Genomic DNA, 63,727 nt, shown 5'->3' with positions numbered 1-63,727 from the left:
AGGCTAGTCAGTCAGTGTGGTCCTGTCTTTACCTCCTTGAGCACTGGGAATGCATATGAGCTGCCACTCCAACCTTCACACTTGTGCAACAAGGGCTTGATCCACTGTCATGCCAGCTTAGAGCTAGTGTTCTCTTCTCTCACTACTCTGTACTCTGGAGCTGAGAGAGGGATTAATTCGCCATTGGAGCACAGTGCCAAAATAAGCATACAGTAAATATTTTTGGGTGGGTGGATGATCATGTTAGATATGTCACTAGTTTCTGGGACATGTTTAGTTGGAGAAACCAAACAAATTATTATATGATTACTATATTAGTATGTGAAGAGAAATACAGCAGGGGTGGAACATAAACAGAATTCTATATCCTTGTGGAGTCCCACACTGACAGGATGGATTCACTTCCTTAGTTTGATTCAAATATCAAGACTAATGAAATCACACACCTACAAGGTACTAATCATGATGTAAGGAAGGTTTCTAGAGAGATCAGGAGAGCGACCTGTCTGAAAAAAATGGGAAAAATAAGGAAAGACTGGCTTTAATAGTTCCTGTGTGAGCTTTGAATTTCCCACAGACATCAATGGAGCATTCGAGTGCTCTTGATTTATCAAATGTAGGATTAAAGGCCGCCTGCAGTCAAGCATCAGAAGTAGACTCAGGAGCTGGAAAGATGGCTCTGCAGTGCTTGCTGCTCTTCCAGAGGACCCGAGTCTATTCCCTACCTCCCACATCAGGCAGCTCCCAACTAACTCTAACTATAGCTCCAGGAATTCCATGGCACCTACACGTGCATGGGAAGAACAGACACACGGAGACACACATTTACCTGCAGACATTGGACTGCCAAGTGAAAGAATTGGTACTCTTCAGTATTCAACTGGCTAAGTGCTCTCTGCTCTGCCCTGATGGAAACCCTGGGTAGGCAAGCTTGTTAAATGCTGCTCTTCAGAAGCTTGTTCTCCTCCGTGTCAGACAGCAGTGAGTGGTGACAGTGTTGGGAGGGCAGGGTGAGAGGTGCACTGTCATTGGAACTATCTCATGTTGCCACTTTCCTTGTTAAAAGTTGGTCTCCAGAAGCTTTGGTTTCCCTCAGTCTCTGACAGCAGTGAGTGGTGACCGTGTGTGGGTAGTGACGGAAATGAAACTCTTAATGCCTCCACCTTTTCTTTGCGCCCTGACCATTCTAGGAACTTTTCAGTATCCGCCTCAGCTGTCAGGGCCATGGTCACAACTACTTGGGGTACTGTCTCTGCAAGGAGTGTTTGAGAGCCAGGGCACCTGGTGGGCTGTTCAGACTCTAAACACTGGGCCCAGGTAGGGTCACCCAGGAAGCATCTCCTCCAGCAGATGGAATCTCCAAAGCTTTAGTGGCTGCACCAGCACTACCAGAGGGATACAGGCCGGTGGACATTGTCAATAGTAAGTCAGAGGCTTCTGCAGGCTGTAGCTTCTTCAGCTGTCAGACAGCTATGCTAACACCTCCATCTACACTTCGTCGTGGGAAGCCAGGGCCCAAGGACTTGACAAGTGATTTCTAGACAAGGCAAGGTTGTTCAGGAGCCCAAGATTAGACTCAAAGTGGTATCAAAGGCCAGCCTAGTCTACAGAGTGAGTTCCAAGACAGCCAGGGCTACACAGAGAAACTCTTTTTTATTTATTTATTTATTTATTAGAGAAACTCTTATTTATTTATTTATTAATTATATGTAAGTACACTGTAGCTGTCTTCAGACACTCCAGAAGAGAGAGTCAGATTTCGTTATGGATGGTTGTGAGCCACCATGTGGTTGCTGGGATTTGAACTCCGGACCTTCGGAAGAGCAGTCGGGTGCTCTTACCCACTGAGCCATCTCACCAGCCCAGAGAAACTCTTAAAAAAAAAAAAAAACCAAACAAACAGAAAATTAAATGACTGGATAGAAGTAAGGGGGTTAGTACCTATCAAGCTGTGGAGCACTGTTGCCAACCAGCTAATGTTCCTTGCTTTTTCTGTTGCAGCCTGTAAGCTGAAAGTGAGAAAGGAAAGGCCACTCAGTGAAAGACATTGCTGGACATGACATACTAACACCATGAGGGAAGGAGAGTGCCTCTTGGTGGACCACTTGAGGAGTAGCCTGCTCATACAACCCAAGACGGGGTATTTGGGCCAATCACAGCCATTTGTTTGGCTAAACACAGGTGTCTTTTGTTTGTATGTGTACATGACTGTGACCGTGTAAGGGTGGCTGCACGTCTGGAGAGACAGCATAGTCCTCCATTTTATCATTAAGCCACCAGTCACAGGTCTGCACAAAGCCCTGGCCCAAGCTGTGCCTACTGGGCCAGGATAATCAGTTGCAATCTTTCATGTAGGCATGTCTGAGTGTTCTTGGAGTGTTTAAGACAGCTGGTGCAGCCTGAATGGTAGTCCTGCTAGCTGTTTGACTCGGTCTTCTTTGCTGGAGGCAGCTCCATCAACAGAGAGACTCAAACAGCTGTGAATTATAGTTAAACTACCGTCGACAGTGTCTTTGTGAGTGCTTACATAAATGTAAAGCCCTTACTTGTAACAGTACATACGTCTTCATCGTTAACTTCACGAATGTAAAGTCACCTAGGGGAAACACCTCTGGGAGTATGTTCCCAGAGAGGTTTAACTAGGAAGTGAAAACCTACCCGGAAAGTGAGTGGACGCATCCCACGGACGGGCTCCCAGACCGAATCAGCGGGAGTGCTGGTGTGTGCGCTGCGTGTCTCAAAAATCAAATAACTAACCAACTAACAAAGAAGATGCGGGGCTGGTGAGATGGCTCAGTGGGTTAGAGCACCCGACTGCTCTTCCGAAGGTCCAGAGTTCAAATCCCAGCAACCACATGGTGGCTCACAACCACCACATGGTGGCTCACAACCATCCGTAATGAGATCTGGCGCCCTCTTCTGGAGTGTCTGAAGACAGCTACAGTATACAGTATATAAATCTAAAAAAAAAACAAAGAAGATGCGTGTCTCAATAATTAATCAACAAATTAATCAGGCCAGCAACAAAGCTATTTCAAAAACCAAGTAACCAATTAAACAAACAAACAAATTACAACGCCCAGCGTATCTACATAAACCCAGCCCACTCCACTTGCACTGCAGTGGCTGAGCCCGGTCAGCCGGAAGTTCCTGGCTCTCACGTGCAACCTACAGGAAGTGTCCGGGCAGCTGGCCCTTCGCGCCTGCTCATAGTGTTCCGCGAGACGCTGCGCGGAGGATTGTGGGGCAGCAGTGGGTGGTTTGCTTCCTCCCGGCCGCCGCGTCGGGCTTGCGGGAAGCTTGGTCCAGCCTTCCGTGTCGGTGCTGGACTCTGAGTCTCCGGCGAGTCGCCCACAGGCCGCCGCCAGCATGTCGGGCGTGCGAGCCGTGCGCATCAGCATCGAGTCGGCCTGCGAGAAGCAGGTGCAGGAGGTGGGCCTTGATGGCACCGAGACGTACCTGCAGCCGCTGTCTATGTCCCAGAACCTGGCGCGCCTGGCGCAGCGCATCGACTTCAGCCAGGGCTCCGGCTCGGAGGAGGAGGAGGCGGCGGGGCCTGACGGCGATGCGCCGGACTGGGGGGGCGCGGGAGCGGACCAGGACGACGAGGAGGGTGAGGCTTCGCTCTCGTTGCTGGTTCTATCCCAGGGTCTCTCCTAGGGTGAAGTGTGTTTTGTGGTGGGTGGCCTTGAGAAGTATTGACAACAGTGGGAAGGCCGACCTGGTCGGGACTCGGGGTCCTGTTCAGGCCAGGAGAAGAGGCATTCGCCTTTTTTTTTTTTTTTAAATAAAGAACAGCTGAAAGCTTTTGGGGGTGATTTTAGGTTAAAACAGGTGATACTTAAAATGACCACTAAAACTTTGAGGTGAATGAATTACAAGAAAACAAAACTGAAGAGGGGGAATTTGGAGAAGCAACCAGACTAGACTTTGGATTCTCCTTATTATCAAAGAAACAAAATTTAAAACCACGGTTCTTGATTTAGTGATGTGACAGAATCGGTTTAATTGGGGGTGTTCATGTCTAGTGTGGTAATTCGCCAGGCAGAGGTAGTCAGATTTATGAAAAACATGAGCAAATAGACACCATCTCAATAAATAAAGAAAAATTTAAATGTAGGTTTCATAAATTTGACAGAAAGTTAAAACATCTGGGACTGAAGAGATGGCCCAGCAGTTAAGAATACTGATTGCTCTTCCAGAGGTCCTGAGTTCAATTTCCAGCAACCACATGGTGGTTCACAACCATCTGTAATGGAATCCGATGCCCTCTTCTTTCTGGTGTGTCTGAAGACAGCGACCGTGTACTTACATCCATTAAATAAATAAATAATTTTTTTTTAATCTTAAACAGACAAACCCAACATTGTTATTATCCAGTGTTGGAAAGGCAGGTCAGCTCAGTAGTTTTAAATGCAAAATTGTAAATGTGTATCACATTTGATCCATGAAATCCCCCATGAAAGAACTATAGAGCACAAGTGTGTATTAAGATCCAGCACTGATGTCATTAGGAACATTTGACCTAGTAAGGGACAGGCTTAAATGGCATGCCTCCTGGCTTCCAAATATCTTGTGCTGTGTGAAAGAGTGAATAGTTCCTGTATGCTGGGTTGAGATATCTCTAGGACATAGCAACTGAAGTAACAGGCAAGTAACAGCATGTGTTAAATTATTGGGAAAAGCTTTGAAAGGGTTCACCCCAACTGTTTATAATGGTTATGTCTCAGGAGGAAGGAGAGTCAGGCCTAAGATTAAAAGAAAACTTTTGACTTTCACTCCCTCATCCTTTATCATGAACTCCGTAGAGTGAGCATGTATTAAAAATTGATTAAAAGAAGCCGGGCTGTGGTGGCGCAAGCCTTTAATCCCAGCACTTGGGAGGCAGAGGCAGGCGGATTTCTGAGTTCGAGGCCAGCCTGGTCTACAAAGTGAGTTCCAGGACAGTCAGGGCTATACAGAGAAACCCTGTCTCGAAAAAACAAAAACAAAACAAACAAAAAAAATTGATTAGGTATAGCCAAGCAGTGGTGGCTCATGCCTTTAATCCAGAAACCCTGTCTCGGGGGGGTGGGTGGGGGGGGGACGACGACGACTATTCGTGCAGCCAGTAGTAATGCTGGTGTTGTAGGCCATTTGGGGCTTTGCCTGTTGTTTTACAGTTCAGGAATGTTGGAAGTTCAAGTTCTAAATGTTGGAAGGAAACAGGTTATTTTAAAGGCTTTTGTGGGGATGGGGATATAGTTTAGTGCTTATCTGGGATGAATGAAGCCCTAGGTTTAGAAAGATTCGAGTACCTACTTGAGATATAATGACAGCTTTGGCCTGTGGAAATTAGACTGGCATTTGTTTTGCCATAAAAGGAGTATTAAGTGTTAACAGTTGAAGACAGGGTATGAGATTTGGAAGAGAACCCATTTCTCCTTTTCATGCTTTTAAACCTCTAAACGAGCCTTCTTCTGTCTTGTATTCAATGTAACCAGTACACATGTGTTTCTGTTTTTCTTTTCTGTTTTTCAGGGTTGGTAAAATTCCAACCTTCTTTGTGGCCTTGGGACTCTGTGAGGAACAATTTGCGAAGTGCCCTTACAGAGATGTGTGTTCTCTATGATGTCCTCAGTATTGTCAGGGACAAAAAGTTCATGACTCTGGACCCTGTCTCTCAGGATGCGCTTCCTCCCAAACAGGTACATGTGCCCTTTAACTGAACATCTTTTCTTTAAGTCCCAGGACCAGTATTTGGTTCTCTGCATCTTGCTCCCTTTTACTTTGTTGAAAAATTAAATCCACGAGCTAGAGCAATGGCCCAGTGATTAAGAACACATTGTTGTTGCAGATGCTGATTCATAGTACCCACATCAGGCAGCTTAAACCTGCCTGTAACTCCAGCTCTAGGAGATCTGATACTCCTCTGACCCCTTCATATGCTCAGACACACATGTACATGTAATAAAGTATCATTAGTGTTAGGAAAGAGCACTTCACAGATGAGGATTATCTTTGAATCAGGCTCCTTATGTAGATACAGAATGAGTGTGGCTTCTCTGCATCCAGGTACTACCCAGGCCTGACCAGTTCGTACCTCAGCTAGTCGGTGAGGTCAAGCGAGGTGGGGGCAATTCAGAGTAATATGGTTGGGGCCTTTTTGTGAGACTTAACTCCTGCAAAAACGTTTGCTTTGTTTTTGGACACACTCTACTGTCAGAAATTTTGCACTTGTCATTTGGGAGTATAGCTACTCAATAAAACACAAAACTGGTGGCTGTACACACAGTCTGCATCACTTCTCAACAGTTTCCCTCGGTGAGTGTAGTTAGTGCAGCGCTGTGGACTGACACCAGTCACAGTGTGGTACCTACTTGGTCTTAGGTCAGTGCTAAGCTTAGTGTGGAGTGGTGCCCTGTAGATGCTAGTTTCTATGCATAGGCTGTATCTAAGCAGGGGTTTGGAATTTAACGTGAAGTATGGGTGTCACAGGAAGGCATGCACAGGGTAGGAGCTGGGATGGTAAGGACAGGGCCCCGGCCTAGTTTGCCCCAGGTGGTAGATTGCTGAGTTCTAGTTTCTGGGGCACTATGGTGATTTGGCTTAAGGTGATTTTGTAAGCTCGCCAAGAAACAGGTTGCTTTGGGGCTGGTGAGATGGCTCAGTGGGTAAGAGCACCCGACTGCTCTTCCAAAGGTCCAGAGTTCAAATCCCAGCAACCACATGGTGTCTCACAACCATCCGTAACGAGATCTGGCGCCCTCTTCTGGAGTGTCTGAAGACAGCTACAGTGTACTTACATATAATAAATAAATAAATCAATCAAAAAAAAAAAGGAAACAGGTTACTTTGTTGTTTAAAAAAAGTTTTGCAAGGGAAATTTTTTTCAAAGTCTGGTATTTTCCTTCACCACCTGCTCATTTTTCTTCTACATTCATTCACCATGTTTTTGTGTATGTATTTGTGTGTGTTTGCGTGCGCGCATGGAAGGATGTAGAGGTCAGAGGTTACCTTAGATAGCTTTCTTAGTTCTCTCTGAATGTTTATAGTTTTGAGTCAGTTTCTCTTTCTGAAGGTAAAGTTGACTAGTTGACCAGATTGACTGGCAAGCAAGCCTCCTGAGCTGTCCTTCCCTGGGGCTGGGACGCCAGGCAACAGGATTCTGTACTGCGTTTTGCATGTGGGTGCTGGGGATGGAACTCAGCAGGCCTCATGCTTGCATGGTACACCCCTTGCCAGCTGTCATCCCTCTTCCTTCGTGTGTGTGTGTGTGTGTGTGTGTTCAATCACAACTTTTCTTCCAAATAAAACATTACTTGCTTGAAAAAAATATGTAGTTTTAAATGTATCTAAAATACTTTGGAACTCATTTTTATGGAAAACATTGCTACCTTACTTTTGGTAGAGTCCACAAACGCTGCAGCTGATCTCCAAGAAGAAGTCCCTCGCTGGAGCAGCTCAAATCCTACTGAAGGGGGCAGAAAGACTGACCAAGTCAGTGGCTGAGAACCAGGAAAACAAGCTCCAGCGGGACTTCAATTCTGAGCTCCTGAGACTCCGGCAGCACTGGAAGCTGAGGAAGGTGGGCGACAAGATCCTGGGCGACCTGAGCTACAGAAGTGCAGGTACAGATGGATGCTGTCTCCTAGCCTCCGCCAGGATCATTTCTCAGCTCCCTGTTGGACAGTGATATTTAATGTCTTTATCTGTAAGCCAAAACCATTCTTGGCAGAACTTGGCATCACATGCCTGGAGTCCTAACACTTGGAGACTGAGGTGGGAGGGTCAAGAGTTCAAGGCCAACTTTGCCTACATGAGACCCTATCTTGAAAATCCCATGACAGACCAGTCTTACTGTAGTAGCTACATTTAAGAGAAAGTTCAAAGGCAGCGTATTTAAGGTTTAGAACCCAGTGAGAGATGGCCAAACCAGAAAAGGAAGTAGAAGAGAGGTAGAAGACAGGTGAATCTACAGTTTGAGACCAACCTGGATTGGTCATAGGGTCATTGGTCCCTATGGTCAATATGGAAATTTGAACTTTCTCTTAAATGTAGCTACTACAGTAAGACTGGTCTGTCATGGGATTTTCAAGATAGGGTCTCATGTAGGCAAAGTTGGCTTGAACTCTTGACCCTCCCTCCTTGGCCTCCAGGTGTCTTTCTCTTAGCATGCACATTTCTAGTGGGAAGAATTCATGTTTTGGTGGTGTGGAGATAAAGTGTTATATTTGATAATTTGTGTTAAATTAATTTGTCATGTTAATTATTTTAATCTTTAATACCCAATTAGGTTCTCTCTTTCCTCATCATGGTACCTTTGAAGTGATAAAGAATACAGACATTGACTTGGATAAGAAGATACCAGAAGATTACTGTCCTCTAGATGTCCAAATTCCTAGTGATTTAGAGGGGTCTGCATATATCAAGGTACTGATTAGAGTTTTTTAAGTTATTTCTTGGCAATTACCCTGAAGCTACTTTGCTAATGTTTTTCATGTTGTCTAGGTTTCTATTCAGAAACAGGCTCCAGACATTGGTGATCTTGGCACAGTTAACCTTTTTAAGAGACCTTTGCCCAAATCCAAGCCAGGTATGTCATGGTGTCTACACTCCATTCTACACTCACATACACAGTAAGCCAAACATAAAGAGTGAGGAATCACTCTTTCACATCACACCTTTGATGTGAAAACAATAGGAAGTTGGTGGTTATTGAAGATGTCTTAGCGGTGAGGGCTAAGAGAAGGAGGATACTCAGAAAGAATATACCCCAGAGCGTGGATGTGGATTTCTCAAAGAGCTGCCATCACTGTTTGGTTTTTTTGAGACAATCTTTGACTTTAAACTCATAAGCCTTCTGCCTCCTCACGCTGGAATTATAGGCATGAAATGCCATTCTTGCTTCTGGAAACATCTTATTAAAAATAAGGCACTAGTGAATAGCTATACATTTTTGTAGGTTGAAGTATACTAGGTGTCTCTGTGTAGAAGATGTTCAAATCCTCTAAGGCTCGGAATATCACAGGATAGAAGACAGCAAGAGTATAGCGGTTGGGGAGGTGTGCTGAAGCACTGTCCTCTGGGCATGGCACACCGTGCCCTCATGCACTCTGGCTGTGGTTACCTGCTGCAGACTTGTACTAGACTGGGCCCCATCATTCCATTAGGGGTGGTTGAGGGGCTCATGAGGCCTCACCCTTACTGAGGGATTGCAGGCTGTTAATGGTTTCTAGGCAAGGTGATGGCAGACAGGAGTCCCTGCAGGCATTACAGCCAGCATTGAAATTATACAAATGAGGTAAAACTGAAACTCAAATGTTCAGCTTGACATTACTGGTTCAGACTTCTAGAGTCTGACACCAGGCAACTTATTTTAACCATATTTAAGTACAGCACACTTTTGGAAAAAAAGTTTTTGATGATAATTAACGCAGTGTCATGTGTACAACAAAACTTAAGCCATGTTTACATTAAAATTCTTTACAAAGTACATATGGCTTCTTCTATTCAGATGGGTACAATTGATTCAGAAACAGTGCCCAAGATTTAGGGTCTAGGGAGCTTGACTTGGGTGAACATAATGCCTATCTATAGGTGTCAGGATTGGCCTGGGCCTGAGGTAACACAGAAGTCACTTTTAGGCTGTTGTAAAGCACAGGTGACAGCTCCTAAGGATATGTTTAATGTTTAATGGACTTAAAAGCAGCGTTCCAGGTTTAGGGGGAAAGGGCCTGGGATAAACAAACAGGTTCTAGAGTACGTGGGTGGAGCCTGCGTCTGTAGGGAGCACAGGACCGCCAGCTTGTAAACCGTATCGTTTCCTAGCAGTCCAGGAGGAGGACGGGTAAGCTGCTTCCTCGGAAGACAAAGCCACATGTTTACCTTTGCCTGGACTTCCCAGTGCTCAGCATGTTCAGTGCAGCCACTGCTTAGCTGCCTATCTTCCTATAAATAACCTCATGCTCAAGGGAGCAGCCACAAACTCTGACATAGCCACGCATGCACACACACACGCACACTCACACGCACGAAGGAGGGTTTGGAAGAAGACTTTGAGTAGGAAAGGGGAAGGGTAAGAGAGAGACTGCGGAAAATGACCAAAGAGACTTTGTGTTTGAACAGAGGTTGTAGCAGTACTCTCTGAAGCTGTGATGATGACGTGAGGTCATGGTTCGTGCAGCTGTACACATGGTCTGGCTGGACATAGCTTTATACACATGCCTTCTGTCTTTCAGGTTCCCCACACTGGCAGACAAAATTAGAAGCAGCACAAAATGTTCTTCTTTGTAAGGAAATTTTTGCACAGCTCTCCCGGGAAGCCGTTCAAATTAAGTCTCAGATCCCTCACATTGTGGTGAAAAACCAGATCATCTCTCAGCCCTTTCCAAGTAAGAGCCTGCTGCAACCTGCAAGTGGGACTTTATGGTGTGGATGTGCTGTAGGAGGTCCTCAGGGACTCAGGCTGTGCTGGGCATCTGGGCAGCCAGTGAAGCTAAAGCCGGCATTGCTGCCCACTCCTCTGTGAACTGAGGGTGGCACCTTGGGCTTTCATGGCGCATGTTAAAAAGTGTGCTGCAGCAGTGCTTTGGCAGTGGCCTTTCTTTCAAGGATACTTGCCTTTTCTAAATGAGGTACCAATTTAAAAAAGAAAAATAGATGTTCCTAATTTGTAGAAATGAACTTTTTGTTCAGAAGCCATCAAGCTTAACATAGAAATGAGTTGTCAGTGGCTGTACACTTGCTGTTTAGGGTTAGGCCTGAACAGCTCTGCCTATGTTTTAGAAGCAGGGAAGAGAGCCCGGCAAAACTAGGTCCTAACTTTTTTTTTTTTTTTTTTTTGGTTTTTTTGGTTTTTCGAGACAGGGTTTCTCTGTATAGCCCTGGCTGTCCTGGAACTCACTTTGTAGACCAGGCTGGCCTCAAACTCAGAAATCCGCCTGCCTCTGCCTTCCGAGTGCTGGGATTAAAGGCGTGCGCCACCACGCCCGGCGGTCCTAACTTCTTGTTCATATATAACTAGAAAAGCTTGTTTTTAAGATTCTGTGTTTGTAAAACCAAGCATTGAGTGTTGTCCCCAGTCTTCTTCAGTTACAGCTCAGGATCAGAGCCACAGTGTAGTCTGTGGAATATTGCCATTGTTCAAGCCTGTGAGAATTGATTATGTTAAGGAAAGGAGGTCATTGGAGTAGAGGTGTTCACATGAGGCCTGATGGTCTACTTCAGATTCGTGAGAATGCACTGTGGTTGTCCCTTGTGAGCATGCTCTTAGTGCCCAGTTCTTGAGTTACCTGCGTCTGTCCTGCCTCTCTACACAGGCTTGCAGTTGTCCATTTCTCTGTGCCACTCCTCAGATGATAAGAAGTCGCAGAAGTGTGCCACAGAGAAGCCTGGGCAGGAGGATCACCTCTACGTCCTGGAGCACAACTTGCACCTGCTGATCAGAGAGGTACCAACCCCAGTGAGGCTCTGCAGTGTGCGCACAGCCGAGCAGTGAGCAGACCTTCCACTGAGGCTGAGGAATGTACAGCAGTGGTGACCCCCGCCTGGTTTGAAAGAGCCTGCTGTGTGCCAGACCTAATCAGTGCATGGTCTTTGCTCCCAGAATATCCTGTAGCACTAGGGATACACAGCAAGTTCTGCAGTTACCATGGAAGCACATGCCACTGTTGAGAGAGCGGCAGCTCTGGTGGAGAGGCCTGAGCTGTCCAGCATCGTGTTTTGAGACTCCATAGAAGTATTTGTTCCAGCCTCCCATCACCCCTCTCCTAGCCCCCAATTCCCAAGATGGAGTCAGTTGATCGTAATGGTATAAAAGTCAGTGTTTTAGGTTTTTTAGACGGAGGATTTCCCTCAGGGTTGAACACTTGCTTGGCCTGGGTGAGGCTCTCAGTTCAGTGCCACTATTACATGTTCCTTGGGGTTCTGCCAGGCAGTCTAGGACAGTTGATTAACTCTGACGGTGAGATGAGGTGAGACGTAATGAAGAAGGCTTGGTAATTTAAACTTTCAAAATAAAAATTGTAGTTGAAAGGAGCCAACCTCCTTATAGACTTGAATCAGGCACATGGTCACTCAGTGCGTTTATCTCTGCATCAAGGAGGTTGTGGTGATGATCTGGGGACAGGATCTCACTAGCCCTGGCCGACGTGCAACACCTATGTACACCAGGCTGGTGTTTGCCCCCTGAGTACTAAAACTAACGGCATTGCTATTGCATCTGACAAGATTACTTTGTACTAATTACTTTAGTTATTTCCAGAAGTAATTGGAACCAAGCTTTGATTAAACATTTTTGTCATGTTTATTTCATGGATGTTGGTTATTAAAAGTGGCTTCTTTGGTTTTCTTTCTTGTTTTTTTTTTTCTTCTTTGTCAGTTTCATAAACAGACCTTGAGTTCCATTGTGATGCCACACCCAGCAAGTGCTCCCTTTGGCCATAAGAGGATGAGACTCTCAGGTCCTCAAGCTTTTGATAAAAATGAAATTAATTCAATACAGTCCACAGAAGGACTCCTAGAAAAAATAATTAAACAGGCAAAGCATATTTTTCTAAGGAGCAGGTAAGGATGACGAAAGTTACTGTGTTTCTGTAAAACTGAATCCCTTTTCTGTCCTCTTTATGTTAATTTTGGGTACATGTTAGCAGAAAGTGGTTAAGAGAAAAATTTTGGTGACAGACTGGGTCTTGTCCAGTTGAGGACTGGGGGGGGGGGGGGTCGGGGGAGGGGTGTTGGCGGGTGCAGATCCTGCTGTCTAGCTGAATTGCTCTGCTTTTAACATTACCAAGGACCAATATAGCCAGGAAAATGACTTTTCTCCTCTGTGCTTTGTGTTTTGTTTGGCAGCCCATCCCTCCACCCCTCAACTGGACATTAATGTAATGTTTAATAACATTAAAGCCTTTATTTTCTTTCTTACTGGTGATCTGGTTGAGGCTTAGATAATTTAATTAGTTTGCTCAGCTAAAGCTAACAGCCCAAGGCTGTGTTAGCCCAAAAGTGTGAGTCTTTTGAGTACACCTGGCCTTGAACTGGGGGATACCTTGTTTCTACCTGCCTTTGCTAATAAAGGTGTGTGCTGCTGCCCCACCCTTGCTGCCTCTTTCTCATGCAGACTGAAGAGTGGCTGGCATGATAAGGGCAGTGTATCTTGCTGTGCTAGCATCTGTCCTCAGTACTGACACTGGTGAGGAGGAGTGTTTCTGCTTGGTAATCTGGCCATGAAAGTTCTGTAGTCATTTAGCAGGTAGATACTGCTCGTGGAAATCTTGTTTTCAGTGACTTCTTACCACTTGCCATGCTGATGCTATCTAGAGGTGCCAGAATAGGTTTATTTTCTCTGCTGATTAAAATATTAAATAACAGGAGGACTGGAGAGATGGCTCAGTGATTAAGAACACCTGGGTTCAATTCCCAGTACCAACACGACAGTCCACAACTATCTTGTAATTCCAGTTCCAGAGAATCAGACATACATGCAGACAAAACACCAGTACACATAGAATAAGTAAGTAAATAAATAATTAAAAAATATTAAACAGCATGAAAGTATTACCAGAAATCTTGAGGGGGTCCCAGCAGAGCCATCTAGTGTGGTACATAGAAATCGGGTCCCCTCTTAAGATTTAAACAGTTTAGTAGAGTTTAAAAGGGAAAACTCAGGGCAGGCAAGCCATGAGTCTCCCACTTCCTGGAAGGAAGAAGGAAAGAGAGAAAATGGAGGGAACACAGTTGTTTAGCTTGAGTTTAGGCAGTGAGATTTCAGGGCTTTAGCAATGGAGCAAAGAAGCCCAGAATACTTGTTAGGAAGCTAAAAGTACACCAAGGCTCGTGCCAGCACCCTGGAGGGGGAGGGGAGGCGGAAGAAAAAGAAATGGTTACATCTCCTGGGTCGGGCCTGAAAAAGACAGGTAGACCTAGCTGAACCTCAGATTTTGTAGCAGCTCCTGGGGACTACACCAGGGCGAAGAAATTCTGGGATCGCACACTATATTTTAAGGTAAACCTGCCTTCCCAGGAGTAATCTGCCAGCTAGGTTCCTGATCTGCCCTATTTGACCTTTCAGGAAAGAGACAAGGGCCTGTCTTATAGAGGTAGCTTTACAATGGTTTATGGCTTACTGTCCCCACAGGAATAGAAACTTGGCTCCTTCAGCTTTTAGGAAAGTAAATTAGGGAGGTGTTTTAGAGCACTGGGATGCAGTGGAAGAAAGGGAGAGCTAGTGTGGGAGATGGGTTTGAGTTTAATGTCGGCAGCCCTCCAGTTCTTCCTGCCCCACTGTGGGTGTATGGGATACAGTAAGTCACTTGTGCAGATGTATCTTAGAAATACTGCAGTATTGTATTGGTGAGGTTCTGCTTTCCTTATGGGCGTCAGTGATAAACCCTGTTAATGGGAATCTATTGTTACCTTCAAAGTTCTCATTGACTGTCAAGTCAAATTCTTGGAGATATGTGAGAAGTATAGGACATAGAAGTGTCTTTACCATTACTGATCTTAAAAGTAAATCTCAAAAATAGAAAAGCTTTAAAATGTAGTAACACCCCCCCCCCCGCACCCATTTATAGAAATAATGGACTTGTGTGTGAAATGTATAGTGAGGAGACACTTTGTGTGTGTGCTGCCACACCTGAGGATCGTGAAGTTTTGTTTTTTGGGTTTTTTTGTTGTTGTTATTGTTTTGTTTTTTAAGTCCGGGTCTTTCTAGTAGTCCTGGCTCTCCTGGAACTTGCTATGTAGACCGTTAGTTCCAGGCCAAGCTGGGAATAGATTGCTTCAAAGCAAAATAAATAAACCCAACCAAAATATAAAAGCCATTGCCTGCCAAACACACAGAGCCCTTAGGGAGAATAGATAATAATGTTCATGACTACATGCACGGTTTTAGACGCTTATGTGTATATCGAGCATTGCGGACTTTCTTGATGGGTGATGTTTGGTGGATTGTACCCAAGTCTCTAGTTTGCCTTAATTATGATTTATTCCAGTATATGTTCCCAGTCCTTTGTTACTGAGGATCACTAATATCTGGGTGCATATCAGATTAGTCCCTGGGAAGTACCTTACCTGTGTGCAATAAGCTTTCATGAGCAGGACAAGATAAATGAGGTGGTTTGAGTGTGTGTTGTGATGTAAAGCTATGACCGGCACAGCAGTGGGTGTGCAAGGGCTCCCAGAACCAACTCACCTCTAGAACCTTCGCCTTTCAAATGGTGATATGGTTGGAAAGTAGGCAAAATTAGAAAATTTTCAAATTTTTGTAAAATTGATACATAATTTAAATCCTTTCATCTTATATGATGATTTTAAAATTTTCTTTTAAAGGACTGCTGCAACCATTGACAGCTTGGCAAGTCGCATTGAGGACCCCCAGATCCAGGCCCACTGGTCAAACATCAATGATGTGTATGAGTCTAGTGTAAAAGTTTTGATCACATCTCAGGGTTATGAACAGATCTGCAAGTAAGTGTCCCCAGTAAGTCCGCAGACAGCTTGCTAAGGAGCTGTGTGTATCCTTCAAGGGATTCTCTAAGCCTCTGGGTTTGATTTTATTGTTGTGGGCCACGGGTTTCTATAAATTATATCACCTATAACGTGTTTGCAAACACAAGTGGTAAGGGGCTGAGGGATGGCTAAGTGGTTTGAAGTTTTCTTCCAGCGGACCGTTTCCTAGCAACCAAATCAGGTGGCTCACAGCTGCCTGTAACTCCAGCTCCAGGGAATCTTAGATTCTCTTCTGACCTCCAAAAGCACCTGCACATACGTGGCATACATGCACAAATCTTCTAAAAGCCACATAAAATCTCGTGTTTACAGTTTTGTTTTAGGCTATATTCACAGCTATCCTTGGCCACATGGCAGCCTGTGTTGAGTCGAGCATGCCTAGGATCCCCACATTGAGCAGAAAGCTACCTCACTTGCTAAGATACTCTCCAGGCTTGAGTCAGTTCCTGCCTAGAGGCTGTGCAAGTCTGTTGTGTCAGGAGTGAGGACCATCCACGCCTGTACCCAGCCTAGTGTGCTGAGCATAGTCTGAGTTCATAGTTCTCTCCTGACCTGGTGTTGTCCTTGGTTCTGATCCATTAGTTGATGATTGTGCCTCGAAACCAGGTTGACTATTGTGTGTCTGTGGAAAGCAGCATCGCTCTTGTCCCAGCATTCTTTTTGTTTGTTTGTTTTTTTTCAGTCAGGGTTTCTCTGTATAGCCCTGGCTGTCCTGGAACTCACTCTGTAGACCAGGCTGGCCTTGAACTCAGAAATCCGCCTGCCTCTGCCTCCCAAGTGCTGGGATTACAGGCGTGCGCCACCACTTTCCGGTTTTTTGTCCCAGCATTCTTAGTCAGATGCTTGGGCAAGGTATATGGCTCAGAATGCTTGCTTGGCATTTTATAATACAGCTCGGTGTGCTAGGACACACCACTAATCTCAGAGTTTAGGAGGTGGAGGCAGGAAGAGCACACTGAGGTCAAGGCCAGACTGGGCTTTACAAAACAAGATCCGTCTTTTAAAACTGCAGTAAAAGTCAGGCGTGGTGGCATATGCCTGTAATCCCAGCATCTGGGAGGCAGAGGCAGGCGGATTTGTGAGTTCCAGGACAGCCAGGGCTATCCTGGCTGAGACCCTGGCTGAGAGGAACCCTGTCTTGAAAAACAAAAGGCAAAAAGCAAAACAGACAGACAAATACTGCAGTAAAAAGGCACAGCTGCCCCTGTTGGTCTGAGAGTCCTAGCCCTGCCTCTCCAGGCTCTGCGAGTGCTTAGATGCTTTATTTAAGTCAGAGCAAATGGCCACCGTGAACAAAGCACTGTGACATAAAGTCACTCCCTTATGAAGGAGGAGGAGAAGAGGCTGTGTGCAGTACTGATTTTCAGTGTGCAGTTTTAGTGAGGAAATGAACATAAGATCAGATGCGGGAAGTAAAAGTATGTGATGGACAGGAACTGAGCGTGTGTGTTTTGCATGTATTTCCTTATCTGGAGGTTGGTGTGCATGCATACCATGGAGGACAGTGTGGAAGCTGGCTCTCTCCTTCCACAGTGCAGGTCCCTGGGATTGAACTCAGGTTCTCAGGGTTATTGGATGTAAGAGGCCTTACCTACGTTTTCAATCAGGGCCAGGCCCACATATCTTGCCACTTGGGACTTGGGGGATGCTGCTGTGTGCATGTCCTGCTATGACAACTCCAAGGGAGGACAGTCACCTGACTGGCCTGCTGTGGAACACATGCTTGGTGTAATCTAAGGAAGTCTGCCTTAGATTTCATTTGGTGGACGCTAAGAGTCCACCCTCACCTGTAACATAAAAAAGTTGGTTTAGGTTGTCACAGCTGTTGCATCTTTGTGCATGCTGTTAACATGATGTAAAGTTCCTTGAGATTGTACCAAGTAGAGTGTGTGTCTGCAGGTCCATCCAGCTGCAGTTAAACATTGGTGTTGAGCAGGTCCGTGTTGTGCACAGAGATGGACGGGTAATCATGTTGTCTCATCAGGAGCAGGAGCTACAGGACTTCCTTCTGTCTCAGGTAAGTTGAACACTGTGCTTTGGTTGGAGTTTTGTTTATGTCTTTGAGATAAGTCTCAGTGTAGCTCAGCCTGTCCTGGAATGAATTGTGTAGCCTAGTAGTCCTCCTGCTTCTGCATCCTGGTTACTGGGATTTCAGGTGTGCACCTCAGGCCTGAAGTTCCTAATTTCATTAATTGCTTAAGGAACAGTCTGAGCAAGCAGGAGCTGTAATAGTTACAGAAGGAGAGACCATGTTTTTCCTGCCCTGTCACTTACTTCCAGTACACACTGGAAGTGACATTGGTTCATAATCTGTCCTGGTTTTACTTGCACAATTGTTGGGGTATAGACCCTCTCCAGGAAGGGGGAGGTATTAGCCCAAGGACAGCAGGGAGAAGACAAACTAGAGCAGCCATAATCCTATATACACCCACAGCCATTATACATAGCAAGTGGTTTTTAGTCTTTGGCTTTAAAAAGGCTTGCTCCTGTGAAAGGACACTGGAAAATGCTGGCTTCTAATCCCTGTTCCACAGACTTGTTTGGTGACACTGGAGTACAAGAAGAGCAGTAGTTTGCCACCTTAGAATTGTGATTAGCTAGTAAAGTGATGAACTATGGCAGAAAAGGGAGGGGTTTTCTGCTAATGTACATTTTATTCACAGAAATTAAGAAAGAGTATGCTAATACTTTCCTCCAGGTACAGTTCTCTCAGAGGATCTGCCTCTTTGATGCCAGGTAATCAGGTGCATCTATGAGGGACGCAGCTGACTCAGCCCCCATCAGTCTCATACTAAGTGGGTTTGGTTAGCTGAAGTGTACACACAGATGTGTTGGAGTGTCCCCGAGAGAATGGCATGACTAGAGACCAAGGTCTGCAAGTGGAGAGGGACCAGAGAAGCAGGTAGTGGTGATATTGCTGCCCTGGCGATGCTGCCTTTACTGCTGGTGGCAAAGTTGATTCCACCAGGGTGAAAATGAAGACCAAGCAGGATGCTGTTTACTAAGTAAGGATCAGCTGACCATGTGGGTGTGGGAGACCCAGCAGTCATTTAGTGATAGCCTGAGGTCCTCTGGCCTTGAGGGTTGTAGTATAGAACAAGCCTCACACTACAGGTTTTTGTCATAAGCTCCAGCTAACCTAGCCAGCCTATAGGAACAAGGACCAGGAGGATAAGACCTGACCCGCTGTGTTCCTTACTACTATGCTGGCTGCACTGGGTAGCCCCAAGCTTTGATAGCTCCATTACCCGCAGCCAGTGACCATAGTAAGCTGATGTGAAGTCTCCCCAGCAGAGAATAGGGTAAGACTGTGTTTGAAGGGCAAATGGAGGATGCTTGGAGCACTGCAGCTTCTGGTGTTACTTCTCATCCATTGATCCAGACAGGAAACTGCAGCAGGCAGGCTTAGAGCCTGAGTGTGCACTCAAGCTGTGGGTAGACACAGACAGCACCAGGCAGCCACAGCTTCTGCAGTGGAAGGTGGGGTCTACCCTCCTCTCCAGTAGTCACGTCACACAGAATTTCTCAGACCTGGGCCAGAGGTTGAGAACCCCAGCAAACTACAGTTACATCAGCTCACTAGAGTGTGCCCACGATTCAGTCCCATCTTCTCATTCACAGATGTCACAGCACCAGGTGCATGCGGTTCAGCAGCTTGCCAAGGTTATGGGCTGGCAGGTCCTCAGCTTCAGTAATCATGTGGGACTTGGGCCCATAGAGAGCATTGGCAATGCTTCCGCCATCACAGTGGCCTCGCCAAGTGGAGACTATGCTATTTCAGGTACTTTGCACTGCTTCGATAGGAGGCAACACTTAGCATTCTCCTTTAATATAACTAAATGTGTGTAGGAGGCATTTATCTCTATAATGAGTTAACATGCTTACACTGCTGTTGTATGTATTTGTATATTTGTGTGTATAAGTGGGGAGGGGCAGGGAGAGAGGGAAGAGCGTGTGAGAACTTAGTAAGCAAACATTCTGTTCCTATAACTAAGAATATTGCAAAGTTAAAAAAGCCATCTTTTAGCTGGGCGTGGTGGCGCACGCCTTTAATTCCAGCATTTTGGAGGCAGAGGCGGGTGGATTTCTGAGTTCGAGGCCAGCCTGGTCTACAGAGTGAGTTTCAGGACAGCCAGGGCTACACACAGAAACCCTGTCTCGAAAGAAAAAAAAAAAAAAGAAGAAGAAAAAAAAGCCATACTTTTAAATTTTACCTGCATCAGTTAAAACTTCATCAAAACCAAGGCTTCTTTCTTTTGCTTATTATTTTCTTTCTGGGTGAGACCAGGTCATGTTTGCAGTTTAGCTGCCTTCAACCTATGTAGCACAGGCTATGTTCAGCAAGCAGCTCAGAGTGTTGAACTCGCTTTGTGTTCGCCGCTTCAGGCCTGTCTCGGCTTCTTAGGATCTGTCTTGCAGGCATAGCTTACCACATTTGGCACGTGTGGCCTAATTTTTATAGGGCAAATCATAGTTTAAAGATACTTAGATCGTCTTAAAGTGTGGGTATGTGCAAAACTTTAGCATTTGGAGGTCTGACAAGATGTTTTAGCATGAAAAAGCCCCTGCCACCAAGCCTAATGACCTGAGTTTGATCCCAAGCCCCACATGGTTGTCAGACAGAACTTCTGTCAGTTGTCTTCTGACTTTCACGCGTGCATACATACGCACACATAGACACATATATCTGCATAAAGTAATAAATAAATTTAGTATTTTGGAACTAAAACACTGCCGTTGATGTTACTATGTAGTCAGAAGCAGCCTTGAACTCCCAGGTGCGGGGTTAGGGTGTGGACCTCATGGCCTGCTCTTGAAATGCTTGTTATGAGGTCATCTCAGCTCTTGGGCAGATGTCCCGTAACTTTCTAAACTGCAAAGTGAACGCACTGATGTTGGTTTCCTCCATAGTTCGTAACGGACCTGAGAGTGGCAGCAAGATTATGGTTCAGTTTCCCCGTAACCAGTGCAAAGACCTTCCCAAGAGTGATGTTTTACAAGACAGCAAGTGGAGTCATCTCCGAGGACCATTCAAGGAGGTCCAATGGAACAAGATGGAAGGCCGAAACTTCGTTTATAAAATGGAGCTGCTTATGTCTGCCCTGAGCCCCTGTCTGCTGTGATTTTCTCCAGAACAAGTTCCAGAAATCCTGACTTGGGTGTTTGCAGATCAGTTATAAGCACAAGGGAGAGATGTCTTCCATATAAGTACCGAGCGCAGACTCGTGTGCACTGGTGCTCCAGTCTTTCACGGGAGCCCTGTTTAAAAGTTATGTTTACTTTGCAGCTTGAATTCTCTCACTTTATAAGTGACGAGTACTTTGGAATGAAAAATGTATGTACAGTTAGAGTATGCGGTATGAGGAGATGTAAAATAGTACATTTTTTATACAGCTAACCTGAAAATATTACTAACTTAAGGGCTTGAATTTGCTTTTTTTAAAATTCCATCTTTAATGTTAACATAAACTTTGTGTTTAAAAAATCTCCAAGTATTTTGTGAATTTCTCATAACCCATATGAGCTGTGTCTCAAATCAGCTGCTCCTGCTGTTTCTTTAAAAATCACTCAAGAACATCTTAGAACACAGATTCACTGAGCACACTAGGCCCTGTTGCTGAAGTTCACCAAGGTCACGCACAGTAGGCTTCCCTAGTACGTGGGGCTTTTGGGGTGTTGGGGATGGGAAGTGCCTCTGTAGCCATCTTCCTCACCTGGGTCTTCATGAACAGGTCAAAAAGCAGAGGGAACCAAAAAACGTACCATGATACAGTCTCTGTTTGTCTTTGGCTGTATAGAAACGTCCATAGGGCTGACTGCATGCCACTTGAAATTTGACAAGTTGAGATATAAAGGAGATGTGCCAAGTGTGACAACTCACGCCTCTAATCCTAGGACTAAGGGTTGAAGACAGGAAGATCAAGAGTTCAAGTTCAGCCTGATCTGCAAGAGTTCCAGGCTATTTGGGGCTATATAGGAAAAACCTTGTTTCAAAGTTTTGTTTTTGTTTTTTTGTTTTGTTTTGTTTTGTTTTTAAAGCATTGTATGAATACTCATGCTGTGGATTGTGTTTGCAAGGGGGATGTACTTTCCAGAGTACAATTTAATAGGGCAAACATGAAGTGAGGCAATGCTGACACACATGAGGAAAAGCAGGCAGGTCATGTGGATAATGGAGTCCATGGGCTGAGGTGGAGCCCAGTGGGAGGGTGCTTGCCTAGCATGCATGAGCGCCCAGATTCAAGCTCCAGACTCAGAGGAAGGAAAGGGCGTTGGGGATGATGGTTGGAATGTGTCCTGTAATGTATGTGTGTCTAGAAAGATACTGTGCACTCTGAAAAGGGGGGTTGAGGAGAGGGAGCTTGCACTGTAGTGGGGACTTGTGTATCTTGACTTTTCAAGCATATTTTTGCAATTAGGGATTCTTGAAAGGCAAGAGAAATCAGGACTCCAGCTGTCCTTAAGGATTGGCAGCTGAGATGGTCACATGCAGAATCACATATATTGACAATCCACCGCTCTTCTGAGTGAAACTTGATGTAGTTGTGGTAACAGTAGTTTCTCAGTTAATTCTAGAGGCGTCTGATGTCAGGAAACAGCATAATAAGCCAATTCTGATACACGACAGCTGGAGGAATGAGCCTTCGCTGCCCTGGTATCACTCAAGGCAACTGCATCTGAGACATGTTCCTGAAGGTCAGCTGTGACACTTTGAATGTAATTGACCCCCATTGACCCTTAGGGAGTGGCACTATTAGGAGGTATGGCCTTGCTGGAGGAAGTGAGTCACTGTGGGGGTGGGCTTTGAGGTCTCATATGCACCCCCTGTGGTACACAATTTCTCCCTGCTGCCTTGCGAATCAAGACGTAGAACTTCATGTCCAGCATGTCTGCCTGGATGCGGCCATGTTATCTGCCATGATGATAATGGACTAAACCTCTGAAACTGTAAGCCAGCCCCAATTAGATGTTTTGCTTTGTAGGAGTTGCTCTGGTCATGGTGTCTCCTCACAGCAATAAAATCCTAAAACTCATTGCTGGGCATAGTGGCACACGTCTTTAATCCCAGCACTCAGGAGGCAGAGGCAGGTGGATTTCTGAGTTTGAGGCCAACCTGATCTACAAAGTGAGTTCCAGGACAGCCAGGGCTACACAGAGAACTCTGTCTCAACAACAAAAACAAAACAAAAAAATCCTAAGACACCACCCCATCGATGACATTTGGTTCTATAGCCATTCCGTGGCACTCCACTTGCCGTTTGCCCATGGTCACATTTCTTCAGCAGTTAAGAGCACTGACTGCTCTTCCAGAGGTCCTAAGTTCAATTCCATGGTGGCTCACAATCATCTGTAATGAGATCCAATGCCTTCTTCTGGTGTGTCTGGAGACAGCTACAGTGTACTCGTACACGTAAAATAAAATTAAAAGCAAAAGTGCCCCTGGTTAAAGAAAAAATTCTGGAAGCACACATTTCAAAATGGTCTATCTACAACACAACAAGTTATTACACCTTGGTTTGTTGTTGAGGCCTGAGGAAGAGGAGAGGGAGCCAATGTTTTTGTCTCCTGAAAAAAAAGGAGGGGGCTGGAGAGATGGCTCAGTGGGTAAGAGCACCCGACTGCTCTTCCGAAGGTCCGGAGTTCAAATCCCAGCAACCACATGGTGGCTCACAACCATCCGTAACAAGATCTGACTCCCTCTTCTGGAGTGTCTGAAGACAGCGACAGTGTACTTACATATAATAAATAAATAAATCTTTAAAAAAAAAAAGAAAAAAAGGAATATTTGCAACAGTTCCTTATCTGCCACATGGGAAACATGGGAAGTAAAAAAGATATAGGCATTGGGAACCTGAGAGGAAAAAAAAAATAAAAGGAATATTCTAGTACCCCCTTTACCTTTGTGTGCATGGATCTGCAGCCAAGGCCCTGCACACAACCACTGACCTCAGCTTCCATCATGGTTGGAGTGGTGGTAGCACTGAACTGTAGCTGTGCATCAGAAGCAAGAAGAGAGTGGATGCTTGCAGCTAGAGCTCGGTAATGGAAGCAGGGAAGAAGACCCTCTCAGGTAGCCCTGACAACAGTCTGAGAGTCTGCAAGCCAAGGCCAACAGAGACCCAAACCCCAAGGTAACCCAGGTCACTGAAAAACAAACTGGCTTAGATTTAATTTTTAAATTTTATTTTTCACATGTATGAATGTACCTTCACATATATGTGTGCACTGTGTGCATGCAATGCCCATAGAGGCCAGAAGAGCGAGGCATTCTCTGGAACCAGAGTTATACCATGTGGTTCGTGGAATTGAGTCAGGGTCCTCTGGGAGAACAGTAAGTGCTCTTAGGAGCTGAGCCTTCTCTCCAGTCCCATCCCAGGGCATTTTAACCTTTGTTATGCGATACTGCACTTTCTCAACTAACTTTACAGATCCTTCAATGATTTGCATGCTTTTCTTACATTTTTCATTGTGAGCCTAGCCTTTAACAGCCAGCCATCTCTCCAGCCCTTGCATGCTTTGCTTAATCCCTCTGAGAGATCTAGGCTAATACTGGCTTCTCCTGATGCCATATGAGGTAGGTGAATAGCACACACTCCTCTGCCTGGGATCTGACTGGAGACCTGAAGTGTTGCTGATCGAATAGGATGAAGCTGGATGAAGCCTTACAGATTCTACTGGTGTACTGCCCATCCAGCTACCCCAGTCAACTTAAGCCATGTTTTTCTCATAGTAACCCAAGTTTAGGCTATCCAGTTAACTTTGTATGAGGAAGGACTGTGCCTAGAGCTGGGCCCTTTGTGCACTCAACTGCTTCCTGTTTTATGGGATGTAAAATGGGGAGGAGGAGGGTGCCGCCGTTTGTACATCAGACAGGAGCACAAAGGCAGAGAGCTGCACATCAGCCCCTCTGCAGACACGCCGGCTCTGGAGACAGTAGCTCCTTCAGCAGGGCAATGTGGGACTGCAGTGTGGTAGCTGGTGCCTGCCTGTTTTAAGGGTCAGCGTGGCCCTGAAGCTGAAACCAAGGAAAGTTCCTGGCTGAAAATCTCAGATGTTGCTTTGAACTACAGGCGACTCCTAGAACTGGCTTATATAAGTAAGCCATCCCCTCCAGGTCCACGGTCAGCTTCTTTATCTGCCAGCTGTCTTCCTGGGAAAAGGGTGTGAGAGCTGCACCAAGGATGGGCTCCGTTTGTTCCTTCGACTGGAAAATACTGTTTTTCTCTTGAGGTAGCAATGTGATTGGGCGCAGTCTTGGCTAACACTCAACATCTTTCATCTCAATCTCCTCAGTGGTGCTTTCTGCAAAGCAAAAGACAAGTCAAAGGCAACCTCTTTTGGGTAAATGCACGATCATAAAGACCTGAATTCAGAGCCCCAGAACCCATGTAAGAATTCCAGGGCACACGTCTGTAATCCTTGTGCTCAGGGTGTAGTTGGAAACAGGCAGATTCCAGGGATTATCAGCCAGCCAGTCTAGCCAATCAGTGATCTCCTAGTCAGAGAAAATGTTTTGCTTCAAAAATCAGGAGTGGAGTATGCTTGAGGAAGACACCTAATATTGACCTCCGACTTACACACACACATACTCAAGAGGTTGAATATCTGTCACCCAGTGGTTTTTCTTAGTGTGAATGAGGTAACAGGAGCCACCTCTGGCCTCCAACGCATGAAGGAATTACCACCCGGCCCAAAGCATTACCTTTGAGTTTGTACCTCCTCTTCCTTTGGAATTTATATGCACACTGATTGCAAACCCACATGAGGCTGATTAGCACCACAGCCACGGCAGCGAGCAGAGCAAAGAAGACAGCAACGAAGTGGAGGTCTTCATAGCGGATCTCTGCGGTGGGACAGGAGGGGAGGCAAGGTCTCTCTTAATACCACAGTGTCACCCACATGTGCCTGTAGCTCAGGGGGCCCTAGGGCTCTCTTACCAGACACATGCAGCAAGATGGTGCCAGACTGGCTGCTCCCCGGATGCTCTGTGACAGTGATGATGTAATAGCCAGAATCCTTCACATCCACACGGAAAAGCTGGATGGAGCCATTGTCAAAGGTGCAGACTCTCTCTCTGTGGCTTTGGGAGACATTGGCTGGGGTCCCTGGTTTCCACTCCACGATCCTCTGCACACCCCAGTTAGGTGTGTACTTCCACTCAATAGTGGGCACGCCATGGCAGATGTAGTTCACTGACAACAGGATATCTTGTTGGACAGTGGCGTTGATGGCCGACTGTGGAATGTACAGTGACACCCCCTGACCTGTAGGGTACACATCAACCAGCTTACTAATCAGTTTCTTCATGAGCACCTATAGTAACACAGCCAGGTAAGCAGACACGGCTGCCCAGTTCTGCTCTATATTCAGCGAGGGCCGGAACACTAGGGACCAGTAAACAGAACAGCCTGCCGCTAGGTAGTGGCCAGCGCACTGACGATAAGCTAGGGACACTGTGAGCAGTGGAGGGGGTATACAATGGCTTGGGAAAACTTCTCTGAGGAAATCACATTTGAGCTCAGACCCAATGGACAAGTAAGAGGAGGTAGTCCTTGTGAAGGAAAATATGAGGTAGGTATTTTTGGCAGAGGTGAAAAGAGCTCTGGTGTCTGTCCTGAGGGTATGTTGAGAATGGTCAGCACTGAAAGGCAAGGAACACTGGGCAGGGGTTAGGTTGAAAAGCAAGAGAACTGGGCGGGAGTCCAAACTGACAGTGTTGGGAACTCAGGCATCATGGGAACTGCAGAGTACCTTTAACCCAGTCATGATGCTAATATCTGCATGGAAATCAGCCTGGGGGCTAATGGGTAAGAGTGGGAACAAGAGAGGCCACTAGGTGGTTACTGAAAGAGAGACGGGGAATTAAAAAGGACTTGTGTTAGGAAGTACCTGGGCCTGAGCATAATGACCAACTAGGTGTGGCTATGAGGTTGGATAAAGCAGAGATTTCTGCTGAGTGTGTAAGGGAATAGCAGTGCCTCCATTGAACAGGTGTGTTTCACAAGTACTATATAGGTACTCTGTTATACAGTGCACACCATGTACCAGGCCCCATACTATTGAAGTCTCCTATAATCCATTGCCAGTTAATCAGTGGTTAAGCCTCAGGCTCATGACTAAAAAGCCTGCCCAGGGTCACTCTGCAGGACTGAGGTTTATGCAAGGGTGACTGACTTCCAAGCTCAAACATTTATATTATGGTTCAACTAGGAGATCAGTGTGGGGCAGTGGGCTGTGCACAGACAGCCTGGTCTCCAGACCAGCAAAGATCTAGAACCCCGGGGGGACCCGATGGGACAGAAGGTGTTTGGTCATGTCTCCTGGACCCCTGGCTCCTGTCGAAGTTACTGCTCCCACAGCCCCTGCAGGAGAGGTGTGTGACTATCAGTCACGCAGACAATGTCCCAAGCTCCTGGCATTCTGGCTACACTCCACCCCCACAGTTACCTGACTATAGCCAGGTATGCTCCTCCCCACAGTTACCTGGCAACAGCAAGATAGCCCAGCCCACTATAAAAGGAACTGCTTGGCCCCTCCTTGCTCTCTTTAAGCTCTCACCTTTCTTACTCTCCTCTCTAGCCCCCCTTCTTTCTTTCTCTTTCTCTCTCTCTCTCCCACCCCCCTTTTCTCCCCTCTCCCTCTTTCTACCTTCTCTCTTTCTCTCTGCCTCTCTACAATGAAGCTCTAAAACCATAGACAGTCTCTGCTCATCAAGACCCTCGATGATTGATGTGGGAGGGCCCTGCCCACTGTGGGTGGTATCACCTCTGGAATGGTTCTGGAGTGTAGAAGGAAGCAGGCTGAGCAAGCCATGGGCTTGCTGGTAAGCAGGGTTCCCCTCTGCTTCAGCTCCTGCCTTGGCTTCCTTCAAAGATGGACTGTGATGTGGAAGTGAGTGATGTAAGCCCTTTCCTTCCTAAGCTGCTTATTGGTCACGGTGTTATAGCACAGCAGTGAAAACCCTATCTAAGGCCCTTGTTCCCACCTTTCTTTCCCATTTAGCTCTCTCATCTTCTGGTGCCTGGCTGCCCTGGATCCATGCTGTTGGTTGTAGGTAACCCAACATGTAACGTTTCCAGACCCTTTCTATTGCCCTCTGCCACTGACAATAGTAGCCTTGTACCCATATCCTGGGGGTGTCTGGGTAACTAAAACAAAGCAAGGGATTTCATGCTTTAAAAAATGGGCAGGAGGGCCACTGAGATGGCTTAGTGAGTTAGGGAACTTGTCACCAGGCCTGATGGTCTGAGCCCAGTCCCTGAGACCCACACAGTAGTAGAGAACTGGTTCCTTCACATTGTCCATTGAGCATGTGCACCTTCTCCACACAAAATAAGTAAGCACAGTAAAAAGAAATCTTAAAACGGTAATAACGGCTTTCTAGAGCGATTCTGCCAAGAAACAGGAGTGTATATACTCTCTCCCTCTAATATTATCATGCAAGAATATTTACCTGATTTCTGCCACCACATCCTGTCAACCCAACTCCTAAAGCCCTGAACCATCCAGAGCGATGGGAGTGACAGGGTGCGGGGGGGGGGGGGTAGGGGGGTCTTTGTATACCCATGACACGACTGGTGGCCAGCGACTCCTAGCTAGCTTCAGGAATGGGACTGGTCACCAGGAAAGGGAAAGAGTGACTGGAATTCTGGAGCTTCGAGCGCCTCTTTCAGCCTCCAGGGAGGGCAGGGGTTAAGAGGTAAGCTGCTCCCCAGTGCTCTGTGCCCACATGGAGCAAGCACGTGAAGGACAGTGAAGGACAGTGCTCTGAGTGCTCTGGAAAGCTAAACACACAGATGCCAGCAGGAGCGCTCACCCAGAAAGGGTAAAAAGTTCTGAAGCCCTCCCACACCCTGTCTCCTATGTCTTCCTCTGGTGCCCCCCTGCAGCCCGTGTAAGCTCCCCGTGACTGGGTAAAGGTAAGGGAAGTGTTTCTACAGGTCTTATGAGCTGTCCTAGCAGACTGGTTGAGCACCAACAGTGGTCCAGGCAGTTGAAACATGGGAGACGACCTGGGACTTTTAAAAACCAGAAATATGTGTCTGCTTTGTGTGTCTGTAGACACACATATGGGCTGTCTGCACATATGTCTATGCACCATGTTCACATGGTACTGCAGAGGCCACAAAAGGGTGTTAGATCCCCTGAAACTGGAGTTACAGATGCGAGCAGCATCCTGACAACAGAACCTCTGCAGAAGCAGCAAGTCTTAACAGATGCACTATCTCTGCAGCCCCAACCTGGGGTTTTGATTGGCATCTGGCGAGCAGAGGAGTCTCAGGGACTGAACTGAAGCAAGTACATGACAGGCACCCTGAGGCTTCTCTTGAGAGCAGATGTTCTAAGACACACGAACGCTGCCACCCACTCCTGAGATTTAGCTTTGGGATAACACCATTTTCTTAGTCTATGCTAGTGTATTTACAGATGTGGCTGTGTGTCTATTTGCAGTGTGTGCTATGGTGCATGCACCGAGGTCAGAGGACAGCTGTGGGGGTCAGCTCTCTCCTTCCACCATGTGAGTCTTGGGGATCAAACAGACTGTCAGTGCTGGTGGGCGGCAAGCACCTCTACCCACGTAGCCGTCTCTCTGGCCCCACTACTTCCTAGTGTCCAGGGTATCTTCCAAGTTCCTTATCTGTTCACAGGATGACCCATTGTGTTCCTACTCAGAATCTACTCTCTGCATTTGGTCCTTATGCCTTGTTAGCCTCTCTAATCCAGCAAAGCTTCCCCCTTAGAAATGGCGTGAGACTTTTGTGACATCATTTTTAAACATTTCAGTCTAGATTTGTTTGGAAACAAAGTAAAAGCACTGTAAATGTGAAGTTTTCATTTTGCACCAACCCAGAAGACAAACATTAGAAGTCTGTCCGGTGGCTGGGGGACTTGAGTTGTGATTGGCACATCACCCTTTTCTCTAGAGACCACATGGCCACCTTGATGGGCAACTCCGTGCATTTGGAGGCTTTGGCATTCACCGCTGCACCACACCTTGTTAGCTACTTCATAGATTGCTACAGCTGTAATTCCATGATATATTAAATTCCACCTTTCTTCTAAATTTATTGGCTAGTACTACTCTGTAAAACAAAATAAAAATAATAAAAAAAAAGCTATTTCTCAAGATTTGACTCAAACAAGATAGAAGAGTCAAACCTCATCCATGCAATGTGGTGTGCGTGCCCCCAGTCCCAGCCCAGTGCAAAAAGAAAGCTGTTTCTCAACATGGGCATACTGCCTATAATCCCAGAAGTTAGGGAAGTTAGGCAAAAGCTTGGGAAACTTCAGGCAGCCTGAGCTGCAGCACAAGTCCTGGGCCAGTCGGAGCTACTTAGGGAGCCCCGTCTGAAATTCAAGAGGGATGAGTGTACTCTTCTTAGCGTTCCTGTAGACATGTGGATTTATTTCTTTGAGTTGACTCTGTCATACTCTGATATCATGTAAAATGTCCTAGAACTTAACTTACATTTAGCCCAAATGGGAGTGTCTTCAGGTCTGTTAAATGTTCTTTAAGTTGGTTTTTCAGCATTGTTTTGAACCGATTACAGTTTAACAAGGACCCTCATGTTTCAGAGCCAAAGAATGAGAAACATGAATGATTGTGGCACCAAGCCAGACTGGTGAGGAGCCCTCTGAGGGTCCGTGGCGAGCTCTCTGAAATGCAGAATTAAGGAAGCCACCTAGAGCTATTGGGCTTCTTGAATCCAGTGCTCCACCACTTGTGGTGGCCACATGGCTACCTTTGGGACAGAAGCCTGGCCTAGTGCTATGCTCAGGTGGATCTCAGTCTCTCCAAGTATAAAGACTCTTCCTGACCAACCTCCCTTTCAATGGGAATTCAAAGCACAGCTTGCAGCCTCTGCCAGGACTTTCCCTCAAAGGACACTGTACTCTGCTGAAAGCTGCCTCTGCTAGGTCTCAAGGCTCCTTCAGGAAGCCGCCCTTCACCCCAACCTAGAATACTGATGCAAACCACAGAAGTTGTTCAGGGTTGGAGCACTTCAGCTCGCTAAAGACCCACACCACTCATGACTGCTGACCATTCTCTCTCAGGCTGGTTTGGCACAGCTAGTTATCCTTTAACAAAGAACACAGAGCAGAGTTTAGGCTTCTGGAATAAATAAGAAAACTGAGGTCAAATTCCAGGTCAGCCTTGAAGGCCAGACACCTGTACTCAGCACAATTCAGAGTACACAGTGGCTGACCCAGACACCTGTACTCAGCACAATTCGGAGTACACAGTGGCTGACCCATCATGTCTGTTGAGTCAATGACTATGTGAGTGGCCGTGAGAAGTGTCAGCTTTTCCTCCCAGGAAAGTTGCTGCTTGGCGCTTGGGAAGATTAGGCTCATCAGACAACCAGTGTGTGGGAGGGCGGGACTGGTAGTAAGGATTTATTTGTGTGTGTGTGTGTGTGTGTGTGTGTGAGAGAGAGAGAGAGAGAGAGAGAGAGAGAGAGAGAGAGAGAGAGAGAGAGAGAGAGAATATGTGTATATGTAGTGTAGGTCAGAGAAGCTTCCTGGGAGTTGGCTCTGGGCATCCAGTTCAGGTCCTCTAGCTTGCATTAAGTGCTTTTACCTGCAGAGCTCTTACCAGGCTAGAATACAGGATTTCTATGCTCAGTGCACTTTATAAGCTATCTGTCCATTTGTCTATGTATTATATATGTATGCATCTCTGTAGTTCTCTATCTGCCTATTAATTATCGATCTAGCATCTAAGCACTTATGTATATAATTATCTATCACCAGTTCTTGTTATTTATTATCTATTTATTATTATTTATCTATCATCTATCTGTTTATCTACTATCCCTATTTATCCTCTATCTGTAACCTATCAGTCTTCAACCTACTATTATCCATCTAGTGGTAATCTATCACTCATCTATCTATTATCTGTTATCAATATATCTATCAATTTATCATTTATCATCTCTCAATCTATTTATCATCTATTTTACCTGTATGTATGCATGTATGTATGTATGTGTCTATCATCCATCAATCCTCTATTTTCTATCTGTAATTTATCAATTATCTACTATCATCCATCATTTCTTAATCTATTTATCATTTGTCTACCCATCATCTATCAATCTATCTATTCCTCCATCGTCAATCAATCAATCTAGCTATCTAGTCACTTGTTGTGTGAGGCGGAGTTCTGCTATGTGGCCCTGGCTGGCCTGGAATTTGCTTTAGACACCTGGCTTTGAACTTGCAGGGATCCCTCTCCCTCTGAGTGCTAGGAGTACAGGTTTATACAACTATGCAAGCTTTTGCATTAAATCATCTAGAATTATTGATTTTATTTTATTTTTTGAGGGACAGTTCTATAATGTGCAGGCTGGCCTCAAACTCCTTATGACTGGGATTTATTGACCTGTGCTACTACACCCTGCTTTTTCTTTTCTTTTCCACTTTTTCTTAACCAAAGGGCTGAGAAACCTTTCAAGTGAGAATCACCAACAGGCTCACAAAGCCAGTCACTGGGGGAGGTGGGGTCTCCCTGCAGCTCTGCCCAGTTTGTGACTGTCTTCTCTATCTTTTCTTTAACTGCATTTCCTGTGCTTCTGACCTCAGACAAGAGCAGTGATTGCTGGGAAGTTAGAGAGAACTGGTGACACACTTGCCCTCTGGGCAGCTAGCTCACTGTGTGTTTTGAGGTCACGGACAGACAAGGGTGCTGGGTGACCACCAGCCTATTGGTAGCCTTGGAGATTCTCATTTGGAACATTCTAGTGCACAGCACAGGGCCTGACACTGTGCTGGTGGAGGTCATGCGCTCTGAAGATGGACAAATGGCTGCATGCAGGTCTTGTCTCCATGTATGACAAGCTGCATTGCCTGAACTGTTGACAATTTGAGGAGACCAAAAATTTTAAGTAGCAGCTAAAAGACTCATGTCCTGGCCAGTTTCTGCCACCCAGGCAAGGCTAGAATTTAGAAGACACCTTTGGATGGAAGCAACTAAATACTGGCTGGCCATTGTAGCTGCCAACTACATGCTCACATAGTTTAAGGGGTACTTCAGCCTCTTGTGAGTGCTCATCGGAATCTGGTTACTAAAAAACTAAAGTTCAGCTCACCCTTCAGGAGCCCCCACCATGTTGCTGATTCATGATCTTGGAAAGTCACCCAAACACTCTGGACAGAGATAGGCTTCAGTGTGGGGGACCAGACTGCCCCCTTCAACAAAGCTCAAAATTTGTATCTCAATAAGAAAACTCACTCTAAAATAGCAAATTTTCACTGCTTATGAACAGCATCTGTGGGCCCCAGACCCATATCACAGTTCAAGGAAACCAAAGGTGAGAAGTCCAATGACTCTGGCTGTTATCAGACTGGCAAAGATAAAGAACTTTGATAACATTAAGTTGTCAGGGTGTGTACAGAAGTTATACTCAGCGTTACTGTTGATAGTAAATAGGTGGAAGCCAGCTTGGAAAGCCTATCCCAGCTTCTCCTAAGGCTCCTTTCCATCACCACACCCCTCAGGCTGTATGTCCTTACTGTGTGACTACTGAACACCCCTCTCTCTTTAGATGGTAGTTTAGTCTGCTTGGTCTATGTTGCACCCCAGGAATCCTGTGGTACTCTGGCACATGGATAGGACTTACTAAGCAGTGGTCTCCCCTTAATGGGTTATGCAGCTGGCCTGCAGGTATGCGGTGCAGAATGCAGGACTAGGCCAAGCTGGAAAAAAAATGGATCTCAGGTCCCCATGGCTGAACATCAGGACCCAATTTGTTTCCTTTGCTGTGACTAAAATAAGCAATGAGCCCTGTGTGAATACAAGCATGCAGCCCCTGCTCCTATGTGTGATTTCCAACAGAGCCCAAAACTTTGCTTTCTTGCAAATGGTGGCCATACATGGAGACAAGCCCAGGGAATGCCATCAGGGAATCAAGGCCTTTAAATGAGATGAGTCAGCAGAGGTAGGTTCCAGTACCAGCCTACTCTTGGTTACTGCTGTGACTTTGGCCAAGTTATGGCTAATCTAAGACTAGGCCTCTGTCAACTGTAATGGTGATTGATGTAATGGCTATCTATAGTCACTTCACAGGCCTGGTGTGTTAGGAGGAATCAAAGCAAAGCTGCAATTGCCGAGCCCAGGACTCTATGCTCCAAGAAGTAAAGTGTAAATGGTAGGCAGGAGTGCAGGAAGTTCTGCTTAAAGGATGCCAACAGGAAGACACTGTGCTATATACCTCAGACTACCGAAAATATACCAGGAAAAAATCTCAACTCCATGCCCCCACCTTTGAATTAGGATTTCATTATGCTGCCCCAGTTGGCCTGGAACTCACCACCATGCCCAGAAAAAATCCCCACAGTTTTTAAAACAAAGAAAACAGGCAAACTTCTGCTCCTGATCCTGACAAGGACACTCCTCAGCCTTACAGAAAAGGTCAGCTCTGTGTCCTCTTCTACCAGGGCATGCCTTACTCATAGGAACAGGGCTGAGAGTGAAGGGGTCTGCCAGCTGACAAAGGGACAAATGCCAGCTATGGAAGATGGGGATTACACGCAGTGCAGAAGACCCCAGTAGAGGATCTAGCTTGACCTGACAGCAGCCATCTTAGTTACAAACCCATCAGCTCATGCTGGCACACGTTTGAAGCTGTTACAGGATATTTGATCACCCTGAAAACGGAGATTGTGTTATTTACTGAGAAAACCTGTTTCTAGTTGTGGTGTGACTCAGCCCTTAGTACACACCTTTAATCTCAAACAACGAAGGTAAAGTTAGTTTGTAGAAGGAAGCACCCATGTTGGAAAGTGGACATCTAACTGAGGGGCAGACAACATGATGAATCAGAGAAAGATTTGATAGAATAGGATATGCTCAACTCTCATGAGAAGAGAGAGGAAAGGGAAGCTACTTAAGAGAAGAGAAAGAAAGAAAGAAAGAAAGAAAGAAAGAAGGAAGGAAGGAAGGAAGGAAGGAAGGAAGGAAGAAAGAAAGAAAGAAAGAAAGAAAGAAAGAAAGAAAGAAAGAAAGAGGCAGGTTTTGTTTGCAATTCCACTAGGCTCCTCCTCCCAGAGACCTAGAAATGACTTATACCATCACCTGCCACCTCCACCAATCCCTTTATATGTGAGCTGCATATAAAAGGATTGTCCACCACCCCAGCGCTCTCTCTCTCTCTCTCTGTGTGTGTGTTCTGCACATTATCTCTCTCCTCCTTTCTGTCCTTCTCTGTGCTTCCCCACCTTCTTTACCCTCATGGCTCTGCTCCTATCTGTTTGCCTCCTTCTCCAGGTCCTCATGTCTCTCCCTTCCCTCAACAATTCCCCTTTATATCAGATCTGTTGCATGACATAAGTAGTCAGGGGCATACCTTGGCATAGGCCTGCCAGGAATCCCCTTGCCCATTATATTTCATAACACTTTTACTGGGACAGTTGTACAGACACAGGTTGCAGACAGAAAACAAGCTATACAGTGAAGACAGAACTAGCCAGACAATGAGAAGGAGCCAGAAGATTAGAAAAAATTGCCAGAGTTAGTCTGAGGCCAAGCAGAACAATTCAAGAGAAGCTGAGAGATATCAGATTGAATCAGTAAGCTTGGAGAGGAGTTTGAGCTAAAACAGCTAAGTTGAATCAGCCATTCAGAGATCAGGAAGAACTAGAAAGGGTGAGCTTATTCAATAGCAAGTCTCAGAGGCTGAAAACATTCTAGGCCTATATTAGATTGAAAGGAGGCTAGAGGCTTCCAGGACTAGGCCTAGGTTAGCAGAGAGAGGCAGTAAGCCTCCAAGGTGACCATTAGAGCAGGTGAATACAGGAAACCTTCTAGAGGGCACGAAGCTATTCAGACAGCCAAGGACCGCAGTCTGCTCCTGACACTTAGGTTATTTCTTGACTCACATTTCAGTTCCGTAGTTTGCTTTTCTTCTTTTTTGAGAAAACCCCTATGTTCCAATTTGCCTTGGCCTCCTCTGTCTCGTCCTGTTCCTGCTTTTTTGAGACAGGTTCTCAAGTGACCCAGGTTGTCCTTGAACTCACTATATAGCTTTGATCTCCTTATCCTTCTGTCCTTCAAATCACTATGAGACCTTGAACTCTGTTCCTTCCTGCCTCTAGCTCTGTACTGCAGAGATTATAGTCATATACTACCATGCCCACTTTATACTGAGCTAGATAGAGGTTGGCCAAGGGTTTTGTATATGGGGGCAGGCACTCTAGCAACACTGTATCTCTAGCCTGTCTTTGTCAGGTTAGCATATAAACCCCCACATCCCATCTATGGGCTTACAGATCCCACAATCTCGTAGGAGCCTATGCTGTTCTGTGCTTTTAGTTTGGTCTCTAGGCACCTTCCCACTTTGGCAGCTAGTTCTTTTTGTTTGTTTGTTTGTTTGTTTGTTTTTTGAGACAGGGTTTCTCTGTGTAGCCCTGGCTGTCCTGGAACTCACTCTGTAGACCAGGCTGGCCTCGAACTCAGAAATCCGCCTGCCTCTGCCTCCCAAGTGCTGGGACTAAAGTGGGACATGGGCGCCACCATGCCCGGCTCAGCTAGTTCTTGTATACTATATTTTGCTGAGATATCCAGCTGTTTTGGCTGATTTACCTTAGTGGGGAGACTCTACAAATCCCTTCAGCACTCTCAGCTGCTACCTCCACACTGGTAATTAGGGATCTTTATGGCCTGGCAGTCAGTGAATGAGTCAAAGAAAACCACCGTGTAGGGAAGAGAACTGGACCCCCAGGGACAATTAATTCCAGGGCCACGGGGCCTCCTTTGCCTTCCATCCAGGGCTGCTCTGATCCTATCCACCACACTCATGTGGCATGGGTGTTAAGTGCATCCTCTAGTGGATTAAAAGTATGTTTTAGACTCCATCAGAAGGAGTTTGAAGATGTGGAGCAGTAGTGACCACAGATCTGGGAAGGACGGTTGGGAGTTACAGGCTACACTGGAAAAGCTTTCCAAGATGTGTGCCCTCCCCAGAGTTCCACCCTTCTTATCTGCCTGTTAAAGTTTAAATGGTGTCCCCCCAAGAGATATGGTGGCTTCCTAGCCTGTCTTAGTATATGATCTTTAGAGACTGTGCATTTACAGAGGCCATCAAGTCTAAATGAGCCTGGACACAACTGACCTGCTGTCTTTTTAAAAAGAGATTTGGAACCAGAGTGACATCATCACGTGCAGGTGGGTGGGAGCAGAGATGTGGTGCAGAAGCCAAGGAACACCGAGACTGCCAGCGACCAACAGAAGCCGGGAGAGCCTGGAGCAGAGCTCTTTACAACCCGCCCACATCTCAGCTTTAACTTCCATTCAGAGTGACCTTCGTAAGTGGTCCAGCTGTGGAAGGTGGGCAGGAGGCCAGATGATTGCCTCTCTGGCTTTAGCCTCAGGAGTCCTGAGGTATTTAGTTTCCCACGTGCGAATTGCCTTGATTGTGGAAGGCCTCAATGCTGGTTCAGCTTTCTTTTCCACCTCTGTCTCCCATGATTCCTCTTCACCCTCAACTCCAGTCACCCAGACTATGGGCCGGTTCCCAGTGGGCCTTATCTCTTTAACTCAGCTCAACTCACCACTCCCTGGTCTCAGGGTCGTTTTCTCTCTTCAAGGACTGCCCTAAGTGTGACCTGTTCTGTCTGCCGGGCCAGTTCCCCGGGGGCCGCTGAAATGAATTGAACTTTAACCGTTATATCAGGAGTTGTTGCCTTACAGATTGGGCCACACCTGCTGCAGCCTTTTCCAGACGCAGGTGTGGGGAGCTGACAGGAAATGCCTGCTGCAGCCTTGCAGCCCATTCCCATTTCCTCTGCCACATGGGAATCAAAGGCAACCCAGCCACGTGCACATCATGTGGGGCTACCATTATGTATGGGACTGCCTCACCCCCAGGCCCCAAACCTGTAATTCTGACAGCTCCTTTTGTCCAATACGAAACTGAAGTCCGTCTGGCTTTAGAGGCCTGGCACTCTATCTGTGACATTCAATAACTCCTCTAATATACCCTGAAGGGTCATTTCTCTCAGTGCCTTCATCTCCAGCCTCTACTCTGTGTCTAACTCCTCTAACACGAAGGAGAAACGTTCTAGCTCAAGAACATCTGGACTCTCATCACAAAGAATGTCCAAGGCTGGATGAAGGGGGAAGGAAGGGGATGATGGGGTTCTGCTTCCAGGCCTTGGCTTGAGTCTTTTTAACATTAGGTTGTCTGTAGAGACAGGCGGACAAAAAGAGCTTCCTGTTAGGTCCTGGCACCGGCACTTTGTGTCCAGGGCTATATCTCCCTCCTTCTCTAGCACTGGGGTTTACCCCAACAACTTCCACCCAAGATCCATGACCTTCGCAAGATCCGTCTTCTTAACGGGCAGGGGGTTGAGCAGAAGAGGGAGCAGGTGCAGACTCACTGAGGACTGGGCTAGTTAGTGTCTGACAGGCCTTGGCTCCCCAGAAACCTGCATCAAGAAAGGTACATATGGGCATTGCTGCTTAGTGACAACATGCATTCTGAGAGAAGCGTGATTGGCAATGGACTTTTCCACATGACGGATTTCCTGAGTGGGGAAAGTACCACACTGTCCTGTACAGAACAGGAGGCTGACACACAGGAGCATAAAGTCCAGCAGAGCTAAAGAATAATCTCCTTGTCGCTGTGCTAGCGCCGGGAGGCTGCCCATGATTCCTGCAGCCCGAGCTTTCGCTGCCCACCTACTTAGCCTTCAAGGCTTCCTCATTAAAACAATCCTTCCCATTCCAAACTGAGCCCCAGTCTCAACGTCCAGTGCTAGTGATGTAACTCGCCCTCTTGGGATTACACTTTGCCCAGCAGGTCCCTCAGACCTTCCAGCTCCTGATGGCCACTGGCAGTAAGTGCTCAAGAACTTCTGAGACAAGTGAGACCAAAGCAAAATAGAGTCATGTCCTACCCTTAGCCCCATTGGAAAGTCTTTATAAGACTGTGTGGCTCGAACCACATAACACTCGAGAATCTAAGACATAATGGTGGGTGTTCTAAGAATCAAAAGTAGGAGACACCTGAGTACTTCTTGGCCAGTTCTTCCCCTAGGACCAGACTGATGGACAATTGTCCAAGAGAGACTTGCTCTGCCTGGCCACACTTTAGCTGGAGAAGCTCAAAGGCAGAACCACACAGTCTGGTCCCTGCCCTTGGCAATGCTGGTTTTACTGGTGTGGGGTAGTGCATAGGCACCTGCCTTTCTTTTGAAAAATTACTTATTTGCTTTATTGTAGTCTGTGTATGAGTGTTTTGTCTTCATGAATGTATACGCATCCCATGTGCAACCTGGAGGTCAGAAGAGGCCATTGGATTGCTTAGAACTGGAGTTACAGTAGGTGATTATGAGCCACCATGTGAAAGCTGCCAATTGAACCTCTGGAAGAGCAGTCAGTACTGCTGACCACCATGAGTCAGTCATTCTAGTTCCCCAAAAGGTTTGTTTGTTTGTTTGTGCACCTGTCTTCATAAGCAACTTGCAGAGGAAGCACTGAGTCCCCTTCCTCACTGTCCTGGCCCTGTGAACTCAGGGCTTACAGGTTGGGACTGGCACTGAGCCTTGGAGACTTCTCTCTGCCATCTTGGGATTCTTCACAGAAGGGCTTCTCTGGGTCAGCAAGGGGCAGGCTTTAGCTACCCCCTGTGACAGAAAGACCAGCATGCGTTCTCAACTGGATAGACATGTGGACAAGACATGCTCTGTGCCTGTTGCCCCCTGTCTGATCCCTTTTTTCATTTCTGTGTTCCCTGACTGATATCTAGCAGGCTAGGGAATCAGTAAAGAGAAAATCATTTTGATGCTTTAAACTTAGCAATTCTCTCTCTCTTCCTACTTTGCTTTAGCTATCTATGTGCATGGACCACACGCATGATTATGACTCATGAGAGCATATCCTCTGGTGACATAAGAGACACCTTGGTTCCTGTGAGCATCCTGTAAGATGTTCTCATCACACTGAGATCAGCTGATAATGCAAGGCTCAGGATGTATCCCCTTCTTAATAGCATTACTAGACTTTCACTCATCTTTTACTTTCCAGGAGGAAAACCCAGGTCCAGGTTATTTGTGGTCCTTGATGAGGGAGGTCTCTCCTGTTGTCCTTTGGGCTGTCACTGTCGTGCTATCCCAACATAACAGAGAGAAAGTAGATTTTCATTTTTTCTATGTTTGTGGGCATATATTCCATCTATATCTTCCATTTCTGGTCTCCTAAACTCATATCCGTTCTACATAAAAACCACATATATTTTATCTCAGTAGCCTTGAAAATATGAACCCATTCTGGAATCAACTCCAAAGTTAACTTTGAAGTCTTAGTTCAAGGTCCTCTGAGGCAGATGAGCGTGAGATGATGCCAGGGATAAGTCATCCTGAAGCCAGGCTCTTTCTGGCTATGCACTGGGAACTACGGAAGTGACATGTCCCAAAATACAGTGATGTGACCACCGTGGACATGGAGATTATCATTTCATTGGAAAGAAACTGAAGGGAGGCCAGGGGCGATGATGGCTTCCAAGCTCAGTAAGACACACTGCTAAGACTAGATTCTTGGGTTTGATGATTTGCCTTTTCACACACTGAGGTGACTCCTGACATTCTCCAGGTGACCTGTGTCCACTGTCAGAGCAGTTGACACTGAAACTATGTCCTCTTCTCTCTCCTTTGAACCAAGGCAGCCCTGTTTCAAAGCCCTGATGATCTCTTAATCAGTCCTGGTTACTTTCCTGTTTGGAAGAACATGTCTACAGTTGCATAGCTCCATGAGTTAGTCAAGCAGCACCTAAGAACCCACATTCTTCCTTCACTTTGTCCTGGCCCTGTCAGCTGAGATTAGCAGAGTTTCTGTTGGGGTGACTGATTAGTGTGTGCATTCACACCCATGCTTACTAGGGCTGTTCACCACACCCCTGCCACCCTCTTCCCAGTATACCTTTAGTGTTATTATTTTACACTACAGGCAGGTTACAGCCAAATCTTTAAGATCTGGCTTTTTTGTTTGTTTGTTTTTTTTTTTTTTTTTTTTTTTTTAGTTATTTAACTTTTTATTTTATTTTATTTTATTTTTTTGAGACACGGTCTTACTATGTAGTCTTAGTTGGCCTAGAGCTCATGATGGAGACCACGCTGGCCTCCTAAGTGCACCACCACGCCCAGCTCAATTTCTCATTTCCTCTTGGATTTGCTATGAACAGCCAGGAGTGAGAAAGCCCCTTCTCCAACACTTTGCTTAGAAATCTCCTCAGCTAAATAAGCAGCCGCCTCACTCTCGACTTCTACCTTCCACAGAACACTAAAGCACAAAGGCAGCTCAGCCTGGATCTTCACTACTCCACAGGAATTCCCTCTGCACTGTCCAAGAACACTCCTTATTTCTCTGTAAGACTCACTTCCAACCCATGTTTCTAGTATACTGAAAACTTCTCCAGCCTCCACCCAGTAACTGGCTCTACAGCGCCATCTACAGCTCTACATGCTCATGACACTAGCTCCGCACTTGGCAGTACAAGTTGTCTAGTGTGGGCTGCAGTTAAGAGTCTATGGACTGGATGACTGAAGTGTGGGGGTTTATTTCCCCTCTCAGTCTTGGAGGTCAGGAAGTGCAAGATCCAAGGTATTAATACAGACCTCCCAAGACATCTATAGTCATACTATATTTTAATTTAATTTAAAAATATTTTTACATTTACTTATTTACTTGTGTGCATTCTATTTGTGTGTGTGTGCCTGGGTGCATGGACTCTGTGGAGGTCCCTGGATAAACTTACAGGAGCCAGTTCGCTCTCCTCACCTTGTGAGTCCCAGTGCCTTTGCCTGCTGAGCGCTCTCACTGGCAAGACATTTATAGTTAAGCGAACACCCTCTTTCTGGCTTATTAAATTGTTCACTGTGTCCCCACCAGCAAAGAAAGAGTTCTGATTTCTCTTTGATAAGGTTGATAGTCTCATCACAGTGGGGACTAATGCCACATCAGAGGTTTCAACCAATGCATCTGGGGGATATATTTAGTCCCTAACACCACCACTGACAGAGCAAAAGCTTCCAAATACAGGAATTTTGTGTTTGGGGACATGTTGTAACACTGGCTTTTTTTTTTTTTTTTAAGGGAGCTTCTTGCTCTCACTTTCCTCCTTCTTTTACATTTATGGTTTCTTGTTAACAGTGCAAGGTGCCAAGCACGGGGCCTTGTTCATGATGCTAGAAAAGAGCTGACGTTGAGTTATACCCCAGCCTTTGGCAGAAGCTGAGGAGGCAGAGGATGCAGGGAGCTGGTGAGGAGAGGAGAGGCCCTCTCCACATTGCCGGGTTGTCCTCCAGCACAGGCCCCCTCAGAACAGGCTCACACCCACTCCGCATTTGGGAAGAGCTGCTCCTGGTTGGAGAGGGGCAGACTCGGGGCTCATCAGAACGGACAGTGCTGACCTGCCTGGTGACAGCCGGGCAGGAGACAGTCACCAGGTGACACAGACTTTCACCTACTCCTCAGGCTTACGTGTCACACTGTTATGGTGGCTCCCATCTAACTGCTAGGACCAGGTAAGTGTGAGTTCCTTTGCACAGAGTCCTCTGGTTTCCCAAATCTGAGTTCTAAGTGTTCCCAGAAGGTAGCACCTGCCTCCTTCAAAGGCCACTTCAAAGGAAAAACTGTTGACCACTGTATCCCCTATACCTACTGTGGCCTGCTTCCTGCAGGGAGAAGACAGGCTCTGGATATTACCCTCTGAACATCACAGACAGACGGCTGTACCAAGAGCAAGAATGGTGACAAGAAACTTGTGCTTGGGAAAACAACGGGAAAGATCATTGTCAAGATTCCTACGTGATGGATTAACAAGGGGCTAAGTCCAGGCCCCCCAGCGGCAGAAGCCACAGCCCAGCCATCTCAGCCCAGTCTTACTGAGTCTTACAAATACAAAGGCTGGTCTCCAAGAAAAGACCTAGAAGCTGTTTGAGCCTTGGCTTCACCGCTCGCTAGGTAGGTAGTCACCTTACCTGGGCAGTGCTGCCTTCCCGTGCCTCAGTTGCAGCACTTGTAGAACACAGAAAAAGAGGCTCTCATTTCATATGGGCTAAATGGTTAGGAAGCTTGTGGATCCCAAGAATCCGTGAACAAAGGCGCTTGATGAAGATCTGCTTTCCCCACCAGCCCTCTTAACTCCAGCCACCCCTCTCTGGTCTTCTCTAAACTTCCATGAACTGACCCATAAGATGGGAATGGTAATAATGTTAGTCCTTGAACAAGAATAGAATTGCACTATAATCTTTCGTGTCTATAGATGATGTTCAATGTGTACCACATTCTGACTCACCATTCTAGTGCTGCCTCACGGGGCACCTTCTCTGGTCTCATGCTCCAGTGAACCCCACGACCTCTTTTCCTGAGCCCCAGGCTACCTGGAAGTCTGCTGCATGTTAAGGGAAATCCATAGGACCCAGGAAACCCAAGGAGGGTCTACCACCAGAGAGTGACAGTGAGCACCCTGGGGTTTGCAGCCTGGTTATTTTCAGAAAGAAAATAAAAATTGCTGCCCAGGAGGCCAGGGCCCGGCAGGGAGCGAGTTATCTCCAGGACGGCTTCCTGCTTTGACAGCAGCAGCCACAGCGGCCCAGAGCACTGAGAGAGCCTTGGCTCGGCCTAGGACTCTCCAGCTGCGCCCCGCCAGCTTAGAGGTGGTGAAATGACCCTAGCCCGCATCACCGTGGCCTCCCGACAGCACCATAGGGGACGTTCCTTGCAGCGATGTTGTTCCCACCCTCCATGTTGCTCCCACCTACGAGGTTTCCCAATCAGGCACTTACTCTGCAGACAGCGGGCAGCAGTCACCCAGAACGCGAGCAGCCCCAGCGGGATGCCTTGGGTCCTCTCCCCGCACCGCAGTGGCCTCATGAGCGAGCCGCGGGCTGTATTGACCCCCGCATGGGCCTCGGGGAGGTGGCCGGTCCAATGCTCGCCCTCAGCAGCGCCCCGCAGCGCAGCGCGCCAGCCTAGCCTCCCAAGCCTTGGCTCTGCTGCTCTGCTCGCAACTCAGCACGTCTCCGCTCCTGCAGCTGCTCAGCCAGAGGCAGATGAGCAGGTTGTACTCTGGTTCAACCAGTTCCTAGGACAGAGGGAAGAAAGGAGGAAGGGAAGAGGGAGGGAGGAGTGAGAGAACGGAGGGCTATAAATATGGAAAGATATGGGATAATGGGAAGGCACGCACTCAGAGGCACTAATGGCAAATAATGAGCAATTTCCTGAGGGTCACACCCACTTTATCAACTCAAGGTTCAGCGCAGGGAGGTGACTGGGGGGGGGGGGGGAGGGCTAGTGCTAGCTGCTGCCCAAGGGTCCAAAAAGACAATTTGAGGACTTCATGGGCAAGTGGGAGGCTTTTAGGAAAACCAAGTGACAGCCTGGGATGTGAGGAGTGAGGGGAGACAGATAGGGTGACTCAGGCTAGCTCTGGTGGAGTAGATGCAGTTATGCTCCATCCATCCATCCGTCCATCCGTCTGACCATCCATTCATCCGGCCAGTTACTCAGCCAGCCAGGAAAGGATTCTGAAAGCTGCGTTCTGTCTGGGACCTGGCTCAGGTGGGCGTTCCACCACAGGACAGTGTTGGAATGATGCCTGAGCTACACTTAGAGACACAACCACATTGATTTGTAGAGCCCCTAGAGGTGGCCCTCCTGTAATTTCAGCACTCTGGAATCCTCAGGAGTGACTAGGTACTTTAGGAATCCTAGCAAGAGGTGGGGCCTGCAAACAATGACCAACTGCTATATAGTCTGCTGTTAAATGAAGAACCAGGATGCTGTAAGACTCAAAGCAACTGGACTCAAAGGGGGGTATGGTGATGTGTAAAGTTGTAGAAGTCAGGGAAACTAAAACTGGCCCAAGCTAGTTGTGGCAGAATAGTTTACTTCGTCAGAACTAGATTTTCTTACTATTCTGAACAAGACTGAGTCTGAACAAGCAGCAGTGATACTTAAAAGGGAAGTCTACTCGGGAGGGCGTCTCTGGAAAAGATTCTGCTTTCCTAGGGAAAGGATAGAAAGGGTGGTGGCTGCTTGCTGTGTAGCTGTTTCCTTCCAGCTGAGACATTCTTTCCTGAAAGGAGGAGGCGGCTCACAAAGCACAAGCCACTTAAAGGATTCAGGGCACTAGGGCACTTAGAGAACTCTTGGATTATGTCATTGCCAGGGGAGGGGAGACTCTTCCACAGAGCTGCAAGTTGTCCAGGGAGCCCCAGTGATGTGCTGGGATGGGCTTCTCTGTAATACAGCCGCTCGAATTACACATACTTTAACATACTAGGTCATGCACAATAACTACTATCTGTCAATTTAAAATAAAATAAAGTGTGTGTGTGTGTATGTGTGTGTGTGTGTGTGTGTGTTGAGTGTAAGCCAAAAGTCAAAGGCAAGAGCTTCTGTGGCCTTTCTCCACCTTATTTTTGAGACAAGGCTTCCCACGGAACTGAGAGCTCACTGACTTGCTACCCTGGGTAGTCAGAAGTCCTCACCGTCCTCCTGTCTCTGTGTCTCTGGTCCTGGGATTACTGATGTGCACTGCTATGGTTTGTTTGGTTGTTTGTTTAGTGCAGGTGCTGGGGATCTGAACCCAGGCCTTCCTGCTTGCAAGGCAAGCATTTTACTGACTGTGGCTGAGCCATTTCCCAAGTCTTCCCAATCTAAAATCCCAGCCTTATAATTAGCATTCAAAGTGCTCTCCTAGGGGCTTCGGCTTGAATGCTCCTTCTCCACCCAGTGCTGCTTTGTTGGAACCTTGGGAACCTAGGATGGAGCCTAAAGGAGGTCACAAGGGTCAGACATTTGGCAGACACCAATACCAGTTTCTTGTCTTAGTTTCCTGGTCTGCTGTAATTTGAACAGTGTCCTCCACACAGGCTCACTGGCATGAATGGAGCTGTCCTGCCCTGCCTTACCCTCTGTGACAGACTGGAGCCTTCTGAAAATATAAGCCTGAATAAATCCCAGTCTACCAAGTTGTTTCTGTCAGATACTGTGGTCACAGGATATGAGATTAATGAATGTGCTTACAGTCAACAATCTCATACAGTCAAAGAGCCAATCATCTTCTATTTTTAATCTTATCCACGTTTGGATAGATAGGGGCTGGGTGGGATGCAGTGGTAGACCCCTTGCCCAGGATCTTGAAGTGCTGAGTTTGATCTCAAGCACAGGATACAAAGCACACTGAAATGTTAGAAACAATTTTTTAATTGAGAATAAGGGGTCTTCTAAAATATTTCTAATTCCCACATCCTGTGCATTTACTGGTTAGCTCATCAAACATTTACCCAGCATGCCCTGTAGCTGGAAGTATTGACACTCCAAAGATCAATGACGCATGGATCCAAGTCCCAAGGGCTTCACACACTGATGGAGATTCAATAGCCCAAATCAAGAGAGGCCTCCAAGTCTACGGTCCCTTTTCTGTGGAGCCCAAGGTTAAAGGGAAACACTTGTTTTCCTGACTGCCATTAACCTGGCAGCTGATATGTGGTAGCCACAAAATGACTGCTTGTCAATTGAATGTATGGACCAGGAAGTCTGAAGCATGAGAAACACATACTAGAAGGAAGAATCTCTTGAGATAAAAAGCTGGTAGAAAGATTCAATAACACTCTGAAATCCTGCTCTGACTGGCCACTTAACTCTCTGGTTGTGTGGACCTCTGTGCATCCAGCAACTGTTAGAGAAAGGCGCCATGGTCCAGGCCCCACCCCAATCCGATGTTCTGGGACTGGGATTGCATGATTTATTTGCCTTGTTGCTGAGACAAAACATCTGACAACACAACTTAAGGAAGAAGAGGTCAATTCTGATTCACAATTCAAGGGCATCATTCTACCACTGCTGTTGGAACATGGTCCAAGAATGGAGTCCTGTGAGGAGATTTCTGAGTGCTTCTGAGAAAACTCGAAGAAACCAAGACAAGAATCTTGTGACCTTGAATTGTTCTTGGAATGTGCTTTTGTGCCCCTCCAAGGGGTAGCAGATAGGAATGAGTTCCCATCAGGTTGCTATTTGTGTATATGCCTCTATTGAGAAACGTGTTTCTTCCACTTGAAGCTTGCCCTCGTGATTATATAAACTGTCTGATGCTCTGAATAAAGTTGGCTATGGCATGAGACCTCAGACCATCTCATTTATGAGCTCCACTCTCCCAGGTCCCATTGCCTCTAGTGGTAGGGGAAGGCATGTCAGCAGGAGCAGGAGCAGGAGCAGGAGCAGGAGCAGGAGCAGGAGCAGGAGCAGGAGCAGGAGCAGGAGCAGGAGCAGGAGCAGGAGCAGGAGCAGGAGCAGGAGCAGGAGCAGGAGCAGGAGCAGGAGCAGGAGCAGGAGCAGGAGCAGGAGCAGGAGCAGGAGCAGGAGCAGGAGGACTGAGGTCACATTATATCCAAGGCCAGGTAGCACACAATAAGCAGCAAGAAAACCAGGCTATAAAAAAACTGCAAAGCCCACCCCTAGCAACCCACTTCCTCCAGCAACTGCTCCGCCTCTTAAAGGCCCCACACCCTCCAGAGCAGCACTATCAGCTCTGCTCCAACATGAGTGGACATTTCAAACTGTGTACATACAAGAAACACAAAAGACTCTGCTGATATTTATATTTATTTTATATTGTATTTATGTTTGTACATACACATACATACATACACACATACATACATGTGTAACAATAATAATCAAAGGAAAAGATGCTATCGACTTTTCATAGGGAAATCATGAAAAGAGTTGGAGGGAGGGTAACTGAGGGGGACTGGGAGAAGTGGGAAAGGGAGAAAGTGTTGCAATACCATTACAATTAAAAGTATATTTAAAAGGAATAAAGATTAACCCAGAAAAGCAGGTCTGGGAGTAAGCTCTGAATACTGAGCCCTGTGACTGAGAGGTCAAGGGTCATAGAGCATGAAAAGCTGGCAGTTTATTCATGACCTTTAGCGTACACTGTGACCCTCAGGCACTGGCAATTCTTCTTCCCAGTCAGGAGAAACAACCAGGCTTTATTTTCTCAAAAACTTAGGGACCCTTTTACACCTCTCACCTAACTACCAAGGCCATTTCACTGGCATCGGAGCCTCCTCCTTTAGGCTTCCAGTGTCTACTGAAGACCAGCTGAGGCATCCAGCATGCATTTGTGAAGGAGATAGGTTGGACACACACTTTTTGGTGAGTTGATTGTGATCCTTGCTTGTACTTCAGCTCCAGAGTGAACTTTCTGTGTGCTTCCTAAGGTCACCCAGTGTCTGAGTTTAGGACATTTAAGTAGCCTATAACCAACCACAGATACAAATCCGTGTCAGAGAATCAGTGTTGGAGCAGGTGCCAAACCTCAGGGATGGGCTAGCTGTTTTCTCATTTAGACCTCAAAGCACTCTGGAAAAAAAAAAAAAAAAGGCTTCTCTGAAATATTCTTAGAGGTATAGGCTGTAAATGGCCAGTACAGAGGTTACTATTCCAATCTCATTTGTTAGTTATGTCATTACCATGCACAAGAAAAGATGAGCTAGAGAGATGGCTTAGCAGTTACAGAGGACCCGAGTTTCATTCTCAGCACCCACACTGGGCAGTTCTTACAGAGGATCTGAGTTCAGTTCCCAGCATCCCCAGTGAGCAGCTCACAACTTCCTGTAACTCCAGGGAATGTGCTGCCATCTTTTGGCTGCTGCGGGCACTGCAAGCATGTGGAGCGCATAAACTCAAACACATACACACACACACTAAAAAAAACGACAAGACATGCAAGAAATGTGAGTGTCTTTCAACAACAAGGAAACGATCCAGGAAATTGGAGTACACTTTCACAATGACCTTCAATAGCCATTAAAGGAGGAAATCCACACAAATGATAAAAGAAAAAAAGAGACATGTATAAGAAACATATAAAGACGGTGAAGGAATGGGAATGGGCACAGGATAAAGGAGGAGAGGGCTAGTGAGAAGGGAAAGGGGGAAATAATGATGGAACAAGAGAAGGGCTGGAGGGGCAGGGGACAGCACAGGGATGCTGATGGAGATGAGAGATGAAGAGAGGAGAGAGGCCATGCTCTCCATGCATTAAGCAACCCCAGTGTGGCCAGGTCCAGGGGCAGATGCTTGCAGCAGCAGCCTTGTCTGTGTTCCTGGCAAACTGACACTGAGAGCATCCTTCATTAATATGAGAGGCTCCAGCCAGCCTTAATGGCCCCTGGGCTTCTGGGATGAAAGGGAACTGGGCAGCTGCCATGTTGGTGGGTGAATGTCAGGCTATGCTCATATAAATGGCCTCTCCCTAGACTAAGCCAGGGTCTGAGCCAGTCCAAGGAGGTCTGCTGAGGGATCATTTGTGGGAGGTAATCAGCTCCAGTCTTTCTCCCACACTGCTCTGTACAATCCAGCTAGCAGCCCTACCCTGTAAAGTTCGGAGTGAAGCAGCCCATGGCAGTGGTGTTATATCCTTTGATTCTCTTCACTGGCGTCAGACATTGAGCCTTGCCTGGAACCATTTCTCTCCTCAAAGCTCACAGTGTGGTTAGATAGTGACAGTCAAGTATGATACTCATAAGACTAAACTGTGTCTTATAAACTATACTGCATCTCCTTCAGACATCAGGGATTCAGTGAAAATTAACTGAATGGATGGATGGATGGATGGATGGATGGATGGATGGATGGATGGATGATGGATGTGTTGGGGCTGATGAATAATAGATGCTGTGAGATTCATATTCTGTTGCCACAGAGGTAGAAGGGTTAATAAAAATTTCTTCAGTGAATGCCTGATTATATTTCACTGCAGAGAAAATGAAGTATTCACCAGGGAAGTGACTCTGGCTGCTACTGATTCCTGGAAACTTACTGTGAGCACAGACATATCATCTACTTCTGCTGATGATTTTGAGTTACATTATCCCTCTTGAACCCCTCAGGGAAGCCAGCAGTGTCAGTGTGGGTGTCTGCATTTGCAGAGGAGGAAGGCACTGAAGGCAGGGCAGGTTTCCTGAATTGGGGCATTCAGGCCACGTTTGGAATGCAAGACTTCTGATGGTAGCAGTATTACCATCCCCTGTCCCTGTGCCTGTCCCCAGGTGACAGCTAACACAAGGGGCTTTGAGGCAGTTGAAGGTTTTAGAGGGAAAACTGATGGGTGCTGGGGGTGGGAACTGTGACCTGGCTCTGATTAAACAGCTGCATAGAGACCATCCTAATGGTCACAACTGCTTTATGAAAAAGAACCTTTTCAGTGCTGGGAGATTGAACCCAGAGCCTTGAGCATGCTAGTTAGGGTTTTGCAGCTGTGAACAGACACCATGACCAAGGCAAGTCTTATAAAAACAACATTTAATTGGGGCTGGCTTACAGGTTCAGAGGTTCAGTCCATTATCATCATCAAGGTGGGAGCATGGCAGCATCCAGGCAGGCATGGTGAAGGAGGAGCTGAGAGTTCTACGTCTTCATCCAAAGGCTTCTAGTGGAAGACTGACTCCTAGGCAACTAGGGTGAGGATCTTAAACCCACACCCACAGAGGCACACCTACTCCAACCTGGTCACACCTCCAAATGGTGCTACTCCCTGGCCCAAGAATATACAAACCATCACACTAGGTGTGATGGCTATTCCCAGTAGTCAATTTGACTATATCTGGAATGAACTATAATCTAGAAATAGAGGGCGCATCTTTGATCCATATTTTGAGGCTGGAAGACATGGACCTTTAATCCAGATCTTGAGGCATAGTGACCATGAAAAACTTAGACCCACACAAGATGGTACACACCTTTAATCCGAGGAGATAGAGGCAAGCAGATCTCTGAGTTCAAGGCCAGCCAGGGCCAGAGCAATTTCCAAATTAAAAACAAAAAACCAAAACTTATATCTAGGTGTGGTACACATCTTTAATCTGGGCAATGGCTTCTGCTGAAGGCCTAGATAAGGACAGTGGAAGAAGGAAGGTTTCTTTCTTCTTCACCTGCTTGCATTTACTTGCCAGCACATCTGTTGGAACCTACTTCTTCAGGATTCTAGCTTATACAGAAGCCAGCTGAAACAAGTATCCTTGTGGGACTGAGCAACTACTAGATTCTTGGACTTCCTATTCATGGATGCCCATTGTTGGGTTAGTTGGACTGCAGACTATAAGTCATTCCAATAATTTCCATGTACACACACACACACACACACACACACACACACACACACACACACATTCATTCCATAAGTTCTGTGACTCTAGGGTGCTGGCAGCATGGAGAGTCCTCTGGGGACCTTGGGACAGTCTGCCGAGTTTGTGCCCAAGATCCGAAGTTCTTGTCATATAGATCTTTCACTTGCTTGGTTAGAGTTATACCAAGATATTTTATATTATTTATGGCTATTGTGAAGGGTGTTCTTTCTCTAATTTCTTTCTCAGCCCATTTGTATAAATGAGGGCTGCTGTGGCTTTTTTTTTTTTTTTGTATTTAACTATGTTATGGAAGGTGTTTATCAGTTATAGAAGTTCTCTGGTAGAATTTTGGGGGTCACTTATGTATACTATCATGTCATCTGGGAATGTGATATTTTGACTTCCTTTCCCTTTGGCCTCCTTTTGTTGCCTATTTGCTCTTGATAGGACTTCAAGTAATAATATTGAAAAGGTAGGAAGAGAGTGGGCAGCCTTGTCTTGTCCCTGATTTAATTTTAGTGGAATTGATTTAAGTTTCTCAACATCTCATGAGATGATTTCCTTTGTTTGTTTATATAGTGAATTATATTGATGGATGTTCATGTATTGAGCCATCCCTGCATCCCTGGAATGAAGCCTAATTGATTATGGTGGATGATATTTTTTTATGTGTTTTTGGATTCAATATTTACAAAGGTAATTGGTCTAAAATTCTCTTTCTTCATTGTTTAGGTATCAGGGTGACTGTAGCCTCATAGAATGAGTTTGGGAATGTTCCTTCTGTTTCTATTTTGTGTAATAGTTTAAGAAGTACTGATGTTAGCTCTTCTTTGAAGGCCTGGCAGAATTCTAAGCTAAAAAACCATCTGGGCCTGAACTTTTCTGAGTTGAGAGACTTTTAATGACTGCTTCTATTTGCTTAGGGGTTGTAGGACTGTTTTAATAGTTTACCTGGGGACTGGAGAGATGGTTCAGCAGTTAAGAGCACTAACTGCTCTTCCAGAGGTCTTGACCTCAAATCCCAGCAACCACATGGTGGCTCACAACCATCTGTCATGAGATCTGACTCCCTCTTCTGGAGTGTCTGAAGACAGCTCCAGTGTACTCATATACTATATATATATATATTAAATATATTTATTTTACCTGATTTTGGTTTAATTTTTGTAAGTGGTATCTATCAATAGAATCATCCATTTTGTTTAGATCTTCCAATTTTGTGGAGTTCAGGCTTTTAAAGTAAGACCTAATAATTCTTTGGATTTCCTCAGTTTCTGATGTTATGTGTCCCTTTTCTTTTCTTTTCTTTTTCCTCCCCACCCCCTTTCTCCCTCTTACTCCAGCCCCTGCTTGCTCTGGGCTGCTCGCTCTGGCTCTGCTCACTCTGCCTCATAGGTGTTTTATTTGTTTCTGGTTACAGATGGTTGTGAGCCACCATGTGGTTGCTAGGATTTGAACTCATGACCTCCGGAAGTGCAGTCAGTGCTCTTAACTGCTGAGCTATCTCACCAGCCCCCTAGGTCTTCCTTTTCATTTCTGATTTTGTTAATTTGGATACTGCCTCTGTGCCTCTTAGTTTGGCTAATGGTTTATCTATCTTGTTGAGTTTTAGCTTTTGGTTTTGTTGATTCTTTCTATTGTTCTTGTTATTTTTAATTAATTAATTAATTAATTCATTAATTAATTAATTTCCTGCCATTTAGTCCTCTTGGGTATGTTTGTTTATTTTTGTTCTAAAAAATTCAGGTGTGCTGTTAAGTTGCTAGTATGCGATTTCTCCCATTTCTTTGTGGCACTTACTGCTATGATTTTTTTTCACTTAGCACTGCTTTCATTGTTCCCATAAGTTTGGTTATGTTGTGCCTTCATTTTCATTGCATTCTAGAAAGTCTTTAATGTCTTTATTTCTTCCCTGGCTCAGTTGTAGTGGCTTGTGTTCTCATGCTAATCGTGTTACCCAAAAAAACCTGTTTACAATGTCCTGCGCATAGGTAAAGGAAGCCTGACCTCAATTGGCTTTGACTGGGAAATAAAATTGCCAATGGCCAGTGTTTGGGCAGGGTGAAAGAGGCAGGCAAGAAATGCAGGGGAGAGGAAGAAGGAATTCTGCCTTGAGAGGGGCGTAGGATGGACTGCAGACCATACCATGAAGGAGCAGAGGATGAGACGGCCAAAAGGTACAAAGGGAAAGAGGCCCCACAGGAGGGCTGCCCAAAAGGAAACAGGGCAGCAAAGATAAAGTATAGACTTAGAAAGGGTTAACTCAGGAATACCAGAGGGGGTTGTGTGCTACCTGGGGAGTGGGTGGGTGGGCTCAGGAAGTGCCCAACCATTGAGGTAGTAATGCATATTGTGTGTATTTTTCTTTTGCGAAACCAGAGAACTCTAAGGAATGGCTAGAAGCTCCATCACCTGATCACCTGCTGGGAGCTCAATTCACCCCTATATCCAGTGGTCATTCAGTTAAGTTTCCATGAATTTGTAGGCTTTCTGTTTTGTTGTTGTTGAAGTCCAGCTTTAATTGATGGTAGTCTGATAAGTATTTGGTCTGATGAGTATATGGTCAATTTTGGAGAAGGATTCATGAGGTGTTGAGGAGACAGCATATTCTTTTGTGTTTGGATGAAATATCCTATAGATGTCTGTTAGGTCCATTTGATTTATAACCTCTGTGAGCATCATTATTTCTCTGTTTATTTCTGTCTTGATGACCTGTGCATTGGTGAGAGTTGGATGTTGAAGTCTTCCACTATTCATGTGTGGGGGTTGATGTGTGATTTAAGCTTTAGTAGTGTTTCTTTTACGAATGTGAGTGCCCTAGTATTTGGGGCATAGATGTTCAGAATTGAGACATCATCTTGGTGGATTTTTCCTTAGACAAGTATTTGTACCTTCTAGTCTCCCCTCCACCAGCCTGAAACCTGCTTGCTCAGGGGTGGAGCTTCCTGCTCAATCGTTCTGCCACACCCACTGCTGGAACCTGCCGCTTTGCTGTTCGGAACCATCCACGTGGTCACCCTGCTACTGGTCCCCGGGACTATTTGGCGGGAATCCGGCCCCCTTCCCCTGTTTCATAACTGCGTGCGGAACAGTAAAATTGAGCTTTGATCAGAATGCCTGTCTTAGCTGCATTTCTTTCTCTCATCGCCTAGCCCCTCTTCTCTTCCAGGTTTCCAAAATGCCTTTCCAGGCTAGAACCCAGGTTGTGATCTACTGGCCAGACACTGGTACAACAGTACCTAGTCTCTTTTGATTACTTTTGGTTGAAAGTCTATTTTATTAAACATTAGAATGGCTACTCCATCTTGCTTCTTGGGTCCATTTGCTTGGGAAAACTTTTTTCCAGCCCTTTATTCTGAGGTAATGACTATTTTTGTTGCTAGGGTTTGTTTCTTGTATGCAGCAGAATGAAAGATCCTGTTTGCCTTCATTCTGTTAGCTTGTGTCTTTTTATTGGGAAATTAAATCCATTAATGTTGACAGATATTAATAACCAGAAATTGTTAATTCCTGTTATTTTGATGTTGGTTGTATTGTGTAGGCATATGTCTGTGTGTGTGTGTGTGTGTGTGTGTGAGATTCCCTTCCTTTGGTTTGCTGGTGTGGGTTATTTATTTCCTGTGTTTTCTTGGGTGTAGTTAGCCTCCTTGTATTGGAGTTTTCTTTCTAATATCTTCTGTAGAGCTGGATTTATGGATAGATATTGTTTAAATTTGGTTTTGTCATAGAATATCTTGTTTTCTCCATCTATGGTGATTGAAAGTTTTGCTGGGTATATGAGACATAACATCTATGGTCGTAGAGTCTATAAGACATCTGCCCAGACCCTTCTGGCTTTGAGAGTCTCTGTTGAGAATTTGGGTGTAGGGCACAGAGGTTAAGAGCACTGACTGCTCTTCCAGAGGTCCTGAGTTCAATTCCCAGTAATTACATGGTGGCTCACAACCATTTGTAATGAGATCTGATACCTTCTTCTGATTTGTCTGAAGACAGTTACAGTGTACTCACATGCATGAAATAAATAATTCTCTTTTAAAAAAAGAGAATTTGGGTGTAATTCTGATAGGCCTGCCTTTATATGTTACTTGGCATTTCCCCTTGCAGCTTTCAATATTCTGTCTTTGTTTTGTAGGTGTTGTGTTTTGATTATTATGTGGTGGGAGGATTTTCTTTTCTGGAATCTATTTGGTGTTCTGTAAGCTTCCTGTATGTTTATAGGCTCGCTCTTTCTCCCCTTTCTTCCTTCCTTCCTTCCTTCCTTCCTTCCTTCCTTCCTTCCTTCCTTCCTTCCTTCCCCCCCCCTCTCTTTCTTTTTAGCTTGGAGAAACTTTCTTCTATGATTTTGTTGAAAATACTTTCTGGGCCTTGTAGCTGGGAGTCTTCTTTGTCTATTCCTATTATTCTTAGATTTGATCTTTTCATGGTATCCCAGATTTTTTTGATATTTTGTTTCAGAACTTTTTAGATTTAACATTTTCTTCAAACGAGGTATCAGTTTCTTCATTGTATCTTTTACCTCTGAAGTTTTTGTGTTCTGTTGGTGGTGCTTGCACCTGTACTTCCTGTTCTCTTCCCTAGGGTTTCCATCTCCAGGATAGCCTTACTTTGTGTTTTCTTTATTGCTTCTGTTTCCATTTTCAGGTCTTGAACAGTTTTATTCATTCCCATCATCTGTTTGATTTCATTTTCCCGTATTTCTTTAATGGATTAATTCATTTTCTCTTTAATAGGCCTCTATCATTTTTATATGATTTGTTTAAGGTCCTCTTGTGTTTCAGCTGGGCTCTGGTGGTGAATATTGCCTTAGCTCTTGCTGTGTGTGTTCTTACACAGTCCTTTAGTGACCTGTTGTCCTGGGTGTTGGCTAGATGTTCCTGATGCTGGTAGAATTCCTTGGGGAGGCAGATAGACCTGTGGGCCTGACAATGGAGCTTGGGGAATAGCATGCTGTTACTTCTGTTGGTTGTACCCCAGGGGAACCTGGCAGACAGAGCATTGGTGGAGAGGCGTCTAGCCTGGATGCTCCAGGGGCATGGCAGGCCTCCTTTGGAAGGCAGGCAGAGCCATGGACCAGAAGATGGAACCTCTGGGAACTTTTGAGAGGGTATAAATGCCAGAGCCCCAATAGGGGCTGGATGTGCTCCAAGTAGGCTGCTGTTGTTTCCTGTTGCTGTGGTTTATTAAGTGGTTCTGAGCAAAGAGACAAGAAGAAGATATGGGATATCCTTATGAGGAAGATGGACTGGCCCCAAGAAACTCAGTGCCACTAATTAGCAGGAAATAATCTAAAAAGGTCTAAGTCTCCTTTCTTCTCTAATGCCTTTCCAACCTAGTGTTGGGGGTATTAGAAGGGATTAGGGCAAACTAAGAATTGGAAGGATAGTGGGTATAAGAACCCAATAAAATAGTCAAAAAGTGTGTGTGTGTGTGTGTGTGTGTGTGTGTGTGTGTGTATCTTCACCTGCCTATGTTCTTCCAGCTCCTGTAGTGTCTATGCCCCTGTGGATCTGTGACAATGGGTACACTGTCCCAGCCCCAACCAGGACTGGAAGACTTGGCCACTGACTCTCCACTATTCTGTTTCTTCTGGCCAGGTGGCCCGTATTGGTCTCAAAAGCCCATCTACCTTTAACGTCTGTGCACTGGGACGTGGTCAGTGATCAAGAGGATATTACAGTTCTGTACATATACAACCTTGCTCAGTTCATCCAATTATGTAAAACATATACCACTAGATGTGAAGCTACAGATTAAATCCAACACAGTGATAGTGGGAGATTTCACTAGTAAACTTTCACCAATACGCAGGCCATTTGTATAAAAATGAATAGAGAATTATTGGCATTAAATGACATTTTGTATCAGATGAAGCCAACATATGTGCAGAACACTCGTCCAAATACTAAAGAATATATAATTTTTTCAGCAGCTCATGGAATCATCTCTAAAACACACCACATATTAGACACAAAGCAACCCTCAACAAACATAGGAATATTGAAATAATAGTCCATATTTTATCAGAACCTTTAGTCCACTAAACTGGATAATCTAAAAGACATGGATAAATTTCTATACATATATAATTTACTAAAATGAAATAAATAATTTAAAAAGACCAAGAATTAGGGATGAGATTGAAGAAATAATAAAATATCTTTTTAGTGATGGCTTCATGCAGAATTCTACTCAACAGCTACAGAATTAACACCAACTCTAACCAAGTTATTCCAAAGAAAAGAAGGAAGACTTCCTAACTCGTTGTATGAAGCCAGTATTACCCAGACTCTCAAACCAGAACAAGACACAGAAGCAACAATAGCAAAAGAATAGACCAGACTCTGTGATGACTGTAGATGGAAATGCTCAGTTCACGTTAGACTGTGGTGGGCCTTTCCCTGGCTTAGCGAGGCTTGCTGGGGTTTCCTATCTCCCTTTCTTTCAGCTGGTGGGTTCTTTAGTTTTTCGTTGTCCCCATGCAATTCTGTTTTTCCTGCGCTGTGATCCTTACTCCCCTCAGTCATTTGTGTGCATTGTTTTAGACTTCAGTCAGTTGCCCTGTCCTCTTAAAGAGCATTCATGCTTTTACTTTCTTCCCCCTTTCTATGCTTTGAACTTGTTGACTGTGCTTAGAATTGTTCTTTTGAATTCTCCATTTATTTCATGTAAGTTGCTTTCCTAAGGGGATCTTGCTGTGGAATTGGTGATTTGGGGAGACTTCTGTCTAAGGTCAACAACACAATGTTTTTGGCAGCCAACATTTGGTGAAGTACTACATTTTTTAATGCAGCTCCCAGACACAATGTAATATCTTGAAATCCCTCCAGGTGGTGCTCCAAGTCTGCCAAGAGCAGGTTAATAGTTGTTGAAAGGGTAAAGAGGGGTTGTGTATGCCTTACTGTAAAGGAGGAAGGATGGTGGGACAGAATAATATATACGCATATGCATTATATATATGTATACATATAGGTAGATATATTTTAAAATTTGAAAATAGATATTTTTCATACAATATGTTCTGATCACTGTTTCCTCTCTCCCAACCTCTCTTTGATCCTCCCACCTTCCCACCTACTCAACCCCATATCTTTTCTTTTTCTCTTTCATTAGAAAACAAACAGGCATACTTACCTGGCAGGGGAAACATTGCGATCACGAAGGCAGTTTTCCTAGGGCAAGGTTTATCCATTATGCTCTGGATGTGCTGAACCCTGTGATTTTCCTAAATTCAGAAAACTCGACTGGATAATTTGCATTGGGGGGAGGGATGCTCTCTCTTGAAGAAAGGCAAAAAGCAAAGGAAAATAAACAGGCAACTAAAAATAACTATAAAAAATAGAATAAAAACAAACAAACCAGGGTAGGACAAAACAAACAGAAGAAAAAAAAAAAGAGCCAAAGAAAAAGCACAAGAAATGCACAGATAAAAAATCCCACAGACACACATTGGAAACCATAATCTTAAACCAAAAGACCTGGAAGCTTTAAAAAAGAAAAAAAGAAGCCTAGACTACGCACCATGAGACAAACACTTCTAAAAACACTGTCTTGTTTTGTGTTGATCATTTACTGCTGGGCATGGGGCCTGCTCTTAAATATGGTTTGTATATCCAGTGAGACTTCATTGGAGAAAATTAATTTTTCCTTTGGGAGTTGTTCTCAACTGAAGATAGCTTCTGGGTTTGGTTTGAGGCCTTTTGTCCACTTCCCCTCTTAGCTATGGGACTCCATCTGACTCAGACCCGTGTAGGCTCTGTCTCTGTGAGCCAGTGTGGTGCCAGTCTCTGAGTTTCTTTGTGCATCGGTCCTGCTGTGTCTACAGGGACTTGCTTTCTTGGTGTCCTCTATCCTCTCTGGCTCTTACACTTCCCACCTTCTCTTCTGCAGGGTTCTCCAAGCCCTGAAGGAAGAGATTTGATGGAGACATCCCATTAGGACTGAGTGTCCCAAGGTTTCTCACTCTCTGCACATTGTCCAGGTGTGAGACTCCATATTTGTTCCTGTCTGCTGCAGAAGGAAGCCTCTCTGAGGGCTGAGCAATACACAGATCCGTGGAAAAAGCAGAATGTCATTAGGAGTCATTCTATTGCTATGTTCCTTTAGCAGAACTGCAGCATTGGGTTACTTTAGGTTCATGGCCTATCTAGTCTCAGGTTCTTTGGGCAATGGTCCCATCTCATGGACTGAACCTTAAATCTGACCAGATAGTGATTGGTTACACCCACAACTTTTATGCTATTACACAAGACTACCTTGTAGGCAGGCCACCATGGTAGATGGAAGGGTTTATAGCTGAGTTGGTGTTTACCTTTCTCCTCTGGTACCTTCCTGTACCATGAACACTAGTCAGCAGGACTGAAGGCTTTATTTAGGCACCAGCTTGACTTCTCCATGTTCAATGAGTTGTGCAGGTGGTATCTTCAACAACAGAACCTTACCATCAATTTGTGGAGAGCAACCAATAGCTTACAATAGCCAGGATTATTTGAAGGTTTTCATGATTTCACTTAGGCCAACAACTTGATTAGATGTAATCATTTCTGGCACTGGAGGTTTCATCTGTTGGCTGTATATATTTTGTGTACAGTTAGTCCACTATGTCGAGACTTGGCATTAGAAATCCTCAATATTTGTTGTGTATCTCAGCTTTTCTACAACACAGCTTTCATACTTTTCTCTGTGCTTCACACAAAGTATATCGATAAGTGCTTAATAAGTTGGGATTTATCTGAGTCCCCAAAGTCATCTTGGAATCAAGCTTCTTTTTCTATTGTCCTTCTGGCCTTTGACATCTGCCATGTTAAGTCTCAGAATCATTGTGTTATCTTCCCGGTCTTTCCGTGTGTCCCTGGCTGGTTTCTGATTCCTTTCCCGACAAGACCTTTATAAACCCCACCCTCACACCTCTGATCATTCATCGTCACAGTCAGCTTGACTGGCTTTGGAATCTCCTAGGAGAAAGGCCTCTGAGTGTGTCTGTAAGGATATTTCCAGGGAGGGCTAACTAAGGAAGGAAGATGGATCCTGGACACGAGTGTTACCATCCCATGAATTGAAACCTTGAATTAAATAAAAGGGAGAAAAGGGGAAAGCTGTCTGGGTGCCGGTTTCCCCTACTCTCTGCTTCCTGATCTACTAGGGTGTGAGGCAGCAGCTATTCATAGCCAGCCAGAAGCTCTCCCAACACGGTAGACAGTATGCTCCAAAACTGAGCCAAAAGACTCCCTTCTTGCTTGTTGTGGAGCTGCTGTCACAGCATGAGCAGAGTGCCAAGACCACTTCCTTTCAGGAGGCAACCTGAGGCCACATCACAGATAAGCTCCAGGTGGCTTGTGGGTCCTCGTCTTCCTAATGCCACACTCCCACCTGAGCTCCCCTGCTCCCCTCCAGTGATGCTGGAAAGCATGTTTGGATTTCAGTTGCTATGATTCCTAGCCTTCCATAGTCTTTCATTCATTTGTCATTTATTCAGAGGGATTTAGAGTGGTAGAGAGGAGCAGCAGGCTGGGGCTGGGGCTGGGGCTGGGGCTGGGGCTGGGGCTGGGGCTGGGGCTGGGGCTGGGGCTGGGGCCGGAGTGGGAGCCCTGGGTAGACTGAAGCCTGTGCGTTACCTTGCAGTTAACCATGAAGATGGGTGCCCTGCTAATGCAGAGCATCTCAAGGGACAAAGGGTTCTGGGTGTGATCGTGAGCTATATACAAACTGCCCCCTTACTTCTGCCCACCACATCTTGAACAGTATCTCTGTGGCCAATCCAACCAGAAACACTAAACTGTCTTCTGGAGGTATTCTGGACACAGAAGCAGTAAGACTTCTTGATGGCTTGGACGAGGTGTGAAGTGACTCCAGCTGTGGGCTGAGCATGGGAAAGGTAGCATTAAGGGGCTGGGGAGACCGGAGAACAGTAATCCTAATTTCTCCTCCTCTCCTCTCCTCTTCCTTCTCCCTTCTCCACCCAACTCTTGCTTCTCCCCTCCCCTCCCCTCCCCTCCCCTCCCCTCCCCTCCCCTCCCCTCCCCTCCCCTCCCCTCCCCTCCCCTCCCCTCCCCTCCCCTCCCCTCCCCTCCCCTCCCCTCCCCTCCCCTCCCCTCCCCTCTCCTCTCCTCTCCTCTCCTCTCCTCTCCTCTCCTCTCCTCTCCTCTCCTCTCCTCTCCTCTCCTCTCTACTGTCTCTTCCTCACTTCCTCCTCCTCTTCTCTCCACGACCTCGAAAGGCTCAGGTCCACTGGCCCTTGGAAGTGGCATCACACAGGAACCTTCTGCCTGCTTCTTCAGAGAGGCCCAGCTGTGACTGGGGAGGGGAAGGAGCTGTTTCCTCTGCCTATCCTGCTGGTGATGTATGTGTGGCCTCAGTAACAGCAACCTCCTGCCCACAAGTTCTTTATTCACCTGTAAAATGGGTGCAGTAATTTTGACCTACCTCAGAGGTTGGAAGGTATAATTACTGGTAAAAGCAATGTGAAGGCAGATGAAAGCCCAGTACAAGCACAGGCCATCATTAGCACGAAGGCTGTTCCCTTTGAACAGCCTGGAGACTGTCCTTTTGACTGAGGTCACTAAATTGTCTCTCAGCTCCTTCAGCAGACAAGAATATTACAGCCTCCAGGCTGGCCACAAAGTCTTTAAACTTTGGCCACTTAAAAGTGATTATAATGTCTCAATCACTGGCTTTTGACTGCCCCCCCCATGATCTATCCTGAAAAGTCAGTTTTTCATACTACAACCAACCTGTTTAATCTAAACCCTTTCAACAGGTATGAAGAGGAAAAAGATCCATCTTTATTTCTAATTGACTAAGCCTTTCTTTCCCTAGATCACAGAGAAAACCCAGACATCTATGGGCCAGCCAGGGATATGTTGCCACAGGGATATAATGGGGCAGTATAGAGACTGTTGGACCTTGGGGCACCTGTTCCTGAGACAGCACTTACTTGGAGGTTCCCACTCTGATGTCCTGACCTCTGTAAAACGTGTTCCAGGCAGACTGTGATCTACCCCTCATATCCACCCACACACAGGCTGTGTAATCCAGCCACTTGATTCCTACTGCCCTCACTCCACCCCCACTGCCAAGACACACAGACACACACACAGACACAGACACAGACACACACAGACACAGACACACACAGACACACACACACACACACACACACACACACACACACGAGTGCAGGCTATAGTCCAGTCACCCGTTCATCCCTTGGGTGTCCTAGCCTGTATGATCATTTCCACTTACTTGCTGAGAAGGCTGCACACCATTCTCCCCAGTACAACCCTCGCCTATGGCATTGTGAGGGGTTAATAGAGATGGTGTGGGGAGTGTACTGACTGGCATATAGCTGCTCTTCAGCGCATTCTCACTCTCTTCCTCTGAGGGCCTGCAGACTTTTGCAAAGCAGGTGGTCAGATCATGGGGGGCTGAGCTCTCCTCTTGACTCTTCTGGTTACCATGAGGGCCTCCCTCCTCTACCTACAGAATTTAAGACTCACGACAGGGACGAGAGGGCAGCCCATGAAAGGCTCTCATTCTAGACTCTTCTGGTTAACTGCTGACCACCTACACTGACAGATGTGGGAACCAGAGGCGCATGGGGGAGCTGGAGTCAGCAACCTCCTCATGGCTCCAACTGTGCTTTTATCCAGTTCCGTTGTGGAAGGGGCTGGCTTTGTTTCCTTTCTTGATCAGATGTTTTCTGGAATAGAGTTCAATTCTGCCCCACCCCCGAACTTCTTTGGTGCTACATGTAATATAAAACATGCTGTACTTATTTATATATTGAGGATACAAGTTTCTGCCTTGTACAAAATACTGCTAAGCCTGTGGGCATAAGCGTCAAAGCTTAGCTATTCTGTCAGGCCAGACAAAGTTGAGGACGTGGGGCTTGGGATCACACACAGGGGCAGTGGACCTTGACAGTCTTGGCAACCTTGGCCAGTTTGGGTGAAGGCTGCTGAAGTAGTCTGAGCACATTACTTGGCTTAGTGATGGTGGAAAGATGCTTCTGAGGTGGTCCCAAGGCTAGACGCAGACACTGATTGTTGCCTCACAACCAAGACCTAGACAGCTGAGAGGTTAAGAGAGAGCCAGCCTTGGTGGTGCAGGCCTATAATTCCAGTTCCATGAGACCAAGGCAGGAAGATGTCAAGTTGAAGGCTTGCCCAGGCTATAGAGTCTCAATGTGTGTGTGTATGTGAGTATATATATATATATATATATATATATATATATATATATATATATATTAAAGGCTGGGCTGTAGCTCAGCGGTAGAGTGGTTGCTGAGCGTATGTAAGCCATCTCACAGCAAACAACAGCTCCTTAACAGACAGTGGGATACTCAGTGGGGCTCCTAACCTGGGCTGTGGAGATGCTAGCACAGGTACTGGGCTCTGAAATCCTTGTGAAGATGAAATGAATTAAGGTTCAGATTCTCAACACAATTTTAAGCCATTCTGTCTTTACAAGGGAAAATGCCATTTTTTGATGAAGTGATTACACAGGAGACAAGGAGAGCATTTAATAGTGTGCAGTTAATCCGAACTTGGAAGGCATCTGGAGAAGGCGTTGTGGCACTTCAGCAGACACATACATGTTCATGGGACACAGAGAAAGAACGCTGGCTCCCAGGTTCCTCCGCCACAGCACCTGTCAGACTTGTTCTTAGAAGTTTCTACTCCTCAAACTTGAGGTCATCGCCATCTTCCCACATGATAAACCTACAGTGCTGTGATCAGGATAGAGGGGCGGGGCCTTGAGGTTGCTTTTCTAGCAAGTTATTGGGCCACTGTTCTCTTTGGAAGAACTCCAGGATCTTCGCAGGGAAAAGCATCTGGACTTGGTGGGAACAGGCTTTCCTCCTACCCATCTGGGCTGAGGATGTGCTATGGTAGATACTCCCAAACGTGAAACATACATGTTACATACATGTTAGTGTGTGAGGGGATGAGCAGCCCTGAGGCCTGGGGGCACCTTCACATGGAAAGAAATTGGGAATGAGCCGTTTGTTCTTCACATGGAAAGTGGGAACAAGCCATTCTGAGGCACACTCACATGCTGGTGTTAAGTCTACTTGAGTAGACTATTAACCTAG

General features: G+C 45.9%; 2 protein-coding genes and 1 pseudogene across 3 annotated transcripts; 2 read left to right on the top strand and 1 right to left on the bottom strand.

Moving 5' to 3' along the window:
* Window positions 1–3,245: 3,245 nt before the first annotated feature.
* Window positions 3,246–20,976, top strand: Med17 (mediator complex subunit 17). Of its 2 annotated transcripts, none has more exons than XM_021171711.3 (12): window positions 3,246–3,613; window positions 5,521–5,687; window positions 7,391–7,610; window positions 8,276–8,412; window positions 8,491–8,575; window positions 10,221–10,373; window positions 11,337–11,431; window positions 12,362–12,546; window positions 15,310–15,447; window positions 17,389–17,506; window positions 19,111–19,270; window positions 20,401–20,976. In XM_021171711.3, the coding sequence occupies exons 1-12, from the start codon at window positions 3,370–3,372 to the stop codon at window positions 20,610–20,612; spliced, it is 1,914 nt and encodes a 637-aa protein (XP_021027370.1). In that variant the 5' UTR covers window positions 3,246–3,369; the 3' UTR covers window positions 20,613–20,976. The 2 variants fall into 2 exon arrangements, with proteins under 2 accessions (XP_021027370.1, XP_021027369.1); XM_021171710.3 differs by having other exon boundaries at window positions 11,301–11,431.
* Window positions 20,977–23,701: 2,725 nt separating this feature from the next.
* Vstm5 (V-set and transmembrane domain containing 5) lies at window positions 23,702–43,570 on the bottom strand. Its single transcript, XM_021171198.3, has 4 exons — window positions 43,279–43,570; window positions 25,428–25,754; window positions 25,193–25,333; window positions 23,702–24,792 (listed from the first exon to the last, which is right to left on the bottom strand). Exons 1-4 carry the CDS (start codon window positions 43,364–43,366, stop codon window positions 24,749–24,751), a joined length of 600 nt encoding a protein of 199 aa, XP_021026857.1. The 5' UTR covers window positions 43,367–43,570; the 3' UTR covers window positions 23,702–24,748.
* A 14,187-nt stretch (window positions 43,571–57,757) lies between these two features.
* On the top strand, window positions 57,758–57,914 carry LOC115032018 (U1 spliceosomal RNA; annotated as a pseudogene).
* Window positions 57,915–63,727: the final 5,813 nt, after the last annotated feature.

Source organism: Mus caroli, unplaced genomic scaffold (genome assembly GCF_978045245.1).
Source record: "Mus caroli unplaced genomic scaffold, Mus_caroli_1 scaffold_11, whole genome shotgun sequence".
NCBI classification, from domain to species: domain Eukaryota; kingdom Metazoa; phylum Chordata; class Mammalia; order Rodentia; family Muridae; genus Mus; species Mus caroli.
This window is presented reverse-complemented; position numbering and strand designations above follow the sequence as displayed.

Bases quoted from the DNA above. Each gene is read 5' to 3' on its own strand.
- Med17 (XM_021171710.3), top strand. From the start codon at position 3,370: ATGTCGGGCGTGCGAGCCGTGCGCATCAGCATCGAGTCGGCCTGCGAG. The intron at 3,614-5,520 runs GTGAGGCTTCGC...TCTGTTTTTCAG, and splicing joins GGACCAGGACGACGAGGAGG to GGTTGGTAAAATTCCAACCT. The intron at 8,413-8,490 runs GTACTGATTAGA...CATGTTGTCTAG, and splicing joins AGGGGTCTGCATATATCAAG to GTTTCTATTCAGAAACAGGC.
- Vstm5 (XM_021171198.3), bottom strand. From the start codon at position 43,366: ATGAGGCCACTGCGGTGCGGGGAGAGGACCCAAGGCATCCCGCTGGGG. The intron at 25,334-25,427 runs GTAAGAGAGCCC...GTCCCACCGCAG, and splicing joins CATCTTGCTGCATGTGTCTG to AGATCCGCTATGAAGACCTC. The intron at 24,793-25,192 runs GTAATGCTTTGG...TTTGCTTTGCAG, and splicing joins GAGGAGGTACAAACTCAAAG to AAAGCACCACTGAGGAGATT.